This window comes from Hemitrygon akajei, unplaced genomic scaffold (genome assembly GCF_048418815.1).
Source record: "Hemitrygon akajei unplaced genomic scaffold, sHemAka1.3 Scf000047, whole genome shotgun sequence".
NCBI classification, from domain to species: Eukaryota; Metazoa; Chordata; class Chondrichthyes; order Myliobatiformes; family Dasyatidae; genus Hemitrygon; species Hemitrygon akajei.
In genome coordinates, this window is record NW_027331933.1 from 1,640,622 (window position 1) to 1,712,710 (window position 72,089).

At 42.8% G+C, this 72,089-nt stretch overlaps 2 protein-coding genes across 2 annotated transcripts; one reads left to right on the forward strand and one right to left on the reverse strand.

The window, feature by feature from the left end:
- Positions 1 to 638: 638 nt before the first annotated feature.
- LOC140720792 (uncharacterized) lies at positions 639 to 59,914 on the reverse strand. The gene is given in 4 exon segments (XM_073035638.1): positions 639 to 2,560; positions 56,794 to 56,900; positions 58,138 to 58,158; positions 58,161 to 59,914. Coding segments are annotated over 4 exon segments (3,069 nt in total). The 5' UTR covers positions 59,869 to 59,914; the 3' UTR covers positions 639 to 1,327.
- On the forward strand, positions 22,533 to 44,709 carry LOC140720789 (uncharacterized). Its single transcript, XM_073035634.1, has 4 exons — positions 22,533 to 22,878; positions 25,032 to 25,199; positions 38,039 to 38,164; positions 40,814 to 44,709. The coding sequence occupies exon 4, from the start codon at positions 41,223 to 41,225 to the stop codon at positions 42,444 to 42,446; it is 1,224 nt and encodes a 407-aa protein (XP_072891735.1). The 5' UTR covers positions 22,533 to 22,878; positions 25,032 to 25,199; positions 38,039 to 38,164; positions 40,814 to 41,222; the 3' UTR covers positions 42,447 to 44,709.
- Positions 59,915 to 72,089: the final 12,175 nt, after the last annotated feature.

Sequence of the window (72,089 nt, forward strand, 5' to 3'; positions counted from 1 at the left end):
CTCCACTTTAAACACACCCTCAGATATATAATGTTCAGCTGTTATCCTCTGCAACTGTGCCCTCCTCATTGCCAATTTCAACATAGAAAGTTTTAACCTTCTAGCAAGACTCAACAACTCAATCCATCTGGAATTCTCTAATGCCTCAGAGGTTGCCGCTTCCAAACAATAATCAGCATCTGCTGCTGATTTTCCACACACAAATCAATCAAAAGGGACTTCCCCAATGAAATCGATAATTAATGACTACGCCCCCATAGCTGTTCATATCCCGGATGCAGGCCCCAATTTTGTTATGAATCGTAAAACTTCAGAAACGAATCAGCACCAATAGACTACACCTGGAACAACACACACAAAATGCTGGTGGAACACAGCAGGCCAGGCAGCATCTATAAGGAGAAGCACTGTCGACGTTTCAGGCCGAGACCCTTCGTCAGGACTGCCTGAGACTGCCTGACGAAGGGTCTCGGCCTGAAACGTTGACAGGGTTTCTCCTTATAGATGCTGCCTGGCCTGCTGTGTTCCACCAGCATTTTGTGTGTGTTTGAATTTCCAGCATCTGCAGATTTCCTCATGGAGACTACACCTGGAGTCTGTTTTTGATGTTAAAACTATCTTTATTAGAATCTACTTGTAATATAGTAACTTAAGCAAGATAAACAAAAGTTAACAGTGTTATGTGTATATATGTGTGTAAATATAAATCCAAAACTATTGAGCTCGGGGGAAACAAGGTCTGGAGTCTTGAGATGGTAAATTATGAAAGTTCAGTTCAACCACAGAACAGGTGATGAGAGAGATATTTGTAATCCAGGGTAAATGTCAAGGGAAGGCAATTATGTCGAATTCCACAGGTTCCATGGTGGTAAAACAAGAGAACAGTCACTTAGATTTTATCTGTCATCCTTCCAAATCCACATACTAATTATCACCCAAAGTGACTTGTCACAAGGCGTATCGTCTTCAAATGAATTACCACACCACACCCAGGCAAGGGTTAACACATCAGTGGTCTTCATAGGATACCCCAAATCAGATCCACTCCTATCGATTAAACGAGGTGACAACGACACATTCGATGTACGCTGAATCGATAATTAACCCACACTTGTGGGCATAGGAAAATTCCAAACAGTGACCCTTGGCACCTATTTCCCTTGTTTCGATCCTTCCATTTTTCCTCATTCATCTCCGTCTGACTCTGACTGTCTGTGTCCTCAGTCAAAACTAAACAAGCTGGGAGTGATGTAATCAAGCTACAAGTCAGACTGATTCACCTTCTTAATCTCTCTCTCTTAAAATGACAGTCCACAGCAAACAAAACCTAGGGATTCATAACAGCTGACTGGTGTGCCAGTAGTTGGGATGACTGAGTGAATCCTTTCCCGCATTCTCAGCAGGTAAATGGCTCCTCTCCAGTGTGCACTCGCTGATGTCTCTGTAGTGTGGAAGAGCGAGTGAATCTCTTCCCACATTCTGAGCAGATGAATGGCCTCTCTCCAGTGTGAACTCGCTGGTGTTCCAGAAGGTGGGATGACAGAGTGAACCGTTTCCCACATTCTGTGCAATTGAACGGCTTCTCACCGGTGTGAACACGCTCATCTCTCAGTAGGGTGGAAGATTGAGTGAATCTCTTCCCACATTCTGAGCAGGTGAACAGCTTCTTCCCAGTGTGAATTTGTTGATGACTCTGTAGTGTGAAAGAGCGAGTGAATCTCTTCCCACATTCTGAGCAGGTGAACGGCCTCTCTCCAGTGTGAACTCGCTGATGACTCTGTAGGTGGGATGACTGAGTAAATCTCTTCCCACATTCTGAACAGGTGAATGGCTTCTCCCCATTGTGAACTCGCTGATGTCTCTGTAGGTGGAATGACTGAGTAAATCTCTTCCCACATTCTGAACAGATGAATGGCTTCTCCCCAGTGGGAACTCGCTGGTGTCTCTGTAGGGTGGATGGATCAGTGAATCTCTTCCCACATTCTGAACAGGTAAATGGCTTCTCCCCAGTGTGAACTCGCTGATGACTCAGTAGTTGGCATGACTCAGTGAATCTCTTCCCACATTCTGAGCAGATGAACGGCTTCTCCCCAGTGTGAGCTCGCTGATGTCTCTGTAGGTGGGATAACCGAGTGAATCTCTCCCCACAGACTGAGCAGGTGAACGGCCTCTCCCCAGTGTGAACTCGCTGATGACTCTGTAGTTGGGATGACTGAGTAAATCTCTTCCCACATTCTGAACAGGTGAACGGCTTCTCCCCAGTGTGAAGTCGCTGATGACTCTGTAGTTGGGATGACTCAGTGAATCCCTTCCCACAGACTGAGCAGGTGAATGGCTTCTCCCCAGTGTGAACTCGCTGATGACTCTGTAGTTGGGATGACTGAGTGAATCCCTTCCCACATTCTGAGCAGATGAACGGCTTCTCCCCAGTGTGAACTCGCTGATGTCTCTGTAGGTGGGATAACCGAGTGAATCCTTTCCCACAGTCTGAGCAGATGAATGGCCTCTCCCCAGTGTGAACTCGCTGGTGAGCCATTAGGTCAGATGACTGAGTGAATCCTTTCCCAGAAATTCAGCAGATGACCAGCCTCTGCCTGGTGTGGTGTGATCTGACTGGTGTGTCCACAGGTGGGAAGACCGACTGAACCCCTTCTCACACACAGAACAGATGAATGGCCTTGCCCAGTGTGAACTTGCTGATGTACCTTCAATCGTGATAACCGAGTGAATCCATTCCCACTGTCTGAGCAGGTGAACAGCCTTTCTCCTGTGTAAAATTACAGGCTTGCTATTTGGTCAAATGACCAATTGAATCCCTCTCCACAGTCTGAGCAGGAAGAATGGTCGATTGAATCTCTTGCTCCACTTCTTAAATATCTAGACAGAGACAACAAAACTGGCGTGTCGTGTTTGAGATTCCTGGAGACAAATTCCTTCTCGTTTTTAACCTGTAAAAGATTTACAAAATCTATCAATGGGTGTAGGACAACATTTCAAATGAGATCACTTGAGTTGCCAAGGTTTGATTTGGTATCACACTGTTACAGTGAGGTTAAACCCAAGTTGGACAGAGAAATCATCTCCTGACTGGGCAGAGTGCTGGTATCTGGAATGACCATCAATTCTCTGATGCTCTTCCTGTCTCTATAAGAATGGGGCATTTCTGCCATCTCCAATCTGTGCCTTAGCTCAGTTTGACTCTCTCCATTGGTATTATTCCCTGTTCCTGCTGAGCTGCATGGGTGCCTGACCCCACAGTAACTGAAACAGTCTCACGCAAATTGTCTTTGTGGATGTGCATCTGGGATTTTCTTTTATGTATTATTAACTGAAAGTGCTACAGTTTTAACACCATATAAAAAAATTCCTGCTGAAATGAATGGTTGGTCCGCACAGCTGTTAAAAGGGGTTAGAGTGAATTTTTGTAATATTTCAGGTTCTTGTAGAAAAGTACAACACAGAAACAGGTCCTTTGGGTCATCTAGTCTTGTGCTGAACTATTTAAACTGCCACTCCCACACCCCTACCATCCAGGTACCTACACGAGCCTCTTAAATGTTGAAATCGAGCTCGCATGTACCACTCGGGATGGCTGCTCATTCCACAGCCGGATAACCGTCTGTGTGAAGAAGTTTCCCCTCATGTTCCCCTTAAGATTTCACCTTTCACCCTTAACCCCTGGCCACTGGTTGAAGTCCCACCCACAGAGGCGGGCTCTGTCGTGGGCAAATTACTGGAGAGTTTAACATCGGTAGCTGAACGAAGGGCGCTGAGTAGTCTATGGTCAATTATGGAAAACCCTGAACATCCTCTACATAGCACCATCCAGAGACAGAGAAGCAGTTTCAGCGACAGGTTACTATCGATGCAATGCTCCTCAGACAGGATGAAGAGGTCAATACTCCCCAATGCCATTAGGCTTTACAATTCAACCGCCAGGACTTAAGAACTTTTTAAAAGCTATTATTAATGCTTTTTGAGATAGTGATTTAGATGCATATCATATTTTTACTGAGTTAAGTATTGTATGTAATTAGTTTTTGCTACAACAAGTGTATGGGACATTGGAAAAAAGGTTGAATTTCCCCATGGGGATGAATAAAGTATCTATCTATCTATCTCAGTGGAGAAAGCCAGCTTGCATTTACACTATCTATGCCGCTCTATCACAATCAAATCTCCCCTCAATCTGCTACATTCCAAGGAATAAAGTCCCGACCTGTTCAATCTTTCCTTATAACCCAAGTCCTCCAAACTTGGCAACATCATTGTGAATTTTCTCTGAAATCTCTGAATCTCTTTTAAATCTTTCCTGTAGGTAGGTGACCAAAGCATCACACAATACTCCAAATTAGGCCTCTTTTACAAGTCAACATAATATCCATCTATTGTCAGTATTTGGTTCATGAAAGCCAATGGGCTAAAATCTTTTTTTTCCATCACTATCTAACTGTGATACCACTTTCAGTGAATTAAGGACTTGTATTCCCAGGTCCCTTTCTTCTACAACACTCCTCCATGCCCGACCAGTCACTGTGAAAGACCTCCCTTGGTAGGTCATACCAAAGTGCAACAACTCACACTGGACTGCATTAAATTCCATTTTCCATTTCTCAAACCATTTTCCCAGTGGGTCCAGATCACACTGCAAGCCATGATAGTCTTCCTCACTGTCCACTACACCACCAGTCTTGGTGGTCATGAATCTGCTAATCCAGTTAACCACACTATCATCCAGATTACTGATATAGATGACAAACAACAACAGAACCAGCACTGATCCCTGTGGCACACCACTAGACACAGGTTCCAGTCAGAGAGGCAACCATCTGCCACCACACTCTGGCTTCTCCCAAAGACAGTGTCTCATCCAATTTACTATCTCATCTTGAATGCTGAGTGACTGAACCCTCTTGACCAACCTCCCATATGAGACTATGTCAAGTGCCTTGCTAAAGTCCATGTAGACAACATCCACTGGCTTGTCTTCATCCACTTCCCTGATAACTTCCTCGAGAGACTCTGTGAGACTGGTTAGACATGACCTACCATGCACAAAGTCATGCTGTCTATCCTTAATCAGTCCATATCTATCCAAATACTTATATATCCGGTTCCTGCACATACGTTCCAGTAACTTTCCCACTATTCACTACTAGTCACCACTCCGTGGGTTTGGAGATTTCCCTTGAATTTCATAGAATCATAGAAATCTATAGCACATTACAGACCCATTGGCCCACAGTGCTGTGCCGACTATGTAACTTACTCTTGAAACTGCCTGGAGTTTCCCTAGCGCATAGCCCTCTATTTTTCTGAGCTCCATGTAACTATCTAAGAGAGTGTTAAAAGTCCCTGTTGTATCTGCCTCGACAACAGTGCATTTGACACATCCAACACTCTCTGTGTAAAAAACCTACCCCTGACATCCCCTCGGCATATATTTCCAAGCACCTTACAACTCTGCCCCCTCCTGTTAGCCATGTTAACGCTGGGAAAAAATCCTCTGGCTATCCACACACTCAATGCCCCTCATCATCTTATACACCTAAAAAAGGCTCTGAACATAAACAAGGAAATTATACATTGCTTTGAGGATTTGTTAGAAGTAAACAAAATTATGAGGGTATAGATAGGGTAAATGCAAGCAGCTTTTTCCACGGAGGTTGGGTGGGACGACAACCAGAGTCATGGGTAAGTGGGGAAGGTGAAAATTTAACAGGAACATGTGGAAAAGCTCTTTGCTGAAATGGTCGTGAGAGTGTAGAATGAGATGTCAGCACTAGTGGTGAATATGAGCTCGATTTCACCATTAAGAGAAGTTTGACAGGTACCTGGATGGTAGGGGTATGGAGGGTGATGATCCTGGTGCAGGTAGTTGCATTAGAGAGCTTAAATGTTTTTGTGGCATTGACTAAATGGGCCAAATAGCCTGTTTCTCCACTGAACTTCTCCATGTTTCTGTGACAGAGAAGCTGGCCAAACTTGTTTGGAAGGGAAAAGGTAGGAGTGACAACGGAGCAGCAATGGCTGGAGTTTCTGGGAGCAATTCGAGAGCTGAGCGATCGCTACATCCCAAAGACGTGGAAGCATTGGAAAGGCAGCAGGGCACAACCGTGGGTTAAATGAGAATCCAAAACCAACATAAAATCAGAGGAGAGGGCAAACAAAAGAGCAAAAGACCATTCGGAAGCTTTTAGAATCCAACAGAAAACAACTAAAGGAAAGTCAGATGAGTTCGGGAGTGGAATTATGAAATGGTTGTCATTAATGAGTTTTGGTTGCACCCAACAGTTTTAGAGGAACGAGATATCCAGGGCCTCAATATCTCTTGAAAACCAAGATTCCCTGCAAGAGTTACCATTCAACTTTTATTTTGTCAGACACATACAAACTGTACAGCCTTAAAATTTCACTTCTGAAGAACTCCCACTTACCAAGTACTCCTTTGTTAAAAAACATCCTGTCCCAATTAACGCTTGTCAAATCCTTGCAAATATCATAAAAATTGGCCTTTCTCCAATTTAGAATCTCAAGAGAGGTCCAGGCCTCTGTTTTTCTGTATTTACTTGGAATCTCATGATCAGTAGATACAAAGTGTTCCCATACACTAATTTCTGTCACTAGCCCTAGATCACTTCCCAATAGCTTATTGCACACTTCTACATCGGGGATTTTACGTACTAATTAAGGTAGATTTGATAAGCTCTACCCCATCTAGTCCTTTTACAGCCTAGGAGTCCAGTCAATAAATGGAAAGTTAAAATCACTCACTTTATCAACCTTTGTTTCTTGGCATAGTCCGCAATCTCTCTACAGATTTGTTCCTTGAAATCCCTCAGACTGTTGGGCTAAGGACAAGTCCAAGTAATGGCTACAATATCATAACTTCATGCCCTGAGGTCTGAACAACATCTGTTTGGTGTCAAAAAAACAACCTTGCCCTCAATGTCACTGAAAGAAAGGAGCTGGCTGTGGACTACAGGAGAAATGGAGACAGGCTGACCCAGGATCTGGGGTTGAGAGGGTGAACAGCTTTAAGTTCCCTGGCATACACAACACCGAGGATCTCACCTGGTCTGTACATACTGGCTGTGTGGTGAAAAAGGTACAACAGCACCACTTTCACCGCAGGCGGTTCAGGAAGTTTGGGATGGGGCCCCAAATACTAACAACTTTCTACAGGGGCACAATTGAGAGCATCCTGACTGGCTGCATCACTGTCTGGTATGGGTGCTGTACTTCACTCAGTTGCAGGAAGATGTGAACTTCTCACTATTCAGGACATTGACAAAAACAGGTGTGTAAAAAGGATCATTGGGGACCAGAGTCACCCCAACCACAAACTGTTCCAGCTGCTACCATCTGGGAAACGGTACCACAGCCTGAAAGCCCGGATGAACAGGCCCAGGGACAGCTTCTTCCACCAGGCCCTCTGATAGATTAATTCATGCTGATGCAATTGTACTTTTATTTATCCTGACTGTCCTGTTGTACATACTATTTATTATAAACTATTATAAATTTCACATTGCACATTTAGACAGAGACGTAACAAAGATTTCTACAACTCATGTATATGAAGGATGTATGTAATAAAGTCAATTCAATTCAATTCACCCTCTCCACTATCTGTTCTGTCATTCTGGCTCCAATCCTCCCTGCAACTTTAGTTTAACCACCCACCCCACAGGGAAGCACTAGCAAGCCTTACCGCTAGGATATTAGTCCCCTTCTAGTTCTGTTCCCCTAACTAACAAATCCCCCATCTCCCCTTTGACTTTCCTCTGCCAGGTAATCCCCCCCAAGAGTTTGTAAAGTGTCCACCTGTTGTTGTATGAGATGGCAACAGGAGTACTCTGCGATGGTTATTTAACTTCATTCTCCTTCCTGACTCTCACCCAGTTTCCTGTGTCCTGCACCTTGGGTGTAACTCACCATGTCATATCTATCACCCCCTCCAACTCTCGAATGATGCAGAATTCATCCATTTCCAGCTCCAACTCCTTAAAGTGCAGCTGGATATACACCTTCTACGCGAGGGCGTCAGGGACACTGGAGGTCTCCCCGCCTTCCCACCAGTGTCCCCTCTAACTTGTAATGACCAGTGTGTGCAAAAATCTTGTGCTGTACAATTTTTACCCATTGAGAACAACATGTGCAAACTGAATTTTATATAGAGAGGTATTCATTTCAATAAGAACTTTAATCTCCTCTGGGTTTGATCGAGTTCATCTGCACTCTCACACAACCTATGTAACAGGTCTGTAGTGGTTAATGACGGATCTACTTGCCACAGCTTTTGCAAACCACCTACTGTGATTTTCTTGCTAAATGATGCTTTAAAAATTCAGATTTCCAAATATCAACTCACTTCTTCCAATTCGAAAATTCCCCACCAACTCTTGCATCACCACAATACACAGAGGTAAAAGTACTATACTTAAATATTCACCCTGAACCCTCCCCCAGGTGACTGATAGTGGTGAATGCAATGCCAATGAATACGAAGGGAAGGGCAGTAGTCTGTCTCACCGGAGCCTGGCACATTTGGGATGTGAAAGCTACTTGTTGCCCAGGGCAAAGGTGTTTGATATCATTACGTACCCAGAGAGAATGGGACAAAACATGTTCTCCCCGGTAGAAAAGTCCAGACCAAGAGGAGGTAGAACAAGCAACGCACACAAAATGCTGGAGGAACTCAGCAGGCCGGGCAGCATCTATGGAAAAGAGTACTAATGCTGAATTCCTCCAGCAATTTGTGTAGCTTGGATTTCCAGCATCTGCAGATTTCCTCTTTGTGATTAGAGGTAGAACAAAGATGATTTTCTCAACTGGTGATGTAAAAGATTTTAGAGCCATAGAATAGAACACTACAGCACAGTACAGGCCCTTCAGCCCTCCATGTTGTGCCGACCCATATAAACCTTAAAAAAATGTACTAAACCCACACTACCCCGTAACGCTCCATTTTTCTTTCATCCATGTGCCTGTCCAGGAGGCTGTTAAATACCCCTAATGTTTTAGCCTCCACCACCACCCCTGGCAAGTCATTCCAGGCACTCACAACCTTCTGTGTAAAAAAAACTTACCCCTGATGTCTCCCCTAAACTTCCCTCCCTTAATTTTATACATATGCCCACTGGTGTTTGCTATTGGTGCCCTGGGAAACAGGTACTGACTAACCACCCTGTCTATGCCTCTCATAATCTTTTAGACCTCGATCAAGTTCTAGACCTTCCATATTATTTCACGTTTCATAAAGATTGAAACAGAATAGTCTGAAACACACCGTTCAAAAGTGTTGGCGTTCAATCCACGGTGCATTGACTCATAACATTTTTTGGGTGTATGTTTGACAGAAACACATGCAACAGATTTCCCATCAGAAGTGCAGGTAAATTCTGGACCTGATTTCAAATGAACCACTGAGCACTCTAAAAAAAAGCTGCTGCAGAGGCCGATTTCTCCCTTGTGCTTTTATTTTTAGTGTGAACTATGTTACATTGATGGTGATTAATGATCATTACTTTCAGGCGACAGCCCTCCAAACCTGTGACTAACCACAGTAAAACTTAGTGAACCTGCCATGGTTGGGTCTTGGGTGTCGGACTAGCAGATTTTCTGTATTATTAGATGTTCTCATATTAATACATCATACCTCACTTCCAAATCACTGTTTTTAGACATCACATTACAGAATGATGTGTTCCACATAACCTGCAAGTTTAAAAGGAGCTCAGAAAATAAGGTCAAAGTAAGTTTCAAAGGCATCTGGGAAACAGAAACGTGCAAGTTTAAAGGGAGCAGAGATACCTGACTGACCTGCATGAGGTGTTGAGCTACCTAAAATGCATTCTTGAATGTATAATGTAGATTTAAAGCAATAATTTGATTTAAATTATTTTATTAAATACACATTATCTTGGATCTCTTAATCGCAATTCACATTTAATGTAGGATTAACCTTTCTGCATTTGGATAACTACAATTTTTGTTCTTTTCTTTCGAAAAATGCAGTCACATCATAACACTATTCAAACTTCGGACCCAAAGTCTTTTTCCCAGGAAAAAAAATACTATAAACTTTTTGCTATTTAAAATTGGTAACATTTATCAATTCATGCTATTGTTTAAAATTAAATTGCTTAACTCCCTGAAGCAAACTTGTAAGTTCACTAGCTAATAAAGATTTGAACAAAGAGGATTGTATATTTTACATACAAAGCAGCATAATATCAATGCTCCTACATCATAAATTGGGAGATGAATATACACATCCCAAACTTATTAGGTATTTGGACTCAATTTTTCCCACAGATGGTGAACTGCTAATCTTGACTGGTTCATCAGCCACAGCCCGGAGTAGATCTGAAGGGAGGTGAGGTGGTTTGTGTATTTGCGGCAGTGCTGGGAGGAAAAATCAGCATGAATGATGAATGTCTTTAATGTCCCTTCCTATAAAATGCTCTACAAATGTCTCACACTTATTTGACCTTGAGCTTTTTTTAAAACCATATTACACTTTAGTCAGGATTACTTAGAATTTCAACATCTCTTTTTCAGCAAAAATAATAAGTGGGAAGGGGTATAATTTAAAGATCCTATATATTCAGTTTAATCCACCCCATGTTAATGAAATGTTTATTCAGTTATTCATGCTATTGACAAGGCTCTGAATAAAGCAAATGAGGACCAATAGGTGTGGTCCATTCTTACAACCAGTTCGATGGCATAATTTTAAACTCACTTCTCCATGTCTTCACATTTAGGAGCAGAATCACAAGAAGAGGTGGCAAATGACCAGGTGGTAAAAGCTCTCATTTCCTTTCCAATTCTATTTGAAAGTACTGTCTTAGTCTTCAACAATACTGTCCTGTGGATATCCAGTAAGTGTGCTCTGTAAGTCCAACCCAAAGTAGAATCCTTGCTAATCTACAATGCTAGCACTGTACCTCACCATACTTTATGTCTGGTAATTTAGCCAAGATTCCTATTTTCTAATCACAGGAAAGACTAAGTGTTAATTTAAAACAAAGGCTAAGATTTAAACTTTCATCTTATGGTGATGATCATCTAATGTTATACTGCTTTTCCCTATATAAAAGGGGTGATAGATAAGTTTGTGGCCTAAGGTTGAAGGAGTCAATTTTAGAAAATCTAGCACATCCATTTTTCAACATAGTCCCCTCCTACATTTACACACTTAGTCCAGCGGTCGTGGAACATACGTATCTTGGACCTCCAGAAAGTGTCCACAGATGGGTTTTGTTCCCTTTCTCCGAGTTCCTAATCCTTGCATTTAGATAGCTGGAGCTCAGCTCTGTCTGAGAGATCCATCGGTTCCCATTCCCTCATCAGCCGGAAGCTCCCCGGGGTCCTTGTACGGATCGTGGGGCTGAGAGACAGGGAAGACGGTAGGACTGTCCCGGGATTGCTGGCCACGGTGTCAGAAATTCACAGGAAACGTCCCGAAGTCGGAGTTTAAGATAAAAACACAGAGAATCGCTCTTACCTGCAACCGACATTTTCAAAGCCTTCTGTGTTCTGCACGCATGCGTGATACTCGGGGACATCATCAGCCTGACGCCTGCGCAGTTCATCAGTTCTTCAGTGCCTGATAAAAATTATTACCGCAGGGCCTTATGGGTAATAACGGTGCCATTAAACATTTCTTGAAGCACCGGTTCAATGTCCATATCTCATTTTTTTTCGGGTGTATAGAAAAAATCTGCAGCTCTTTTAACGCAGAAAGCGGCTCACGTAAACAATGTACTCAATATCAACGTGTATCTAATGCCAAAGTAAAATGCAGATATAAAGCAGGAGATTCTGCAGTTGCTGGACATACAGAGACGCTCACACACAAAATGCTGGAGGAACTCTGCAGCTCAGGCAGCAACTAAGCAGCGGAGTACACAGTCTAGGTATGCTGAAGAGGCTCGGTCTAAAAGTTGTTTATTTATTCCTCTCCACAATTGTTGCCTGATCTTTTGGTTACCACCAGTATTTTGCAGAAACTAACCATCTTTTTTTTTGGGTCAACCAGTTTCCAAATTTTTCTGATCTTCCTTTTGTAGCCATATCCTGCTGGTCTGTTTCCTCTTCCTCTTCCTCCTCGTAAACTCTAGACCATTCTCTCTCTGGAGCCCCAAAGCCCTGACTCAGGCTGGCAACACTTTGGTTTCTGATTCTGCAACACCGAAGTTTCACTCGCTAGTCTGTTGTCAGACTTTAGAGGTGCATTGTGTTGCGAGATCGCAGATTCGTTTACTGTGAGTGTCGCTTTAAGTGCCTGAGTGAGGCGGGGCTGTGACGTCACACACGCGCTGCAGCAGAGACAGAGGGGGGGAGAGAGGGAGGGGAGGGAGAGGGAGAGGAAGAGAGAGAGAGAGAGAAAGAGAGAGAGAGAGAGAGAGAGAGAGAGAGAGAGAGAGAGAGAGAGAGAGAGAGAGAGAGAGAGAGAGAGAGAGAGAGAGAGAGAGAGAGAGACTTCAGCTGGTCACTGCTATGCCCAAAAGATTGGGTTGATCATCGGCACGCAGTGCACAACGGATGTGTGACTGTCACTTCGTATCATCCATATGTGTGGATTTGTTGGAGTATCCTGTGGTATCACTTTTGTTGGCCCTTTCCTGGAATCGGGGTGTTCTGTGGTAACGACTTGAAGACGATATTCCTGCAACTGTCACCTGGTGATATTTCTAAGTGGATTTCGGAACTAATCGACGGATAAGATCTTCGGCGACTGTTATTTCGTTTACCCAGCGTGGAATGTGTGTGGAATTCTTCGTAATTGCCTTCTCTCCACAAGTTCGTGTGGATTTACAAGTCTCTCCTCTCACTCACTTATTCCGTGGATTACTGAACTTTTCCACTTTATCATTTTAAGACTTTAAGCATTGTTTCTCAAGCTTGATAGTTCGGGAGCTGTATATACGCAAATAAACTTCTGTTTATTTCATTTAATCTTTTATATTTGTAGCAGATACTAATGAGAGTGGTTTTAACATCGAAACCAGACTCCATTAGTGATCTGTTGCTGCTGGTACGTTACAATTGCAACAACCCAGCTGTCTGAGGCACAGTCCTTTAAAATTGGTGAAAATGACCCAAAACGTTGAAAAGAGCGGGGAAGAAGGAGTTTAACCAACTTCGTCCAGAGCCCTGAAGAACGTCACAACCACAGTGAGCTCATCGTCTTATTCAGCCCGGAGAAAATCATGCAGGGAATTCATGCAGGTGTATAAGATGATGAGAGGCATTGGTCGTGTGGATAGTCAGAGGCTTTTCCCCAGGGCTGAAACGGCTAACACGAGGGGGAATAGGTTTAAGCTGCTTGGAAGTAGGTACAGAGGAGATGTCAGAGCTCAGTTTTTTAAGCAAAGAGTGGTGTGTGTGTGGAATGCACTGCCAGTGACAGTGGTAGAGGCGGATACAATGGTGTCTTTTAAGAGACCCTTAGATAGGTACATGAAGCTTAGGAAAATAGAGGGCTACGCGGTAGTTTAATTCTTGGCAGTTTCTAGAGTAAGTTACATGGTCGGCACAACATTGTGGGCCAAAGCGTTTGTAATGTGTTGAAGATTTCTATGATTCTATGAAATTCAAGGGAAATCTCCGATCCCACGGAGTGGTGACTAGGTGCAACCTGTCACTCAGGGAGAGTGAGAGGGGAACGGCAGGGGTAGATTTTCATAAACTGATATGGAACAGAAACATGGGTAAGGATCTGATGGGCCGAGTGGCATCTCTAGTGTACATTTTGAGTGTGGTAGAGACAGTAAGTACCTGACACACGGGATTTGATAAAATCTGATTTATCTTTCACAGATCCATTGTATTAAACGCCAGTCTAGTTTAAGGCTAACATCAGCAGAACAGACTCCTCCAATGCTCAGTGACCAGGGTTCAGTCCTGGGTGCGATGAGCAGCCGCAAGAACTGCAGAATCTGACAGTAACAGTCCCTCATGAACCTGCAGCTGCGTTCAGTCACCGTGATGGTTAAACATTTAACACGGAGCTGATTTGAACTTCCTCCCTGATGTGAAGTTGCTGGTGTTGCAGCAGCTGGGATGATTGAGTAAAACTCTTTGCTCACTCCGGACAGAAATGTGGCCTCTATTTATTGTGAACTCACCGGGGCATCACAAGGTGGGTTAACTGAATGAGTCTCTTCGCGCACACGGAGCAGGTGAACGGCCGCTTCCCAGTGCGAAGCTGTTGGTGTATCTGCGGTGGCCGGATGAACCCCTTCCGAAATGAGAGTTAGTGAATGACGTCACGGTGCTATCAACGTCACGGCGATGTATCCAATCATGTCACGGACATGGACACGTGTTCGAGCTCTCCTTGTAGCGAGTGAGGCGCTGTCTTCTCCAGCATCTCCGCCTCCACATGAAAGGATCGGCGGCATTCAAGCGCTGGTGAACTGACAGATACAGCGGAACTAACGAGCTGTTGTGTTTGTGATTCCCATACACAGATCCTTTGACTTTTCTACACTGTTAAAAGTTTACAAAGCTTGTCAGTGGATGAAGGGCAACATTACATTTTACAAAATGTTTTTGAAACGAGCGGGGTAATTTAGTGAAGGTTTATAACCTTCGTTATATAACTCAGCCATGACTTTTTTAATACTTAAAACGTTCATTTAATACCCCGGGCAAATAATCTTCGACCAGTCTTATCTTATCACCTTCAAAGTTAATCATACCTACCCGACGAGATGGCGAATTATAGTAACCTTTCTTTTCAAGAAACGCAATGATGACAGGTCGAGGTTTCTGCTGAGAAGAGGATTTAAACACTGGGCCTCGGTGTACCCGGTCTATTCTGGGCGGAGTCTCCAAAACGTCAGAAAACATACCAGCCAAGAGCTTTGCAAAAAATTCTGAAGGTCGGTTGCCTTCGACCAACTCAGGAAGACCCAAAATTCGTATATTGTTCCTTCTTGATCTATTCTCAAGGCGACAATCTTTTGTCTTAGAGATTCAACGATTTTCGATTGTTTATCTCCGAACTTCCCCAACTCATCCGTCTTAGTATCGAGTCTCGTTAAAGCATCTTCAGGTTCCTGAATCAGAGTAGTCTGTTCCTGTAAAGTGTTTTGAATAGTCTGCAGCAGAATCTCCATTCGTTTAAGCTCTGTGGTAACCTTTAAACACACATCCGAATGTGGTTCAGACGTTTCGCTCTGAGCTTTCCGAATTAGCTCCGCAATAGCTTCCACAGTCACAGAAGGATCCTCTTCTTTTTTCCAGAAGTTTTAGTACGAGACATCAACGCAGATTGGATTCAGTAACTTAAAAAGAACGAAGCTGTTCGAGAACCACGTCTACTCCATGCAATGCCAGTAGGAGGGGAAGGACAACATTTCAACTCAGGTAATTTTAGTCCCCATGGTGCCTTCTGATAAAAAACTCTGTCACAGCTCCAAACAATTTGGAGGAATAATACTTCATCTTCAAACTGACCGCAGTTTTCGGCACCAGGCACAATATCAAACTTTCTGCTTCCCTCTCTGTATCAAAATGGATCATTCCTCCCCTTCATCAGTCTGTGACTTGGCTCAGTTTGACTGTCTCCTTCCCATTCTGAGCATGCGCCACACACCCACTGAGATCACATTTTATTTACACGGCTGTGATAGAGGCTTTCTGATTATTATGTCCCTCCCGGCATTTGACGGTGGTAAACTCAGAGTCAACAATGGTATTGAAGCTCAGGAGTAGGTGATTAGGCTTTTTCGTTGGAGATCGATAAACTGCCGGTAGTGTGTGTCTGGATGAGTGGGTTGTTTTCAGCCTGGAAGGAGGTAGCGTTTGGAGTACCCCAGAGATCAGTCCCTGACCACAGTTGTTCACAGTTTAATGTCCTGGCGGAGGCAGCGAGATGTGAGATGTCCCAGTGACGCATAAAGACTGGATTTGGGGGAGGGGAGACTATTCACATGCAATTTCGTAGCTTTGAAATCAGTACATAGTGCAATGTGGGGCTGCAGTGTCGGGTTCCAATCTGCTAATTAGATTTGCTGAACAGTGTCGATGATCAGAGGGATCGCAGACTCCAAGGAGGCGGGGCTATGACGTCAGTCACAGGCTGACAGCGCTGACTGTGGACTGAACCATAAGAGAGAGAGAGCGATCTGCAGACAGGCAGTCGGCCAGTCTAGAGAGAGAGAGAGAGAGAGAGAGAGAGAGAGAGAGAGAGTGAGAGAGAGAGAGAGAGAGAGAGAGAGAGAGAGAGAGAGAGAGAGAGAGAGACTGGAAAAACTGATAGCTTCAATTAGTCGCAGCTGAGGCTTGGAAATCTCCTCTGCCCACAAGAGTGGGTTGATCATCGGTACACGGAACCACAACGAATGTGTGTGGCTGTCACTTCGTATAATCCATAGAAGTGGATTTTGGAATATCTTGTGTTAACCCTTGCCTGGGTATGTTGTGTGGTAACCCCTGGAAGACGGTATTCCTGCGACAGGTCATTTTCGCTGATAACTCGTATGTGGACGGATTCAACGGATAAGAACTTCGACGACGGTATTTTGAAGTAACGGCCGTTTCTCTACGTTTCACCCTGGATTACAAATATCTCTTTCCCGTCATTTATTCCGTGGATTTCTGAACTGTCCTACTTTACCATCTCAAGACTCTGAGCATTATTCCCTCAGGGTGGATAGTCTGGGAGTTATACTTACACATATATGCACTTAACAGTGGAAACTTTCCTTTACTTCGTTAAGTTACTATATGACAAGTAGATACTCATAAAGAAAGTGGTTTTAACATCAAAGCCAGACTCCAGTGTGAACTCTATTGTTGTTGGTTCGTTTCTAAAACGTCACAGTTCGTAACAACAGTTTTATAAAACTAGTTAGACCAAATCTGGAGTGTTTCACACAGTTCTGGTCGCCCCCATTCTCGGAAGGATGTCGGGGCTTTGGACAGGGCGCAGAAGCGGTTTCCCAGGATACTGCCTGGATTAGAGAGCACGAGCTATAACAATAACTGGAACAAAGCATAATGGCTGCAGAGACAGTGCAGTGCAGATAGACGTATGGTGCAGGGTCACGTCGAGTTACATTGTGAGGCCGAGTCCATTTTATCATTCATTTGGCTTATAAACACAGACAGGAAGCCGCCTTTGAGCTTGTCATTACTAATAACTGCAGCTCTTCTTTTTTCTCACTTTCTCGTGGCACTAGACAGGGATGTCCTTTAAGCCCTTTATTGTTTAATCTTGTATTGGAGCCTTTATTTATAACACTACGTGAAGCTAAAAGTATTCATGGTATCTCTATGAATGGAATCATACATAAGATCTTTCTTTATGCAGATGATCTTTTGGTTTTTATTTCAGGTCTTGAGGAATCAATTCCTACTGTTTTGGAAGCACTTAAATATTTTGGTACATTTTCAGGATATAAAGTTAACTTGAATAAAAGCGAATTGTTTCTATTAAATGTCCATGTTAGTATATATGATGGTATTCATTTTAGAATTGTTAATACATTTAGATATCTAGCTATTATAATTACTAAAAAATATAAAGATCTCTATAAAGCGAACGTAGTTCCTTTAAAGGACTCCATGAGACAACTATTTTCTAGATGGAATCCATTTACTTTTTCTTTAATAGGTCGTATTCATGCTGTGAAAATGATGATTTTTACCTAGATTTTTATATATTTTCGAAAATATATATATCTTTTTAACTAAAACAAAATTCGATCAAATTGACTCTCTTATTTCTTCCTTTATTTGGAACAATAAGAGACCAAGAATTAATAAGTATCATTTACACAAATCTAAAAAAGATGGTGGACTTGCACTTCCTAATTTAAGACTGTGAATTTAATTGGGCTGTGAGGATTAGACAATTATGTTTTTGGTTATATTGGCTTGGTAAGAACCAAAAATCATTATGGGTTGATTTGGAATTAAAAGCTGTTAAACAACTTTATTTAACTTCAATTTTAGGAGCTCCATTACCTATACAGCTCTCTATAATTCCAAATTTAACTCTTTTACCCGGTTATTAAACAATCCCTACGGATTTGTGTTCAGTTTCGTTTTTTAAAAAATTTTAAACAATTTAAGTTGTCTAGATTTTTATATCGAAACATTTCATTTAAACCTTCAACAACTGACCCTATTTTTCTCCTATGGAAAAATAAAGGGATCCAATCTTTTACAGATTTATTTTGTGATTGTCGACTGAAGACCTTTGATGAGTTATTTAACAAATTTTCTCTTGCTCATACACATTTTCAGCAATATGTTCAGTTTGGATATTTTTAACAGCAATATTTACCTAAGTTTCCATATTTCCATATTTTAAATTTAAAACCTTTTGTTAATGGTTCCTTTACCGGTATCTATAACTTGATGATTGATTCTAGACAAGACTTTTTAGATTAAATAAAAAAAGCTTGGGTGGATGACCTAAATTGTCAGATTTCTGATGATAGATGGAATAAAATTCTTAAACGGGTTAATAAATCATCTTTCTGTGCTCGTCATTCTCTTCTACAATTTAAAGTGGTTCATAGAGCTTACGTTTCTAAACAGAAGCTGTCCAGTTTTTATCTGAATGTTTCTCCACTTTGTAATAAATGCAATTCTGCTGATGCCTCTTTAATTCATATGTTTTGATTTTGCCCTACAATTGAAAAGTTTTGGCGGGAAGTATTCCATACCTTTTCACTACTTTTTAGGGTCCAATTTGACCCAAATCCCCTTACTGCCTTGTTTGGTGTACATATCTTTTTAACTAAAAAAATTTCAATCAAATTGACTCTCTTATTTCTTCCTTTATTTGGAACAATAAGAGACGAAGAATGAATAAGTATCATTTACAAAAATCTAAAAAAAAGATTGTGGACTTGCGCTTTCTAATTTAAGACTGTATTATTGGGCTGTGAATATTAGAGAATTGTGTTTTTGGTTATATTGGCTTGATAAGAACCAAAAAGCATTATGGGTTGATTTGGAATTAAAAGCTGTTAAACAATTTCATTTAACTTCAATATTAGGAGCTCCATTACCTTTACAGCTCTCTAAAATTCCAAATTTGTATCTTTACCCGTTTATTAAACAATGCCGACCGATTTGGGTTCAGTTTCGTAATTTTTTAAAATTTGAAACAATTTAGTTGTCCAGTTTTTTGTATCGAAACATTTCATTTAAACCTTCAACAACTGTCCCCATTTTTCTCCTATGGAAAAATAAAGGGATCCATTCTTTTACAGATTTATTTTGTGATGGTCGATTGATGACCTTTGAAGAGTTAATTAACAAATTTTCTCTCACTCATACACATTTTTTGCAATATGTTCAGTTTCGACATTTTTTACAACAATGTTTACCTAAGTTTCCATATTTACAAGAATCTGATTTGTTCGATACCATTTTGAAATTGAATCCCTTCGAGAAAGTTTCCATTAGCAGAATGTATAACTTATTTTTGTTACAAAAAGCGAACCTATCACTAAAGATTAAACAAGATTGGGAGAGAGAACTTAATATGGCCTTTGTTAATGAAGATTGGCTTCGAGTTTTGAAAAACGGAAATTCTTCTTCTATATGTGCCAATTCAATTTAAAATTGTTCACCGTTATTATTTAACAATAATTATTTATATTATTAACTATCTAAAATATTTCTAGTATTGACAAATGCTGTGATATATATAAAACTGAAGTTGCTACATTGTCACATATGTTCTGGTCATGTTCATCATTAAAATCGTTTTGGAAGTCTTTATTTTCAACAAGTTCTAAAGCTCTGAAAATTAATTTACTACCTAATAGGTTGACTGTTCTATTTGGAATAGCTCCACATCAGATTCAGGGTATCTCATCTTCAGATCAACAAGTAATTGCATTTGTTACACTACTGACAAGAAGGGCTATTTTATTAAAATGGAAAGATATTTCTTCCCCTACATTAATTGAATGGTTTTCTCAAGGAATGTTATGTCTTAGTTTGATTAGAAGTAGAACTTTTGATCCTCGATTCGATTTTGAGAGAAGATGGGGTTCTTTGCTAAATATTATCATTTAATTTGAATTATGCTATATGGTTTCCTTCCAATTTTATTTTTTTTATAAATATGAAATGGCGGTTAATGATTCTATTTTTATATTTAGATGATGGTTAAACGTATTGCTCCGGGGGGTTGATTCTTAATGGGTTTTTTTCCGTTTTTTGTAGTTAGTGGGTTTCTCCCCCTAGTTAGATGGGGTTCCTTTTTCCTATATATATTTTCCATATTCATATTTTACGATTAGTTTTTTTCTTCAGCGTTATTAATTTTATACATATTAATCTATTGAAGTCTTGTTTCATTCTATAGCTGTAGAAGATTATGTACTAGTAAAAAAGATTCTAAAAAATAAAAATGACAAAACAACAATGTAACAAAGCATTATGGCTGCAGAGATAGCGCAGTGCAGATAGACATATGGTGCAGGGTCACGTCGAGTTACATTGTGAGGCCGAGTCCATTTTATCATTCATTTGGCTTCTAACCACAGACAGGAAGCCGTCCTTGAGCCGGGTGGTTCGCGCTTTAAGGCTTTTGTATCTCTTCCCCGATGGGGGAGCGGGTTTGCCGCAAGAATGTCCAGGTTGTGAGGGTCTTTGAGTACATGGCCTGCTTTTCCGAGGCAGGGGAAGGGTAGGAAGAGTCCATGGAGGGGAGGCTTGTTTCTCTGATGTTCTCTGCAGTTCCTTGCAGTCATGGGCAGAGCAGTAGCCATACGAAGGCGTGACGTATCGACAAGAAGCTCAGAGACCTCGGCCTTCACCCTGCCTTGTGTAGCTTGATCCTGGACTTCCTGTCAGATCGCCGGCAGGTGGTAAGTATGGGCTCGCGCACCTCTCTCTCTCTCTCTGACCCTCAGCACACATACCCCACAGGGTTGGCTTCTTGCCCCTTACTTTACTCTGTGCACCCATGACTTGTGTCGCCACCCACAGCTCCAATCTGCTAATTAAATTTGCTGACGACACTACACTGACTGTCCTAATCTCAAATAATAACGAGGCAGCCGACAGAGAAGAAGTCATCACCCCGACACAGTGGTGTCAAGAAAACAACCTCTCCCTCATTGTGACAAAAACACAGGAGCTGGTTGTGGATTACAGAAGGAATGGAGACAGGTATCAAATTCAACATTTCCAAGTCTGTTGTTGACACAAAATGCACATTTTAATATTGATCATGACACAATGTATTTTATATATCGTTAATGACGTAAAGCATATTTATAGATTGTTACTGACAGAGAATCGTATAATTTGTGTTCCGTGTGTTATCTGAATGTACTTGCCTGTGATGCTGCCACAAGTCAGTATTTCTCTGTACCTGTACCTTCCCCTACTTGTGCACTTGGCAATAAATTCAACAGGACCTGAGAAATCTCAGTGAGATTTGATTAGTGATGATCATCTTGGCAGCTCGGTAGGTCGAATGTATGAGACAGTACACTGTTAAATGCAAAACCCTGAACAGTGTCGATGATCAGAGGAATCTCAGACTCCAAGGAGGCGGGACTATGACGTCAGTCACAGGCTGACAGCGCTGACTGTGGACTGAACCACAAGAGAGAGAGAGAGCGATCTGCAGACAGGCAGTCGGCCAGTCTAAAGAGAGAGAGAGAGACTGGAAAAGCTGATCGCTTCAGTTAGTCGCAGCTGAGGCTTGGAACTCTCCTATGCCCACAAGAGTGGGTTGATCATCGGTACACGGAACCACAACGAACGTGTGTGGCTGTCACTTCGTATAATCCATAGGAGTGGGTTTTGGAATATCTTGTGTTAACCCTTGCCTGGGTATGTTGTGTGGTAACCCCTGGAAGACGATATTCCTAAGACAGGTCCACTTTCGCTGATAACTCGTATGTGGACAGATTCAACGGATAAGAACGTCATCGGCGGTTATTTTGAAGTAACGGCCTTTTCTCTACGTTTCACCCTGGATTACAAATATCTCTCTCCCATCATTTATTCCGTGGATTACTGAACTTTCCTACTTTACCATCTCAAGACTCTAAGCTTTGTTCCCTCACGCTCGATAGTTTGGGAATTATATTTACACCTATATACACATAACACTGTTAACTTTCCTTTATTTCATTAAGCTACTATAAGTAGATACTAATAAAGAGAATGGTTTTAACATCAAAACCAGACTCCAGTGCGAACTCCATTGCTGCTGGTTCGTTTCTAAACCGTTACAGTTCGTAACACAGTTTTATAAAACTAGTTAGCCCACATCTGGAGTGTTTCATTCAGTTCTGGTCGCCCCCATTCTCGGAAGGATGTCGGGGCTTTGGAGAGGGCGCAGAAGAGGTTTACCAGGACACTGCCTGGATTAGAGGGCATGAGCTATAACGAGAGGCTGGACAAACTTGTGTTGTTTTCTCCAGAGCGGCGCAGGCTGGGGTGAGACTGGATGGACGTTTATAAGATTACGGGAGGAATAGATAGAGTGGACAGACGATATATTTTTCCTGGGGGTTGAAATGTCTAATACATTTAAGGTGAGAGGTGATGTGAGCGGCAAGTTTGCTTCTTTCCACAGACTAATGAGTAGCTGGAGTCTCTGCCTGGGTGGGGAGGGGGTGTCGCCAATCCTGACACGTGATCCCGTTTGCCCCTCCCATTTAACCGCAGATGGGCAGCATCTGGCGTGTTTCCGAGGCCCCGCCTCCCGATGATGTAACAATCTCTTCGCGCATGTTCACAGTCTCCGGGTGGACGGTGTAATCTTCTCCGCTCAGAGCTGAAGTGGTCGGCTATGTGTTCGGGAAAGACTTTCGTCTCTTCCGTCGGGATCACTGTCTGCGGGCCGAAGATATCACTTTCCCATCGGTGAGTATTGAGACCGATCCCGAGCGGGGAGATCCGATGTTGGCCGTGAGCCCTGAACTGTGGGCCAGGAATTCATTTGTTTCCCAACTATCTGGGCTCGTCAGAAATGTGTCGACTTCACTTAATCTGCTTTGAACGATCCAAACCAGGAGCCCAGGCTGTCTGTTTCCGCAGAATTGAAATGGTAGTCCCGCCGACAGGTCACGTGGTGTGATTTTGCCCACTGAGTGCCATTAACTTCCCCGAACTCGCCTCGTTTCCTGAGGCTCCTCACATTTGTCCTGGAGCTTTATGGCTGTTGTGTCTTCTCCTGGAGTGGGGTGGGTGAGAAAGGAGAACGTCCCAGGTTGTGGGGATCTTTGGTTTCACTGCCTGCTTTACCGAGGGACTGGGAAGTCTAGGGGGAGAGTGGTTCGAGCCTCAGCTCTCCGCAGCCTGTTGTGTCCTTCAGCAAGGCATTTAGCCACACATTACTCCTGCACGTTCATAGCCCAGCGACGGCGGCCGGTCCAGTATGTACAAGAGAGCATCTGTAAACAAATTTCCTGAAATAGACCTGTTTTAACCTGGAAATGGAGTGATTGTATAACAGTAAAGGAAGCACAACTTTTCCCTGTAAATTATCCTGGAACCGATTTGACTGTTATTCCTGGAAATGTGTCCGGTGCAGTTGTTGCTAACAAGGCTTACAAGAATAATCTCAGGAATGATCGGCTTTATGTATGAGGAGCATTTGATGGTTCTGGACCTGTGCTCAATGGAGTTCAGAGGGACGGTGGCAGTGTGTGGGGATGTATGGTTAAGTAAACCTACCAAATGTTGAAAAGCCTGGATACAGTGGACATGGAGAGGATGTTTCTATTAGACAGAGAGTCTGTGATCTGACAGCACGGTCTCAGAATAAAGTTGCTTCCCTTTAAAACTGAGATGAGAAACTTTTTTTTGGCCAAAAGATGTCTGATATCAATGGCTTAACGACATTATGGCCTGCTTGGACCTCGAAAAAATTCATTATTCAGTTCTTAATTCGGATCTAAAGTTCCATAAGGTCTGGGGACCTTTTATCGAGTACTTTCATAACCTTCCTCTTGACTAGGGTTTTTTTTCTTTTTTTTCTTTTCGGTCCCTTGCTTTCAGCTCCCTCTTTTTTTTCTGGTAGCAGGCATTATTATCCTCTGTTGCTAAGTGTATTCACAGTCTGGGAGTTTGACTGTCCGGACTTATACTTTTTATACTTTGTGGTGGTTGGTCTAGTGTTGTTGTTTTTTCCTTGTGTTGTGGGGCTTGGGGAGGACACTAAGCTCACTTGTCTTTAATTTAGGTGCTTTTTTGTTAAAGTCTCTTCCTTTGTAGCATATTGTTATTGTATGCTTAATCTTGCACTGTATTAATGCTCCTCATTGGAATTTGGGGTTTTTAATTTTGTAAAATGTTTTGAAAAACTAATAAAAAAATTTTTTAAAAAAAGATGTCTGATATGTGGAATTTGTTGCCGCAGAATTTGTTTGAGGCTGCCACTTGGGTATATTTGTGAAGATTAATATCCTGATGATTGCTGAGTAGCTTCAGGGTTACAGGAGGAAGGCAGAAAAAGATAGATAGATAGATAGATACTTTATTCATCCCCATGGGGAAATTCAACCTTTTTTTCCAATGTCCCATACACTTGTTGTAGCAAAAACTAATTACATACAATACTTAACTCAGTAAGAATATGATATGCATCTAAATCACTAACTCAAAAAGCATTAATAATAGCTTAAAAAAAAAGTTCTTAAGTCCTGGCAGTTGAATTGTAAAGCCTAATGGTATTGGGGAGTATTGACCTCTTCATCCTGTCTGAGGAGCATTGCATCGACAGTAACCTGTCGCTGAAACTGAAATATGATGTTGGAATAAAAATCAGCCCTGGTTGAGTGGTGGGCAGACCAGATGGATTGAATCACATAATTCTGTTCCTGACTGAATGATGGCTCCTTCTTATCCCATATCGTTTTGTGACATGTGAGGGAGAATAAAATATTGTTTACTGAGGTCATTACATCTGTCTTCAGTGTTTAAATTTCAGTGAGTTTTGTTCTTAGTAACATTAAGCAGAAATGTTTGGTTCTCCTTTTCATTGTTAATGTGCTTCATTATCTCTCTGGTCAAAGTTAGACTTGCACTGAGAGGTTTATTGGAAGAAAAACCCCAACTGGAGGCAAAGCACGACTGAAGACGAGGGAACAGCAATAAGTGAACCAGCCCGAGGATTGTGAGCATCAACTGGAGAGAACCCATCTGACTCGGAGATTCCAGTGAGTCAGTCAGGAGAAAGTTTGGTGAGTCTCATTTACTCAAACACTGGTCCTTTAGACATTACATACCTGTACAAAGGAAGGTAGGAAATAGTTGGGAGTGAGACTGAATGTGCCCAGAAGAACCAGTTATGCCAGTACCAGTCAGACACAGTTGTGAAGAAGCCCCCCCCCCCCCAATATTCCCTTTAAACTTTTCACCCTTCACCCTTAACCCATGTCCTCTGGGGGTTTTTTTTCTCTCCCCTAGCCTCAGTGGAAAAAGCCTGCTTGCATTCACTCTGTCTATACCCATCATAATTTTATATACCTCTATCAAGTCTCCCCTCATTCTTCTACACTCCTAAGAATGAAGTTCTAACCTATTCCACCTTTCTCTGTAACTCAGTTTCTCAAGTCCTGGCAACATCCTTGTAAACCTTCTCTGCACTCTTTCAACCTTATTAATTTCCTTCCTGTAATTTGGTGACCAAAACTGCACACAATACTCCAAATTTGGCCTCACTAATACCTTATACAACCTCACCATAACATTCCAACTCTTATAATCAATACTTTGATTTATAAAGGCCAATGAACCAAAAGCTCTCGTTACTACCCTATCTACCTGTGATGCCACTTTTAGGGAATTTTGTATCAGTATTCCTAGATCCCTCTGTTCTAGTGCACTCCTCAGTGCCCTGCCATTTACCTTGTATGTTCTACCTTGGTTTGACTTTCCAAAGTGCAATACCTCACACTTGTCTGTATTAAACTACATCTGCCATTTTTCAGCCCATTTTTCCAGCTGGTCCAGATCCCTCTGCAAGCTTTGAAAACCTTCTTCACTGTCCACTACACCTCCAATCTTTGTATCATCAACAAATTTGCTGATCCAATTCACCAAATTATCATCGAGATCATGGCTATAGATGACAAATAACAATGGACCCAGCACTGATCCCTGTGGCACACCACTAGTCACAGGCCTCCACTCAGAGTAGCAATCCTCCACTACCACTCTCTGACTTCTCCCATTCTCAATTCCCAATCAAATTTACTACCTCACCATGTATACCTAGTGACTGAACCTTCCTAACTAACCTCCCATGCGGGACCTTGTCAAAGGCCGTACTGAAGTCCACTACATCCATTGCCTTGCCTTCATCCACTTTCCTTGTAACCTCCTCAAAAATCTCTAATATATTTGTTAAACATGGCACAAAGCCATGTTGACTCTCCCTAATAAGTCCCTGTCTATCTAAATAATTGTCGATCCTATCTCTTAGTACTCCTTCCAATAATTTACCCATGACCGACATCAAACTTACCAGCCTATAATTTCCCGGATTATCTTTAGAGCCTGCTTTAAACAACAGAACAACATGAGCTATCCTCCAAATCTCTGGCACCTCACCTGTAGATAACGACTTTTAAATATATCTGCCAGGGCCCCTGCAATTTCAACACTAGTCTCCTTCAAGGTCCGAGGGAACACCCTGTCAGGACCTGGAGATTTATCTACTCGCCTCAAGATAGCAAGCACCTCCTCCTCTTCTATCTGTATAGGTTCCATGACCTCAATACTTGTTTGCCTTATTTCCATTGACTCCATGCCAGTTTCCTTAGTAAATTCAGACACAAAAAAACCATTTAACATCTCCCCAATTTCTTTTGGTTCCATACATAGCCAACCGCTCTGATCTTCAAGTGGACCAGTTTTATCCCATAACTATCCTTTTGCTATTAATATACCTGTGGAAGCTCTTACTATCCTTCACCTTGACTGCCAACGCTACCTCATGTCTTCTTTCAGCCCTCCTGATTTCTTCCTGAAGTATTTGTTTGCACTTTTTATACTACTCAAGTACCTTCTTTGCTCCCTGTTTCTTATACATGTCATACATCACTCTCTTCTTTATCAGAGTTCCAATATCCATCGAGAACCAAGGTTCCTTATTCTTATTCACTTTGCCTTTAATCCTGAGACTTTGTTCCCAGGGTGTCCTCATGGGCCGTCCAGAAATGATTTCAGCTGGTGACAACCCTGTTTTCCCCTGTGGGGTAACCCTCATGTGGAATCGGGCTAATGGTCGGACCTTCAACCAAGTGAGTCCAGTCTCCACTGTTAGTCTGGCCAGTTTACTCTTCAGAGTGCCATTGGCTCTTTCCACTCTGCCAGCTGCCCGTGGGTGGTGTACACAGTGGAATTGTTGCTTGATAGCTAGTTTGTTACATACCCCTTCGTTTACTTTCACCATAAAGTGTGGGCCATTGTTGAACTCAGCATCTCTGGCTTGTACCTGGGAATTATTTCCCTTAATAATACCTTCAGAACAGTCACAGCAGTATTAATGGTAGTTGGAATAGCTTCAATCCATCTACTAAACACATCTATAATAACTAAGCAGTATCTATAGCAATGTGCTCTAGGCAATTCGATAAAATGAACTTGTAGACACGAAAAAGATCCACCTGTCAAGGGAGTCGTACCCGGTGTGCAGGGTACAGGTTACCAACCATTCCCTCCTTTCCCAGGCGTGTACAATTATGTATATAATCAACCAATATTGGTAAAAACTGTGTAGGAACCCAAACCTGTCCCACTGGGTGATCCAAAAACCTAGGTCAGGGTCTTTCTGGCACCCCATCTGGGACCACAGTTTTCACTCCTCTTCAGAGGCATACCCCTGAGAAGAACAAAACTCGAGGTAGCTGTAGAGCGGTGAGTAAGTTCTTTACCAAGGTGGCATTACTAATGGGGTGGCCAGAGGAAGTCAGGAATCCCCATGTTCCCAGAGAGCCCCGTAGTCATGTACAATTCCAAATGCATAATGGGAGTCTGTGTAAATGTTCCTTTAGTCTGTTGCTGGGATACAGGCACAAGTCAGAGCAAACAGCTCAGCCTTCTGGGCAGAGACAGCTGCTTCAAAAGAGGCCTGTTCAATTACTTCACTGTCCATCACTATTGCATAGTCAGAATATTGTTATCCTGCTGGATCCACAAAAGAGTTTCCATCCTCATAAAACGTTCCCTCAGGCTAGAGGGGATAGTACAGAATGGATGGGAGAGTCTGTCTTTCTTTCACAGTGATCCGGACGGGCGAGAGGGAGTATTACAGAATGGATGGGAGAGTCTGTCCTTCTTTCACAGTGATCCGGATGGGCTAGAGGAGGTATTGCAGAATGGATGGGAGAGTCTGTCCTTCTTTCACAGTGATCCGGACGGGCTAGAGGGGGTATTGCAGAATGGATGGGAGAGTCTGTCCTTCTTTCACAGTGATCCGGACAGGCTAGAGGGAGTATTACAGAATGGATGGGAGAGTCTGTCCTTCTTTCACAGTGATCCGGACGGGCGAGAGGGAGTATTACAGAATGGATGGGAGAGTCTGTCCTTCTTTCACAGTAATCCGGACAGGCTAGAGGGGGTATTGCAGAATGGATGGGAGAGTCTGTCCTTCTTTCACAGTGATCCGGATAGGCTAGAGGGGGTATTGCAGAATGGATGGGAGAGTCTGTCCTTCTTTCACAGTGATCCGGACGGGCGAGAGGGAGTATTACAGAATGGATGAGAGAGTCTGTCCTTCTTTCACAGTAATCCGGACAGGCTAGAGGGGGTATTGCAGAATGGATGGGAGAGTCTGTCCTTCTTTCACAGTGATCCGGACAGGCTAGAGGGGGTATTGCAGAATGGATGGGAGAGGTGTGGTGTGGGATGGGATGAAGATCATCACCGGATGCGTTGCAAAGCGGGGGGCAAACATAAGTGGAGATGTGGAGAAAGCGAACCAGCTGAACAACTTCTTCAATAGGTTCGACAGCACAATCTCATCCTCACCGCAGAACTCCACACCAGGCTTACTTCCCTCACAGGAAAATAGCCACTCACAGGAGACCTTGCCCACGCCCAGGATTACGGCTGCACAGGTGGAAGGTCAACTGAGGAAGATCTGTACCAGCAAGGCGGCTGGACCGGATGGAGTTTCCCCACGATTACTAAGGGCCTGTGCGACTGAGCTGGGAGAACCACTACAGCGCATCTTCAACATGAGTCTAGATCAGAGAAGATTACCCAGACAGTGGAAAACATCCTGTATTGTCCCGGTACCGAAGAAACCACAACCAAAGTAGTTGAATGACTTCAGACCTGTTGCCTTGACGTCGCACGTGATGAAGACCATGGAGCGGCTGATAATACAGAATCTGAGGCCACAAACCAGGCACGCCCGGGATCCGCTTCAGTTTGCGTATAAGGAGAAGGTGGGAGTGGAGGATGCTATCACGTATTTGCTGCACAAATCACTCTCTCACCTAGATGGGGTCAGTTGTGCTGTGAGGATTACATTCCTTGACTTCTCTAGTGCCTTTAACACCATCCAGCCCAAGATCTTAAGGCACAAACTAATGGAGATGGGAGTAGACTCTCACATGGTGGATTGGATAGTGGACTACTTGACAGATAGACCTCAGTATGTGCGGTTGGGAGACTGTAGGTCTGACACGGTGGTCAGCAGCACAGGAGCGCCGCAGGGAACCGTACTCTCTCCGGTCCTGTTCACGCTGTACACATCAGACTTCCAATATAACTCGGAGTCCTGCCATGTGCAGAAGTTCGCTGATGACACGCCATAGTGGGGTGTGTCAGGAATGGACAGGAGGAGGAGTATAGGAAACTGATACAGGACTTTGTGATATGGTGCAACTCAAACTACCTGCGTCTCAATATTACCAAGACCAAGGAGATGGTGGTGGACTTTAGGAGATCTAGGCCTCATATGGAGCCAGTGATCATTAATGGAGAATGTGTGGAGCAGGTTAAGACCTACAAGTATCTGGGAGAACAGTTAGATGAGAAGCTAAACTGGACTGCCAACACAGATGCCTTGTGCAGGAAGGCACAGAGTCGACTGTACTTCCTTAGAAGGTTGGCGTCATTCAATGTCTGCAGTGAGATGCTGAAGATGTTCTATAGGTCAGTTGTTGAGAGCGCCCTCTTCTTTGTGGTGGCATGTTGGGGAGGAAGCATTAAGAAGAGGGACGCCTCACGTCTTAATAAGCTGGTAAGGAAGGCGGGCTCTGTCGTGGGCAAAGTACTGGAGAGTTTAACATCGGTAGCTGAGCGAAGGGCGCTGAGTAGGCTACAGTCAATTATGGAAAACCCTGAACATCCTCTACATAGCACCATCCAGAGACAGAGAAGCAGTTTCAGCGACAGGTTACTATCGATGCAATGCTCCTCAGACAGGATGAAGAGGTCAATACTCTCCAATGCCATTAGGCTTTACAATTCAACTGCCAGGACAAGAACTTTTTTTAAGCTATTACTAATGCTTTTTGAGTTGGTGATTTAGATGCATATCATATTATTACTGAGTTAAGTATTGTATGTAATTAGTTTTTGCTACAACAAGTGTATGGGACATTGGAAAAAAGGTTGAATTTCCCCATGGGGATGAATAAAGTATCTATCTATCTATCTATCTATCTATCTATCTTTCACAGTGATCCAGACGGGCGAGAGGGAGTATTACAGAATGGATGGGAGAGTCTGTCCTTCTTTCACAGTGATCCGGACAGGCTAGAGGGGGTATTGCAGAATGGATGGGAGAGTCTGTCCTTTCACAGTGATCCGGACGGGCTAGAGGGGGTATTGCAGAATGGATGGGAGAGTCTGTCCTTCTTTCACAGTGATCCGGATGGGCTAGAGGGGGTATTGCAGAATGGATGGGAGAGTCTGTCCTTTCACAGTGATCCGGACGGGCTAGAGGGGGTATTGCAGAATGGATGGGAGAGTCTGTCCTTCTTTCACAGTGATCCGGATGGGCTAGAGGGGGTATTACAGAATGGATGGGAGAGTCTGTCCTTCTTTCACAGTGATCCAGACAGGCTAGAGGGGGTATTGCAGAATGGATGGGAGAGTCTGCCCTTCTTTCACAGTGATCCGGACAGGCTAGAGGGGGTATTGCAGAATGGATGGGAGAGTCTGTCCTTCTTTCACAGTGATCCGGATGGGCTAGAGGGGGTATTGCAGAATGGATGGGAGAGTCTGTCCTTCTTTCACAGTGATCCGGACAGGCTAGAGGGGGTATTGCAGAATGGATGGGAGAGCCTGTCCTTCTTTCACAGTGATCCGGACGGGCTAGAGGGGGTATTGCAGAATGGATGGGAGAGTCTGTCCTTTCACAGTGATCCGGACAGGCTAGAGGGTGTATTGCAGAATGGATGGGAGAGTCTGTCTTTCTTTCACAGTGATCCGGACGGGCTAGAGGGGGTATTGCAGAATGGATGGGCGAGTCTGTCCTTCTTTCACAGTGATCCGGACGGGCTAGAGGGGGTATTGCGGAATGGATGGGAGTGTCTGTCCTTCTTTCACTGTGATTCGGACAGGAGGGCTGACTTCATGGACTGAAATTGCCCAGAGATGGGGTATCACATCTTGGGTTCGGTCACTGTTGAAAGAATGTCTTACCAGATGTCCTATTTTCACCTCAGACTCCTTCCAGTATCGGAGTTGGCCCACGACAAAGTCTTGCCAGTCTCCCTCGGTGATGGAGGCCTGTTTCGACAGGGTGTAGGCAAGGAGCCCTAGTCTCTTTGGCTTGAACCCAGGGCAAACCCTGAAGGTGGTATGGGGAACCACCAATCCTGTCTGTCGCCAAAAGAAATCTGGAACCTAGGCCAGAAATGCAATGCTGTCTCTTCCTTTAACCTCTCCAATCACCATGACTGGGAATTTCTGTCCCTCGAGAGGTGCATAATATTAGCTTTCCTCAGTTGAGCACCACGTAGGGTCATAACACAGAGTCACATGAGAGTCGGCCGCTGGCAGAAGGGGTTCAAATGTACTGGAGTCCAGATAAAGTGCTCACCACTGGGAGGTCAGAGGAAGCTATCAGTTGTTCGCAGTTCCAGCGTGATATCCTTGTCCATGCTTCTCGACTTCCAACGGACAGTGCAAGTCTCTCCCTACGAGATTACACCCCCGTCTGGTGGTGACAGTAAATGAAACCTCACACTGGTTCCCCTGGAATTCCACCTGCGGTGGCTGGGTACGTGAATACGTATGTTCCGTGCCTTCGAACACAAATAGAGTGATTGTAGCGTCTGATAGCTGGAATCCCTTTTCCGATACTATTTCCTGATCGAGAGTGGTTGTGGTTGCCCTCATATCAATCATAAACGGAACTGGAATTCCAGCAACTTGCAATATTACATTGGGCTCTTCCTGAGGGTTGGCACTCATGGTTGGAAGCATCTTCTTGTCAGTTTCTGAACGGGTTGTTGTCCCCACCTGTCCCTTGGTAGGTTTTTGTTCCATTTCTGTTCCTCAGATATAGCCCGCTCGCGTCCTTCTTCCCGCTGAGCATATTCACCTTTAATATTAGTTCCCATCGGGGTTGATTGGAATTCAAAAGTTGGGTCCTAATGATATGTCAAAGCTCGTCGCATTCGATTTCGGTCATTGTCAGGCCAATCCATATTATTTGTTTTAATCATGTTGGCTAACTTAGTTGGTAAGCATTGGAGCAGTAGGGCATTGAACTGGGGGGACAGATTCCCATCATTAAAGGCTTGGTCTCCTGCGAAGGTGCCGTAGCAGGCCACAAATCGCTCTCAATAGTCTGGTCCCCATTCCCCAGGCTTAGGTTTGCATTCAGGTACTTTAGTGATGTTTACAGGTTGCTGGAGAGCCCTTTCCAAAGCTTGAATGATCTGGTCCATCTGTTCATTCTCATTATGTTTTCCCGCCTGTAACTCCTGATAGGTTTGGTATCTCAATTCTGTCTTCCATTTCTGCCCTTAGCAGCTGAGAGAATCATGCAGGAGAGACCGAATAAATCTTGCAGAGTCGCATTAAACATTTGTATAGTACTGTGGACACACTGAGCAAACTGTGCTGGTTTTTCTTTTCTATCTGGGGCCTGATTCATGATCATTATCATTTCTTGAGGCTTCCAGGGTGCATACACAGGAATCACTGAGGGCTGTCCCTCCTCCTAGTCCTAGGGGGAGCATTTGCTACTGCTGTTCAGGAGGATTTAAACTAATGTGGCAGGGGGATAGGAACAAGTGCAGAGAGACAGAGGGGTGCAAAATGAGAGTAGAAGCAAAAAGTAATAAGGTGAAAAGTCAAAGTGGCAGGCAGTAAAATCCAGGGCAAAAATCAAAAAGGGCCACTTTTCAACATAATTGTATAAGGGCTAAGAGTGTTGTAAAAACAAGCCTGAAGTCTTTGTGTGTCAATGCAAGGAGCATTCGTAATAAGGTGGATGAATTGAATGTGCAGATAGTTATTAATGAATATGATATAGTTGGAATCACAGAGACAAGGCTCCAGAGTGACCAAGGATAGGAGCTCAACATCCAGGGATATTCAATATTCAGGAGGGATAGACAGGAAAGAAAAGGAGGTGGGGTAGCGTTGCTGGTTAGAGAAGAGATTAACGCAATAGAAAGGATGGACATTAGCCTGGAGGATGTGCAATCGACATGGGTAGAGCTGCGTAACACTAAGGGGCATAAAACGCTGGTGGGATTTGTGTCCAGGCCACCTAACAGTAGTAGTGAAGTTGGGGATGGCATTAAACAGGAAATTAGAAATGCGTGCAAAAAAAAGGAACAGCAGTTATAATGGGTGACTTCAATCTACATATAGATTGGGTGAAACAAATTGGTAAGGGTGCTGAGGAAGAGGATTTCTTAGAATGGGTGCGGGATGGTTTTCTGAACCAACATGTCGAGGAACCAACTAGAGAGCAGGCCATTCTGGACTGAGTATTGAGCAATGAGGAAGGGTTAATTAGCAATCTTGTCGTGCGAGGCCCCTTGGGTAAGAGTGACCATAATATGGTGGAATTCTTCATTAAGATGGAGAGTGACATAGTTAATTCAGAAACAAAGGTTCTGAACTTAAAGAAGGGTAACTTTGAAGGCATGAGATGTGAATTAGCTAAGCTAGACTGGCAAATGATGCTTAAAGGGTTGACGGTGGATATGCAATGGCAAGCATTTAAAGATTGCATGGATGAACTACAACAAGTGTTCATCCCAGTTTGGCAAAAGAATAAACCAGTGAAGGTAGTGCACCCGTGGCTGACAAGGGAAATCAGGGATAGTAAATTAGCCAGAAAAAGTGGCATAACTGAGAACTGGGAGAAATTCAGAGTCCAGCAGAGGAGGTCAAAGGGCCTAATTAGGAAAGGGAAAAAAGATTATAAAAGAAAGCTGGCAGAGAACATAAAAACTGACTGTAAATCTTTTATAGATATGTGAAAAGAAAAAGATTGGTTAAGACAAATGTAGGTCACTTACAGTCGGAAACAGGTGAATTTATCATGGGGGACAAGGATATGGCAGACCAAGTGAATAACTACTTTGGTTCTGTCTTCACTAAGGAGATAGATAGATAGATAGATAGATAGATCGATAGATAGATAGATACTTTATTCATCCCCATGGGGAAATTCAGCATTTTTTTCCAATGTCCCATACACTTGTTGTAGCAAAAACTCATTACATACAATACAATACTTAACTCAGTAATAATATGATATGCATCTAAATCACTAGCTCAAAAAGCATTAATAATAGCTTTAAAAAGTTCTTAAGTCCTGGCAGTTGAATTGTAAAGCCTAATGGCATTGGGGAGTATTGACCTCTTCATCCTGTCTGAGGAGCATTGCATCGACAGTAACCTGTCGCTGAAACTGCTTCTCTGTCTCTGGATGGTGCTATGTAGAGGATGTTCAGGGTTTTCCATAATTGACCGTAGCCTACTCAGCGCCCTTCGCTCAGCTACCGATGTTAAACTCTCCAGTACTTTGCCCACGACAGAGCCCGCCTTCCTTATCAGCTTATTAAGACGTGAGGCGTCCTTCTTCTTAATGCTCTTAAATAAATAAATAATCTTCTGGAAATAGTAGGGGACTGAGATGGAGGAACTGAGGGAAATACATGTTAGTAGGGAAGTGGTGTTAGGTAAATTGAAGGGATTAAAGGCCGATAAATCCCCAGGGCAAGATGGTCTTCATCCCAGAGTGCTTAAGGAAGTAGCTCAAGAAATAGTGGATGCATTACTGATAATTTTTCAAAACTCCTTAGATTCTGGATTAGTTCCTGAGGATTGGAAGGTGGCTAATGTGACCCCACTTTTTAAAAAAGGAGGGAGAGAGAAACCGGGGAATTATAGATGGGTTAGCCTGACATTGGCTGTGGGGAAAGTGCTGGAGTCGGTTATCAAAGATGTGATAATAGCACATTTGGAAAGAGGTGAAATCATCCGACAAAGTCAGCGTGGATTTGTGAAAGGAAAATCATGTCTGATGATTCTTATAGAATTTTTTGAAGATGTAACTAGTAGAGTGGATGGGGAGAACCAGTGGATGTGGTATATTTGGATTTTCAAAAGGCTTTTGACAAGGTCCCACACAGGAGATTAGTGTGCAAACTTAAGCACACGGTATTGGGGGTATGGTATTGATGTGGATAGAGAATTGGTTGGCAAACAGGAAGCAAAGAGTGGGAATAAACGGGACCTTTTCGGATTGGCAGGCAGTCAGCAGTGGGGTACTGCAAGGCTCAGTGCTGGGACCCCAGTTGTTTACAATATATATTAATGATTTAGACGAGGCAATTAAATGCAGGATCTCCAAGACTGCAGATGACACGAAGCTGGGCAGCAGTGTTAGCTGTGAGGAGGATGCTAAGAAGATGCAGGGTGACTTGACTAGGTTAGGTGAGTGGGCAAATTCAAGGCAGATGCAATTTAATGTGGATAAATGTGACATTATTCACTTTGGCCTACTCCTGCATCTATTTTTTATGTTTCTATGTGTGGAATATTAAAATCTCCCACAATCACAAACTTGTGCTTACTACAAGTATCTGCTATCTCCTTACAAATTTGCTGCTCCAATTCTCGCTCCCGATTAGGTGGTCTATGATACCACCCTATAAGTGTCACTACACCTTTCCCATTCCTCAATTCCACCAAAAAAGGCTCCCTAGACGAGCCCTGTAATCTATCCTGTCAAAGCACTGCTGTAATATTTTCTCAGACAAGCAATGCAACACCTCCCCCTCCTGCCCCTCCAATTCTATCACACCTGAAGCAACGAAATCCAGGAATATTTAGTTGCCAATCACACCCCTCCTGCAACCATGTTTCTCTAATAGATAGATAGATAGACCCTTTCATATTTCCAGTTATCAATCCATGCTCTAAGCTCATCTACCTTTCTTACAATGCTCCTAGCATTAAAATAGATGCATTTAAGAAACTCTCCACCTCTTCCTCTCTGTTTATCCCTAACTGTGCAAACAACTTTATTATCTTTTTTTTTTCTTCTGCCCTACATCTTCGGTCTGAGCGCTCCTACATCAGGGAGGAAGTTCAAATGATCTCCGTGTTAAATGTTTAACCATCACGGTGACTGAAGACAGCTGCAGGTTCATGAGGGACTGTTACTGTCAGATTCTGCAGTTCTTGCGGCTGCTCATCGCCCCCAGGACTGAACCCTGGTCACTGAGCATTGGAGGAGTCTGTTCTGCTGATGTTAGCCTTAAACTAGACTGGCATTTAATATTGTGTATCTGTGAAAGATAAATCAGTTTGTATCAAATCCCATGTCTCAGGTACTTACAGTCTTTACCACACTCACAATGTACACAAGAAACGCCACTCGGCCCATCTTGTCCCTGCCCATGTTTCTGTTCCATATCAGTTTATGAAAATCTATCCCTGCCATTCCCCTCTCACTCTCGCTGAGATGACAGGTTGCAACTAGTCACCTCTCCATGGGATAGGAGATTTCCCATAAATTTCATAGAAACATAGAAATCTACAACACGTTACAGATACTTTGGCCGACATTGCTGTGCCGACCATGTAACTTACTCTAGAAACTGTTTAGAATTACCCTGCCACATAGCCACCCATTTTCCTAAGCTCCATGTACCTATCTAAGAGTCTCTTAAAATACCCTATTGTATCCGCCTCCACCACCGTCGCTGGCATTCCACACACACACCACTTTGTTTAAAAAACTTAGCTCTGACATCTCCTCTGTACCTACTTCCAAGCAGCTTAAACCTATTCCCCCTCGTGTTAGCCATTTCAGCCCTGGGAAAAAGCCTCTGGCTATCCACACGACCAATGCTTCTCGTCATCTTATATATCTGCATGATGTTCTGCAGGGTGAATAAGACAATGAGCTCACTGTTGTTTTGACGTTCTCTCTCTCTCGATCTCTCTCAGTAAAAGAACCTGCGGTCTCGTAACACAATGCACCTCTAAAGTCTGACAGCAGACTAGCGAGTGAATCTTCGATGGTGCAGAGTCAGAAACCAAGTTGCCAGTCAGAGTCAGGGCTTTGGGGCTGCAGAGAGAGATGGGGTCTAGAGTTTACCAGGAGGAGGAGGAATCAGACCAGCAGGATGTGGCTACAAAAGAAAGATTAGAAGCATTTGGAAACTGGTTGATCAAAAAAAAAGGTGGTTAATTTCTGCAAAATACTGATGGAAATCAACAGATCAGGCAACAATTGCGGAGAGGAATAAATAAACAACGTTTAGGCTGAGCCCCTTCAGCATGCCTAGACTGTGTACTCCGCTGCTTAGTTGCTCTCTGAATTGCAGAGTTCCTCCAGCATTGTGTGTGTGTGTGCATCTCTGTATTCCCAGCAACTGCAGAATCTCCTGTGTTTTATATCTGCATTTTACTTTGGCATTAGATACACATTGATATTGAGTATATTGCTTATGGGAGCCGCTGTCTGCGTTAAAACAGCTGCAGATTTTTCTATCCACACGGTTAAAAAAAAATGAGGTATGGACATTCAACTGGTGCTTGCAGAAATGTTTAATCACACCGTGATTACCCATAGGGCCATGTGTTAAGAATTTCGCCGGCGCTGAAGCGCCAATGAAATGCACAGGCATCAGGCTGAGGACGTCCCTGAGTTTCACGCATGCGCGCAGTACACAGAAGGCCTTGAAAATGTCGGTTGCAGGTAAGAGTGATTCTCCATGTTTTTATCTTAAACATCGACTTCGGAATAATTCCTGTGAATTTCGGACACCGTGACCCACAATACCGGGACAGTCCTGCCCTCTTCCCTCTCTCTCAGCCCCACGATCCGTACACGGGCCCCAGGGAGCTTCTGGCTGATGAGGGAATGGGAACCGATGGATCTCTCAGAGAGAGCTGAGCTCCAGCTTTCTAAATGTAAGGATTAGGAACTCGGAGAAAGGGAACAAAATCTTTTACATCACCAGTTGAGAAAATCACCTTTGTTTTATCTCCAATAACAGACAAGAGAAAATCTGCAGATGCTGGAAATCCAAGCAACACACACAAATTTCTGGAGGAATTCAGCATTCGTACTCTTTTCCATAGATGCTGCCTGGCCTGCTGAGCTCCTCCAGTATTTTGTGTGTGTTGCTTCCTCTACCTCCTCTTGCTCTGGACTTTTCTACCCGTGAGAACATGTTTTGTCCCATTCTGTCTGGGGACGTAATGATATCAAACACCTTTGCCCTGGGCAACAAGTAGCTTTCACATCACAAATGTGCCAGACTCCAATGAGACAGACTACTGCCCTTCCCTTCATATTCATTGGGATTTCATTCACTGAGTTCACCACCGTCAGTCATCGGGGGAGAGTTCAGGGGGAATATTTATGTAGAATACAGAAACTGGGGATGCCTGTTTGCATTTTGGTAATGCAAGAGTTGCTGCAAAATTTGCAAGTGGGAAGAAGTGGAGTGATATTTGGAAATCTGACTTTTTTTAGTGTAACTTAGCAAGCTAACCACATATGGACAATATACAAAAACTTTGGTGAGAAAATCCTTCATTACCCATTCCAGGCCTGCTACATAGGTTCTGTGAGAGTGCAGATGAACTGGATCGAACCCAGAGGAGATCAAAGTTCCTATTGACAGTGATTTGCTAGCTGTGAAAATGAATACCTCTCTATATAAAATTCACTGTGCACATCTTGTCACTGGGTAAAAAATGCACAGTATATGCAGACTGATTATTACAAATTAGAGGGAATATTGGAGGGAAGGAGGGGTGACCTCCAATGGCCCTGATGCCCTCACCTACAACATGTGCATCCAGCTGCAGCTTGTAACCCTGCATTTCAATGAGCTGGAATTTGAAATGGATGAATTCTAGATCATCCAGGAGTTGGAGGTGTTGATAGATATGACAGGCAGGGAGGTGAGTTACACCCAAGGTGCAGGACACAGGAAACTGGGTGAGAGTCAGGAAGGAGAATGAGGTTAAATAGACATCGCAGAGTACTCCAATGGCCATGCCCGGACAACAACAAGTGGAACACTTTAGAAACTGTTGGGGGGAGGAAAGTCAAAGGGCTGATAAGTGGATTTGTTAGTTAGGGGAACAGAACAACAGGCAACTAATATCTTAGTGGTAAGGCTTACTAGAGGTAGTGGGGGTTGGGGCTGATATGGTTAAAGTAAGTTGTAGGGGGAATGGGAGCCAGAAAGACAGAACAGATAGTGGAGATGGTGAATTGAATTGACTTTATTATGCACATCCTTCATATGGATGAGGAGTAGAAATATTAACGTTACATTACTGTCTAAATGTGCAATGTGTAATTGAAATTGATTTATAATAATTAGTTTGTATATAGGACAGTCAAGAAAGCATAGAAATCAATTAATCAGTCTGATGGCCTGGTGGAAGGTGATGTCCCGGAACCTGTTGGTCCTTTTGCTGTGGTACCGTTTCCTGGATGGTAGCAGCAGGAACAGTTTGTGGTTGTGGTGAATTTGGTTCCCGATATCCTTTGGGCCCTTTTTATAAAAAATCCATACCCCTACCATCCAGGCTCCCATCCAAACTTCTTTTAAACGGTGAAACCGAGCTCATATTCACCACTTGTGCTGGCATCTCATTCCACACTCTCACAACCATTTCAGTAAAGAGCTTTTCCACATGTTCCCATTAAATATTCACCTTCCCCACTTACCCATGACCTCTGGTTGTGGTCCCACCCAACCTCAGTGGAAAAAGCTGCTTGCATTTATTTACCCAATCTTCTCCCTCATCATTTTGTATACTTCCAACAAATCCTCAAAGCAATGTATAATTTCCGTATTTATGTTTAGAACTTTTTTAGGTGTATAAGATGATGAGGGGTATTGATCGTGTGGATAGCCAGAGGATTTTTCCCAGGGCTGAAATGTCTAACACGAGGGAGCAGAGTTTTCAGGTGCTTGGAAATAGATACCAAGGGGATGTTGGGGTAAGTTTTCTACACAGAGACTGGTGGGTGCATGGAATGCACTGCCGGCTTTTTCGGTGAGCGTGTTTCAGTTACTGTGGGGCCAGGCAGCTCAGTGGGAACAGGGAATAATACCAATGGAGAGAGTCAAACTGAGCCAAGTCACAGATTGGCGATGGCAGAAATGCCCCATTCTTATAGAGACAGGAAGAACATCAGACAGTTTGATGATCATTCCAGATACCAGCACTGTGCCCAGTCAGGAGATGATGTCTCTCACCAACTTGGGTTCAACCTCACTGTAACAGTGTAATGTCAGATCACACCTTGACAACTCAAGTGATCTCATCTGAAATGTTGTCCTAAACCCATTGATGGATTTTGTAAATCTTTTTACAGGTTAAAAATGACAACAAATTTGTCTACGGGAATCCCGAACACAACACACCAGTTTTGCTGTCTCTGTCCAGATACTTAAGAAGAGGAGCAAGCGATTCACACAATCATCCTTCCTGCTCAGACTGCGGAGAGGGATTCACTCGATCATCTGACCGACTGGCACGCCCATCATTTCAAACAGGTGGGGAACCCATTCATCTGCTCAGAAAGTGGGAATGGATACAGTTGGACATTTCATCTGAAGGGACATCACCAAGTTGACACTGGGGCAAGGCCATTCACCTATCCTGTGTGTGGGAAGGGATTCAGTCGGTCTTTCCACCTGTGGACACACCAGTCAGTTCACACTGGGCAGAGGCTGGTCATCTGCTGAATTTGTGGGGAAGGATTCACTCGGTCATATGACCTAATGGCTCATCAGCGAGTTCACACCGGGGAGCGGCCGTTCACCTGCTCAGAATGTGGGAAGGGGTTCAATCAGTCATCTCATCTGAAGGTACATCAGCGAGTTCACACTGGGGAGAGGCCGTTCACCTGCTCAGACTGTGGGAAGGGATTCACTCAGTCATCCCACCTACAGAGTCATCAGCGAGTTCACACTGGGGAGAGGCCATTCACCTGCTCAGACTGTGGGAAGGGATTCACTTGCTCATCTGATCTGAAGAAACATCAGCGAGTTCACACTGGGGAGAGGCCATTCACCTGCTCAGACTGTGGGAAGGGATTCACTCGGTCATCTTTTCTGAAGGTACATCAGAAAGTTCACACTGGGGAGCGGCCATTCACCTGCTCAGACTGTGGGAAGGGATTCATTCTGTCATCTGAACTGAAGGTACATCAGCGAGTTCACACTGGAGAGAGGCCGTTCACCTGCTCAGACTGTGGGAAAGGATTCACTCAGTCATTTAAACTGAAAATACATCAGCGAGTTCACACTGGAGAGCGACCATTCACCTGCTCAGATTGTGGGAAGAGATTCACACAGTTAGCCCACCTACGAGCACACAGGTCAGTTCACACTGGGGAGAGGCCATTTACCTGTTCATACTGTGGGGAGGGATTCATTTTGTCATCTCAGCTACTGAGCCACCAGTCAGTTCACACTGGGGAGAGGCCATTCACCTGCTCAGACTGTGGGAAGGGATTCACTCAGTCATACACCCTACTGGTTCACCAGCGCCTTCACACCGGGGAGCGGCCGTTCACCTGTTCGGACTGTGGGAAGGGATTCACTCAGTCATCTAAACTGAAGTTACATCAGAGAGTTCACACTGGAGAGAGGCCATTCACCTGCTCAGACTGTGGGAAGGGATTCACTTGCTCATCTGAACTGAAGGTACATTGGAGAGTTCACACTGGGGAGCGGCCTTTCATCTGCTCAGAATGTGGGAAGGGATTCATTCAATCATGCAATCTGAAGGTACATCAGCGAGTTCACACTGGGGAACGACCGTTCACCTGCTCAGACTGTGGGAAGGGATTCACTCGGTCATCTGAACTGAAGGTACATTGGAGAGTTCACACTGGGGAGCGGCCGTTCATCTGCTCAGAATGTGGGAAGGGATTCACTCAGTCCTCCCACCTACAAGCACACCTGTCAGTTCATACTGGGGAGAAGCCGTTCACCTGCTGAAGCCTGAATTATACCTCTGCGTAGACGCTATGCCATTGTGAGCATTTCTACTTGTGAGTTCGTGTGTCTGCGTCGCTCTGCCAAAACGCTAGTTGGTGTTGGGGTTCTGTGCTACTGTGTTGATTTGACTCGTGTTGAGTTGGGAACAATGGCGACTGCTGACTACGTCTTGTTGGAGTTGGAGCTAATCAATGTTGCAGAAGTGTTACTTCTTTTGAAATTACTGCAACGCAGAAAAATGACAAGTTTTCCCATTACTTTGTGCAGTCCACGATGTCCAAAGCAATGTTGGTGGAAATTTCTTTGCACGATTTTGATGCCATTTTCAAGTTTTTATTGTCTGCCAATGAAGAGTCGTGCACATGTACATATTTTCTGACTACCTCACCTAACCTCTCCTTGATGTGGTCCACCTTCCAACTTCGAAGCGACAGGAAATGCACAGGAGGAAACTGGCTGCTGCCAAGTGGACCAATCACAGTTCTTGCAGTCTGTGTTGCCGCGACGTTTGAGTCAGAGTAGCCACTTCTGCGTTACATCTGTCACAAATAGGGCTTATATTAGGAAAAAATATGTGCCAATTTATCTTTGGACATATGGGCCCTGTGTACTATCTTCAAAATTCTTAATGGAGGTCTTTGGCTCGGAGGTATTTTCTTCCCTTCCTGCACTCGACCGCACACATCGGGCGCTGAAACCAAAACCATAGAAAGGGTTAAAACCACGTCATGTCACAATGTGAATACTAAGAAGAACTTCATTCGGATTGCTCATCAGAAAGGAGTTACTGAGCATGAGAATCTTAAGTTTCATTTTGTTGAAGATTTTTGTCCTGAGGTTATGCAAGAAAGATTGCATTTTAAAATGGTGATGTCAGAATTATATCAGAGGAATCTTTGTCCAGCTTTGTTATATCCCTTTCACCTAAGGGTTGCTCTGCCCAATAAATCATTCAAATGCTTTAAATCCGTGAATGAAGCAAAACAATTTCTCAAAGAGCTAAGCTTGAACGCAGATGTCTAATGTTTTGAAGATCAACATTTGAGCTTGGATGTCTCTGAAATTTACCATTCCTTTATGTCTGTGTGTATCTGGTTTATTAGTTAACAGCCAGCTTATAGATTTGGACACTTTAGAACTTTGCCCTTGGGTTGATTACAGTCGTACTGTGTTTTGACATTCGGATGTTTATTATGTTTCCATGTTAAAGTTTCTTTCTTTTTCCTTCATTGTTTTACTTTTTTATTTTTAATTGTTTGCTTTTGAAAATCATTAAGAATTTGATCTGCTGATTATTTCCTTTTTCTTGAAATATTATTAAGATTGTATTTTGTGTCATTTTTAAAGACCTTTTCTTTTAAAATGGTCTGCAATTGGCTGTTTTTCTCTAACATCTACTTGACATTCCTCTCGTAATGTTTTGACTATGGGTGGTTTGTTTTTTATTTTTTTAAATTTGGAGATTTGCCTCAAGGGAGATGGGGGTAGGGAGGTTCTTAGATAGTTGTCTGGCTGTCTATTGGCCAGGTGTTCGGTCTTTGTGGGTGGGGTGGTAGAGCTATTTTTAGTCTAGTATTTTTCTTTTGGGCTGAATTGAAACTACAAAAATGTCTGTATTGTCGTAACTTCCGTTTCCTCTTTAAACTATTTTCCCTCCTCCTGATTCATGAGTTTCCTATGCAATGTGGTTAACCCTTTACATACTACATTGTTTATTTAAGGAAAATGGATATTATTAATTAATTTTGTCATTATTAATTTTGTTTCATGGAATACGAACGGTTTGAATCATCCAATTAAATAGAAGAAGATTTTTAGAGTTTTTCATAGACTGAATGCTCAGATTATTTTTGCGCAGAAGATATATGAGTAAGGAGGATAATCAGTGTTTCTTTAGTTTTTGGAAAAGCCAACAGTTTCACTCTAACTCATTGACTAAGGTGAAAGGTGTTTCTTTTTTTTTATAGACTCCTAGATTTCATTTGTTCACTATGATACAATTTCAGACCAATATGATAGACTTCTATTAAACACTGGTTAACTTTATAACAATAAATTAGTTTTGGTTAATATTTATGCACTAAATACTGACTATCCTGAACTCTTTAAGCACTTTTTTGCATTTCTTCCCAATTTAAATGAATATATGGTAATAATGGGTGGAGATTTTAATTGTTGGCTGAAACATATGATGGATAAGTCTGTGCCTAATCAGGTACTTACAAACCAATCTGCTATTTTTATTAATTCCTCCTTAGTTGACTCTGGAATTTTAGATATTAGGAGGTTTTTACATCCTAATGAAAAAGAGTTACTCTAGATTCCTTTACATCTTTATTGATTATCAGTTAGTTTCATTTGTCACTGCCTGTGAATATGATACAATTGCCATTTCCGATCATGCACCTTTGAAATTATCAGTTAAGTTAACTGATGTAACCTTTGGTACTAAACAATGGCGGTTCAACTCTATTTTACTTCAGGGCTTAAATTTTATTAATTTCATTAAAGGACAGATTGCCTTTTTCTTTTCAACTAACTCAACGGAAGAAATTTTCAGTGGGATATCACGTGATGCCTTTAAAACATATATCCGAGGGTAAATTATTTCACACTCTGCTGGATTGAAGAATCAAATTAATAATGAAATACGTACATTGGTTGATAGGATTAAAGAAATTGATAGAAAATATTCTATTGCTCCCAATTTGAAGCTTTATAAAGAGAGAGTTGAACTTCAGATGCAACATCATTTGTTATTAACATCCCCGATTGAAAATCAGTTACTTAAAACTAAGGGTCATTTTATATATTTGGTGATAAATTGGGGAAATTATTGGCTAACCAATTAAAAGCTGCTTTGGCAAAACTTCAGATTAATAGGGTTCGTAAACTGATGGTACTTTGACGGTTGGCCATGATGAAATTAACAATTTTTTTCAAGAATTTTATACCAATTTATACCAATCAGAATTTCCTGATGATTCTACCATAATGCATGAATTTTTAAGGAAATTAAATATTCTGAAATTATCAGTTGATGAACGTTTAGTATTAGACACACCCATTACTGAAGAGGAAATAAAGAATGCAATTTATTCATTGAATTCTGGTAAAGCACGTGGTCGGGATGAGTATACAGCTGAATTTTTAAAATCTTTTTCCGATTTACTTTCTCCCTGGTTACCAACACAGATGTCTTGTGCAGGAAGGCACAGAGTCGACTGTACTTCCTTAGAAGGTTGGCGTCATTCAATGTTTGTAGTGAGATGCTGAAGATGTTCTATAGGTCAGTTGTGGAGAGTGCCCTCTTCTTTGTGGTGGCGTGTTGTGGAGGCAGCATTAAGAAGAGGGATGTCTCACGTCTTAATAAGCTGGTAAGGAAGGCGGGCTCTGTCCTGGGCACAGAACTGGAGAGTATAACATCGGTAGCAGAGCGAAGGGCGCTGAGTAGGCTACGGTCAATCATGGAAAACCCTGAACATTCTCTGCATAGCACCATCCAGAGACAGAGAAGCAGTTTCAGTGACAGGTTGCTATCGATGCAATGCTCCTCAGACAGGATGAAGAGATCAGTACTTCCCAATGCCATTCGGCTTTACAATTCAACCGCCAGGGGTAGGATATATTAAAGTGCTGGGGTTAGGACTGAGCTTAAGTTACCATTCAATTTATTTAAATAGTTGTATTATATGTAATTAGCTTTGCTACAATAAGTGTATGGGACATTGGAAAAAATGTTGAATTTCCCCATGGGGATGAATAAAGTATCTATCTATCTATCTATTTGTATGTAAGTTACCACAAACGTTTTATGAAGCATCTATTTATTTAATTCCTAAAAATGATAAAAATCTCACTGAATGTGCATCAGATTTGTGATATCTTTGTGAATGTTGAATCTAAACTCCTTTCTCAAATATTAGCAATTAGATAGGTGAAGATATTGCCACAAATTGTCTCCGAGCATCAGACAGGATTTATTAAAAATCATTATACACATTTTAATGTTTGGAGGTTAATGAACATTGTATAGACTACTTTATCTAAGACTCCAGAACGTGTTTTCTCGCTCAATGCTGAGAAGGCGTTTGATACATTTGAATGGGAATATTTGTTTAAAATTCTTGAGAAACTTAATTTTAGTCCAAAATTTATATCTTGGATCCAATTGATATAACATATACCTTTGGCTTCTGTTTCACTAATGATCAGAGATCCCCTTTCTTTAGGCTTTTCCAAGGTACTAGTCAAGGCTGTCCTTTGAAACCCTTACTATCAGATATTAGCCTGGAGACCTTGGCAATTGCTATTCGTGATTCACCCAGTATATTTGGTGTTACTCATGGGAATGGGACGTGTAAAGTATCACTATATTCAGATGACCTTTCGCTATATATTTCTAATCCAGAGAAATGCATTCCTGCAGTAATAACACAACTTGCTCAGTTTAGTAGTTTTTCTGCTTATAAACTGAATCTTAATAAAAGTGTGCTTTCTCCATTAAATATGCAAGTCTCAATTTATAGACAGTTACCATTTAGATTGCTTGCTGATTATTTTATTTATTTGGTTATTAAAATTACTAAGAGGCACAACGATTTATTTAAAGTTAATGTTTACCCTTAATTGATCATGCTAAACAATTGTTTACTAAATGGTCCCCATTATCCTTATCCTTGATTGGTTCCATTAATGCTATTAAGAGGATTATTTTACCTAAATATCAGTACCTATTTCAGGCGGTATCAATTTTTATCTCTAACTTTTTTATATATTATTTATTCTAAAATTTCTGCATATATATGGCAGAATAGAAATCCCAGGTTATATTAGAAATATTTACAGAAATCAAACAAAGGAAGGCGGCTTGGTTTTGCCGGATCCTAGATTTTATTATTGGGAATTAATATTCGATATTTAACGTTTTGCACACAAGAGTTGGATGAACCTTGAGCGTGAGTCTCGACAGGAGTTTTCATTGGCTTCTATTTTACGGGCTGTGCTTCCCTTTGCACTTACTAAATTTAATAAGCAAATGGTAATTCCAATAATTAAGCATACAATAGGAATATGGTTTCAATGTTGGCAATTTTTTGGACCAAATAAATATATACTGTCAAGTTCTATGACATTTATTTTTTTCTTTCAACCATTTAGAATTGATCAAGCTTTTCTTTTATGGAAAACAAAGGGAATATCATGTTTTCGTGATTTATTTATGGATGATCTTTTATGGCTTTTGAACAGTTTTCTAATAAATATAATTTGCCTGGATCACACTTTTTCAGATATTTACAGATTAGAAACCTTTGAATGTTATTTTACCTTCCGTTCCGATATCACATCAAATTGAAGTTACGGGAAAAAATTAAGTTTAAATCCATATCAGAAGAGTTTAATATCATTTATTTATGATTTAATTATGAAAATACGCTTAGATACTTCTGATAAAATTAAGAATGAGTGGGAAAGAGAACTTGGGATACCTTTACCTATACAGAAATGGGAGAAAGTTCTTGAACTAGAAAATACCTCTTCAGTGTGTGTCAGACATGCCTTCATGTAGTTTAAGGTGGTTCATTGGGCTCGTATGTCCAAGGATAAGTTAGCACATTTTTACTGCCATATAAATCCTGTCTATGATAGATATAATTCCGAGGTAGCTTCCTTCACACATATGTTCTGGTCTTGTCCTCTTCTAAAAAAATTATTGGAAGGGTATTTTGAGATATTATCTCAGTAGTTCTGTGCATTGATTTACAACCACATCCTATTACCGCAATTTTTGGAGGACCGGTGATAGACTCTAGTCATTTATCCTCGTCAGCTTGTCGACTAATTGCATTTGTTACATTAATAACCATCAGATCTACTTAAATGGAAAGATTCCAATCCCCCTACTACATTTGAATGGTTTTCCCAAACCATAGCATGTCTAAACTTGGAAAAAATTAGGAGTAGTACTGTGGTTCCTTCGGTTGAATCTGAAGAGACTTTGAGGCCATTTATTCAATTTTTTCATATGATGTAAGTTGACCCTTTCCGAATCTTGTGTAATAAGTTTTTGTTCATGTTCAGAGGAGCGGAGTTAACGCCAAATAATTTCAGCCGTTGTAATATGACAGCCCAATTTTGTCTGTTTTTTTTAGTTTAGTGTTTTTTTCTAGTTTACGATTTTTTTCTCCTTATATGATATCTCTTTCATGGTTACTTGCTATGAGATTGGGAGGTTAAACTATATTTGTCATTTGGAATCTGTGCTTTTACATGTTAACCGACATTAATGTAATCCCGATCTCTTTGTATCATTATATTATTGCTATGCCTATTAAATTTGAAACTTAATAAAAAGATTGAAAAAGAAAAGGAAACTGGCTGCTACCAAGTGGACCAATCACAGTTCTTGCAGTCTGCGTCGCTGCGATACGTAGTTGCATTTTTAGGAATGTGCGCGTTAGGCTACGGCATACGTTACAGCCCAGGGTGCAGCGTCGGGTACGCGGCTACGTAGAGCCTACGGCGTAGCCTCGACGGAGAAGAATAACTCAGGCTTCAATGTGTGGGAAGGGATTCACTTGGTCATCTCAACTACAGAGACACCAGCGAGTTCACACTGGGTAGAGCAGTTTAATATACTGGGTGATAGCCACCCCCCCCCCCCCCACCTCCAGTCCGACCAAACTTAAGAAATCTCATTTGGGTGAATGCTGTGTGATGTGTCCCATGTTACAGATCAGTACCCCGAAGTAACAAACGATACACAATATGAAATTAAACGATTGAGCTCTATAATTCTTACTTTGACTGTAGGGTTAGTAAAGAAACTGAAAGAAAAGAAAAAGGGCCGCTCTCTCCATTCACGTCTTCTCATCTCTCGCCAGCAAAAAACCGTGAAAATCTCTCTTCCAGACTCACAAGAACCCTATTTCCTCTAGTCGTAACCTAAACATTGCTGCTACAGAGAAACCATTACCTCAGCAGTGAAACATTACAGAGAGGCCGTTACTTTAGCGGTGAAACCTTACAGCGTGTTACACTACCGGGTTCACACAGGGGAGAAAGTTTCAATAAGCTGCATGCTGAATATTTATCCATCAGTGTCGCTGAATGCAATTTCGAGAGTGACTGTCGGTGCTGAACTCTGCAATTATTGGTGCTGCTCACCACACCCGGGTCACCAGGCATGAGAAGGGTTTCTTCTGCTGCATATTCACCTTTAATGGGACTAGATCTGTGACAAATAAATCAGTTCTATATTGAACACTGTCTCCGGTACTTAGAGAATATATAACACACCTAGTGTACAGCAGAGAGTCAACTCAGGCCGGCTGGACCCTGCCAGTGATTCTGTTGCACAGCAGATCTTTCAAATTCTCCCCTGTTGTTCACCTCTCACTGTCCCTGTGAATGAGTTCCAAATAGTCACCACTCTGTGGGCGAAGAGGTTTCCCTTGAATTCTCTGCAGACCGAAGAAGTCGAGCTGACTGTAGTTCTGTCTGAGATGTTTTTCGCCCCTCAAATCTCTATGCATCACAAAGAGGAAGTAGGATTCTAAAGCTCAGGTGACAAAACCGTGGCTGATAAGAGAAACCAAAGAAAACATAAAAACCAAAGAGAGGGCATAGAGCAAAAATCACTAGTATGTTGGAGGATTGGGAAGATTTTAAAAACCAACAGAATGCAACTAAAATAATTAAGAAGGAAAAGATGGAACACTTAAGTGAGCTAGCCGGTAATATTAAAGAGGATACCAAATGTTTCTTCAGGTAATTATAGTGTAAAAGAAAGGCAGAAGAGGACATCGAACCACTGAAAAATGATGATGGAGAGGTAGTAATGGGCTGGGGGTGCAAGGTGATGGCAGATGAACTGAATAAGTATTGTACATCACTCTTATCTCTCGAAGACCCCGGCAGGAATATGGAAGTACCAGATGTCAGTGGTCAGAATGTGTAAAGTTACGTTACTCGGGAGAAGGTTCTTGGGAAACAGAGATGGTCTGAAGGTAAATAGGTTCCCTGGATCAGATGGTGTACACCCCAGAGATCTGAAAGAGGTGGCTGAAGAGATGTGGAGGCGTTAGCAATGATTTTTCGAGAACCATTAAGGAAATAAAATCCTAAGTTATTTTTCCCTTCACTACTCCCCCTCTCGCGGTTTCACCCATCACCGACCACTTCTTCTACCCTTTTCACCCCCACACTTCTTCCTCTGACGTCTCATCTTTTTTCCCCCCAGTCCTGACGAAGGGTCTCGGCCCGAAACGTCGACTGTTTACTATTTCCCATATAAGCTGCCTGGACTCCTAGGTTCCTCCAGCATTTTGTGTTTGTGTTGCTTGGATTCCCAGCATCCACAGAACGTTGCAGTTGATACAGATAAGAGACAGATAGTTCAGAGCAAACCTGCAGTCTGTAAAAGGTCTTCGATAGGTTTGGAGAACGGGCAACGAAGTCGTGGATGAAATGTACGGAAATGAACAGTGTATGCAAATGTACGGTCATGTACAATTGTGGAAGGAATAAGGGCGTAGAGAAAAAATAAATAAATGGGAGAAAATTCAAAAATCAGAGGTGCATAGGTACTTGGGAATCCTTGAGCAGGAGTCCCTAAAGGTTTGCTTGCAGATTGTGTTGATGAAGGATGACAACTGTAATGTTAGCATATAAGAACAAGGATGTGACTCTGTAGCTTTAAAACGCATTGGTCAGATTGCTCTTGGTGTATTGTGAACAGTTTACAACTTGCGAAAACAGATGTGCTCGTATTGGAGCGGGTCTGGAGAAGGTTCCTGAGCAACGAAAGGGCTAACGTATGAGGAGCGTTAGACGGCTTTGACCCTGTACTCGCTGGTCTGGAAGAAAGAGAGGGGATCTCATTGAAACCTATTAAATATTGAAAGGCCTCGACAGAGTGGCTATGAAGAAGATGCACCCTGTACTGTGTGAGTCTGGGACCAGAGGCCACGGCCTCAGTATACAGGGCATCCACTGACAGCAGAGATGAGGAGGGATTTCTTTAGTCAGGGAGTGGTGAATCTTTAGAATTTATTGCCACGGACGAAGCAGACGCCAAGTTATTGAGTGTATTTTAAATGGATGTTCAAAGACCATGGGGAGACGGCAGGAGAATGGGGTTGAGACAGATAATCAAGTGGACACGAAAAAATGGCGGAGCAGATTCGATTGGCTGAGCAGCCTCTGTGTGAAATCTCATGCTTCATGGTCTGAAGAAGTGGCGAGTGAGGTTGCATTAGGGTTAGGGTATGGTCAGTGTATCCGCGCCTGGATTATTGTATTCAGTTTTGGTCGTTCTGCTATAGGACAGAGGACGTTAAGCTGGAATGAGTGCATTGGAGATTTCCAGGAATGGTGCCGGTACTCGAGGGACTGAGTTCTGGAGAGAGGTTGGGCAGGTTGGGATTTCACACCTTGAAGTGTAGGAGATTGAGGCTGACCTTGTGCAGGTGTTCCAAACTATGAGTGCACAGAAATGGGGAATGTGTGCAGTCCTTTTCCCCACTTTTGTGGAATCAGCAACCAGAGGGCACCGGTTTAAGGTGAGACGGGATTGATTTAATAGGGATCCCAGGGGAAAATTATTAACCCACTCTCCCTTCCGGTTCATTGTTTAGCTAACACGATGAGTGAACTCTCAGGTTGGAGGAGCAACACTTCATATTCCATCCGGGTAGTTTACAACCTGATGGCATGAACATCTTTTCTTTTCATCAACCCACACGCCCGTCTCCTCCATTCTGTCTCCCCACTTCTTTCTTCTCCACTGCGGATCGTCTCCCTCTGGTTTCTCTTTTACTTCCGTTTTCCCATTGTCAACTGTCCTTTCCTATCAGATTCCTTCTTTTCAGCCCTTTGCATTTTCCACCTACCACCTCAAAACCTCTCACTTCATCTCCCACCTCCCCCACCTACTCACCTTCACTCTTATCTGGCTTCACCTATCACCTACCAGCTTGGACTCTTTCCACTCCCCGCACCATCTTATTCCGGCTTCTCCCCACTTCCAGTCCCGATGAAGGGTCTCGGCAGGAAATCTCTGTTTTGCTTTATCCCCCTCTATAGAAGCTACCTGACCTCTTGAGTTCCTCCAACATTTTGTGTCTGTTACTCTGCATCTCCAACATCTGCAGAATCTCATCGGGACAGAGTGCAGAATGCAGAGACAACATCGAGTCTCACTAATGTCGAGGAGGCCAACCTGGAAAACTGGAAACAGTAGATGACCCCAACAGGCACGATGTTGAAAAGTTGTCTCATATGGAAAGACTGTTTGGGGCCCTGACTAGTGGTGAGGAAAGTGGTTTGGTGCAGGTCTAGCACTTCATCCACTTGTAGAGTTAGTTTCCAGCACCTACACCCCTCCTTATCGCTGTAAACCTCTCCCTTTTGTGGACAACACTGCCACCTGGTGGTGATTTACCACAATAACAGGACCCCCTGATTTGTGGACTCCATTGTCACCAGGTGGCGCTCTGCCGCAAAAACGCTGAGAGACAGAAATGTGACGCTGCAGCTGCTGAAATGTTTCTTCAAGATTCAGGGTTGTTTAATTCCATTTCCAGCAGACACGTGTAAATGATGTCGAAATAATTATTACTCCGGCTCCAATGCAACACAAAAACACAATAGTAACAACATATATCCACAGCTTATATACCGTGCACGGTTTGATTGTATGTCCATAAAGTGAATAAAACCGGGGTGGGTGAGGAAGGGGTATCTATGGTCCACACTGTCAGGGTGTTGAGTTCACCAGGAGACAAAGACTGCAGGGACGAGAGGTTTTCTGTTGACTAATACACTGTGTGTGGACCCCGCTGACAATTCTGGTGTTGTGACCCGAATCGAGACAAACACCACGCTACAACACACACGAAATACTGGTGGAACACAGCAGGCCAGGCAGCATCTATAGGGAGAAGCGCTGTCGACGTGTCGGGCCGAGACCCTTCGTCAGGACGAAGCGTCCGAAACGTCGCCAGCGCTTCTTGTTGTTTGAATTTCCAGCATCTGCAGATTTCCTCGTGCAAACACCACGCTGCCCACTGCACCAACAACACGGCAGAGCCAGAGACTAACAGGGGACTTTACATCCCACAACACTGGATTCAGTGATGAAACCCGTGATTAATGTTGTCCCACTGAAATCATAAGAAACGTCCTTTAAGGTGTTTTGAAATACGAGCGCTCCGCCACATGTGACGTCAAACAGCCCCGCCCCCACGCGCCCGGCGTCACACATGGGCTCCCCACACCGGGATCTGCCCTCATGTGCCCGGTGCCTTCCGTCACCCAGGCGCTGGAGAGTTCGAGCTTTATCGGTTTAACGGCTGGGCTTACCACCCCCTCCTCCACCGCTGAAGAGCGAGCGTCAGGAGCTGCCCTGTTGCCATTGGTGCACACGAATGTCAATCACTGGTTACACCCAATAGCGAAGCCGGACCAGCTGAGTGGGCGTTACCCCGCTGTGTCTGTCTCTCGCTGCTGCGCCGGACTCAGGTCTGAGCGGAACAAATCCCAAAGTAAATGTCACGCTTTTTGAATATGGTGTAAAATCCCACTCCCCATACTAACACGGGTTAAACAGACCAAAGAATAAACTACCGGAGGAACTCCGGTCGGGCAGCATCTGCTGAGGGAGATGGACCGTCAACATTTCGGGCTGAGACCCTCCCTCTGGACTGAGAGTGGACGGGAAATAGTCAGAGAAAAGAGGTGAGGGGTGGGGATGGGGCAAGAGCTGGGGAGTGAGAGATGGATCCAGGTGAGGGGGGAGGTGGGAAGGTGGAAATAGTGATAGGGGTGGGAGGTAAGTGGTTGGGGCAACACGGGGCTGCAGAAGATGGAAATTAATTCCATAGAGGATTAACAAAGAGGTTAGAGAATATTTGTTATAGAGAGTGCAATGAAGATTCGCCAGACGAATCCCTTGAGCGGCGGGGTCATCATAGAAGAGAAATCAAATGTAATAACCCTTTCATTTGGAGAATCGAGGACTGAGAGGTGAACACATTGAAATGCACAACATCATTACTGGTTGAACCAGGGATCCCAGTCTCTGAAAAAGGGGGGTGGACTCTCCGGGACTGAGATGAGGAAATGTATCCACTCCGAGGCTGGTGAATGTCTGTAAATCCTCACGGCAGAGGGCGGTAAAGACTCGCTGATCGTCCTAAAGTAAAACAGAGGCCGCCGGATGTGTGGAGACCGAAGGGATCAAGGAAATGAGGATCGGGCAGAAACATGTGGCTGAGATGGGAGAGCAGCCGCCTTGTAGATGGTTAGAGGGGCTGAATGGCCACATCCCGCTGTTTCTCACTTGATGTTTCAGTGTTCCTGTCCAGTGAAGCCGGAGGAATGTGAATAGGAATGTGCTGCGTCTGAAGGCTGAGTCCGGCGGCGCCGTGGAAGTCCATAGTGGGGATATTCCCTTCCGCCGATTGCTTGGGATGACGAGTCTATCGGGACCCTGAGGACTTGTGGAAACTGTCTGGTGGTTTCTTTTGAACTTATAGTTAACATCTTTGGACTATTTTTACTGTGCCCATGGTCTGTTTTTTTTTTATCAATTTGGTGTTGGCTGCACTGTTGTAACTATATGTTAACTATAACTATATGTAACTATGTGGTTTTGTGTAGGTCTTGTAGCTTTAGTTTTTGGTTTGTTGGGTGGTAGAGTTGTCCCTTGACTTGGTGTGTCTGGGTATTCTTGTTTTGTCTGCTGGATTTGGATCTCTTTCCGGGGATGCGCTGAGATGGTAGCACGATATTAATACGGAGCAGCCCCTCCGGACTCTGGATTTGAGGATTACCAAACATTATGTAGATTTTCTGGTGTAGTCTGTTTTGTCGTGTGCTTTTTGTGATATCATTCTGGAGAACATTGTCTCATTTTTTAACTGCATTGCATTTGTGGTTTCTAAATGACAATAAACTGAAACTGAAGAAATTAGTGTTGATAAACATAGACTGATTTAAATGAAACCCGCACATTTCCCATTTGGGTCTGAATTGTGTGTTGGACCGGGATGGGAATCAATCCCATGAGTCTGTGACCTGGGGGTGGAGGGAAAGGGACAGGGAAGATATGGAGGAAGAAACTAAACATGTATCTGGTGTAAATATGGATTAATGAGGGAAATGCGGTGGATGGGTTGGGCAGAGTGTGAGGGGCAAGGAGCAGAGTCACAGGTTCAGGTGGGAGACCCTCCACCCGTCACCTGTTCACCATTTCCACAGATCTGCAGCATCTGCGGGTCACTGTTCTACGTGTACGTGTAGCTTCATCTTTCCCCGTTCAGACAAGACAGTGAGATCCGGATCTGTCACGTCCTCTCATTGTGGGTGAACTATATGTTTTTTTTCCTGCAATATTTTCAGCATGTGTCATTCCACTGTTTTTACCTGCTGAAGTGCTGCCAATGTTTCTGGGTGTCTGACACATTTATGTGAAAATTTAGCCTTTTCTATTTCTCTGAGCTTCTCATAAATGTGTACAGTTCAGTTAAGCTTCACTCCACTACTTCCAAAGCAACAACCCAGTCAGTCAAATAGTCGACAAAATTAAAAAAGTTTATTACATCTTTTTTTTCATTTGTCTGCTTCCTCAGCTTCAAAACACCTTTTTATTCTGCTTCTTCCCTCTGTTTGTCTGCCTCTCTAGCATCAAGCCCCCTCTGTCTCTCTTTCTCTTCAGCCTCTAATTTAAGTACATCAATCTTCAATTGTTCCAGTCATAACTGGATCTCCTGTTTACTCACAGGAAACCTCTTTAACACCTCCTTTTCAAACATCTTCATAGATATATGGCGCTCAACTATTTCCCCCTATTTCTGGCTTTCTCATAGCCCCCCCTATGGCGGCTGCAATTACCAGCTGCACCATCAACCAGGCATATTAAAGTGTACTGTAGCCGACCATCCTCCTGATACTCTGGGAAACGACTGAGCGGTTGCATTACACCAGCCGAAGTAGATGGGGCTGGATAATTGGATTGTGCTACAGCTAGAGGGGTGCTCTCTGGAGCTACTTCATTTGCCTCGTATCTGTTTAAGGAGTGGAATGTTTTCTCTCCCCTGCAATGTGCTATGGACTGGCCAGTATCGAATATAAACCCACAGTCAGGAGCTGAGTGATGTCTCTTGGTTTGAGGAGTATTTTGTTCTGTTGTAACCCAGTTCTGTTCAGTTTAGCTGATACAAGTTTGGACTCTGGAACAGTTCTGTTGAGTTTGTAAACATTTGGGGTAATAAAACTCCTTTTTTTTTCACCTTTACCTGCTCTCCTAGTTTTATGCTTCCCCTGGTCCTTCACACCCCCTTACCTCCTTAAGGTTCAGCCCATTAGCAATAGTCAGCAATTCATTCTTTTTGGGTTTTCCTAATGCCTCAGGGGTTGGCGCTTCCAGAAATATATCAATCTCCACTGCTGCTGATTTCCACACACAAGACAGATAGACAGACATTCTTTATTGATCCTGAGGGAAATTGGGTTTCATTACAGTTGCACCACCAAGACTAGTGTAGAAATATAGCAATATAAAACCATAAATAATTAAATAATAATAGCTAAATTATGCCAATTGGAAAAAGACCAGGACCAGCCTATTGGCTCAGGGGGTCTAACACTCCGAGGGAGGAGTTGTAAAGTTTGATGGCCACAGGCAGGAATGGCTTCCTATGATGCTCGGTGTTGCACCACAGCCAGGAAGGTGTTCCACAAATAAATCAAAAGGGATTACCCCAATCGTCGATAATTAATCGATCAATACGTCCCCAAATATGTTCATATCCTAGACGCAGGCCCCAATTTTGTTATGAACCGTAATGCTTTAGAAACAAACCAGCAGCAATTGACTATACCTGGACTCTGGTTTTGATGTTAAAACCACTATCTTTATTAGTGACTACTTATAATATTGTAACTTAAACAAGATAAACAAAAGTTAAGTGTTATGTGTATAAATGTGTGTAAATATAACTCCCTCCCAAACTGTTGAGTTCAGGGGAAACAAGGCTTAGAGTCTTGAAATGGTAAAGTAGGAAAGTTCAGTTCATCCACGGAATAGGTGATGAGAGAGAGATACTTGTAATCCAGGGTAAATGTTGACAGAAGGCAATTATGTCAAATTCCACAGGTTCCATGGTGGTAAAACGAGAGAACAGTCACTGTAGATTTTATCTGCTGTTCCAAATCAACATAGGAATTATCACCAAAAGTGACTTGTCACAAGGGGTATTGTCTTCAAGTGAACAACCAGGCAAGGGTTAATACATAAGTGGTCTTCAGAGGATACCACAAATCAGATACACTCCTATGGATCAAAAGAGGTGACAACCACATATTCGATGTATGCTGAATCGATAATTAAACCACTCTTTTGGGCATAGGAAAGTTCTAAACAGTGATCCTTGGCCCTGATTTCAATCCTTCCATTTTTCCTCCATCTCCATCTGACTCTGAGTGTCTGTGTCCTCTGTTAAAACTAAACAAGCTGCGAGTGATGTAAACAAGCTGCAAGCCAAATTGATTCGACTCCTTGATCTCTCTCTCTCTCTTAAAATGACAGTCCACAGCAAACAAAACCTAGAGATTCATAACAGCCACTCCCCATTACAAACTGACTGGTGTGCCAGTAGTTGGGATGACTAAGTGAATCCTATCCCACATTCTGAGCAGGTGAATGGCGTCTCCCAGTGTGAACTCGCTGATGTCTCTGTAGGGTGGATGACTGAGTGAATCCCTTCCCACAGACTGAGCAGGTGAACGGCTTCTCCCCAGTGTGAACTCGCTGATGACTTTGTAGGGTGGATGAGCGAGTGAATCTCTTCCCACAGACTGAGCAGGTGAACGGCTTCTCCCCAGTGTGAACTCGCTGATGTCTCTGTAGAGTGGATGACTGAGTGAATCCCTTCCCACAGACTGAGCAGGTGAATGGCTTCTCCCCAGTGTGAACTCGCTGATGACTCGGTAGGTGGGATGACTGAGTGAATCCCTTCCCACAGACTGAGCAGGTGAACGGCCTCTCCCCAGTGTGAACTCGCTTGTGAGACAGCAGGTTGGATAACTGAGTGAATCCTATCCCACATTCTGAGCAGGTGAACGGCTTCTCCCCAGTGTGAACTCGCTGATGACTCTGTAGGGTGGATAACCAAGTGAATCTCTTCCCACAGACAGAGCAGGTGAATGGCTTCTCCCCAGTGTGAACTCTCTGATGTACCTTCAGTTTAAATGAGCAAATGAATCTCTTCCCACAGTCTGAGCAGGTGAATGGCCTCTCTCCAGTGTGAACTCGCTGGTGAGCCAGCAGGTTGGATGACTGAGTGAATCCCTTCCCACATTCTGAGCAGGTGAATGGCTTCTCCCCAGTGTGAACTTGCTGATGACTCTGTAGGTTGGAAGACCGAGTGAATCTCTTCCCACATTCTGAGCAGGTGAATGGCTTCTCCCCAGTGTGAACTCGCTGATGTACCAGCAGGGCGGATGACTCACTGAATCTCTTCCCACAGACAGAGCAGGTGAATGGCTTCTCCCCAGTGTGAACTCGCTGATGTACCAGTAGTTTGGATGACAGTGTGAATCTCCTCCCACAGAATGAGCAGGTGAACGGCTTCACCCCAGTGTGAACTTGCTGATGTACCAGTAGGGCAGATGACTCAGTGAATCTCTTCCCACAGTCTGAGCAGATGAATGGCTTCTCCCCAGAATGAACCCGTTGGTGATTCTGTAGGTTGGATGACTGAGTGAATCCTTTCCCACATTCTGAGCAGGTATACGGCTTCTCCCCAGTGTGAACTCTCTGATGATTCAGTAGTGAGGATGACTGAGTGAATCCCTTCCCACAGACTGAGCAGGTGAATGGCTTCTCCCCAGGGTGAACTTGCTGATGTCTCTGTAGGTGGGATGACAATTTGAATCCCTTCCCACATTCTGAGCAGATGAATGGCCTCTCCTCAGTGTGAACTTGCTGATGTCTCTGTAGGTGGGATGACAGTGTGAATCCCTTTCCACATTCAGAGCAGATGAACGGCTTCTCCCCAGTGTGAATTCGCTGGTGACTCTTTAGGTTGGATAACTGAGTGAATCTCTTCCCACACACAGAACAGTTGAACGGTCTCTCCCCAGAGTGAACTCGTAAGTGTCTATGTAGGGGGGATGACAGTGCGAATCCCTTACCACATTCTGAGCAGGTGAACGGCTTCTGCCCAGTGTGAACTCGCTGATGACTCTTTAGGCTGGATGACTGAGTGAAGCTCTTTCCACAGACCGAGCAGGTGAATGGTCTCTCTCCAGTGTGAACTCGCCAATGTCTCTGTAGTAGGGATGACAGTGTGAATCCCTTCCCACATTCTGAGCAGTTGAATGGCCGCCCCCTGGTGTGAGCTCGCTGGTGTGGCATTAGGTCAGATGATCCCCTCCCTGAAATTCAACAGATGACCACCCTCTGCCCAGAATGATCTGAGTGCTGTGCCCACAGGTGGGAAGACCCACTGAATCCTTTCTCATACACAGAACAAGTGAATGGCCTTGCCCAGTGTTAACTTGCTGATGTACCTTCAATTGAGATAACTGAGTGAATCCATTCCCACTGTCTGAGCAGGTGAACAGCCTTTCTCCTGTGTAAAATGACAGGCGTGCCAGTTGGTCAAATGACTGAGTGAATCCATTCCAACTGTCTGAGCAGGAAGGATGGTCGATTGAATCCCTTGCTCCACTTCTTAAATGTCTAGACAGAGTCTGCAAAATTGGTGTGCCGTGTTTGAGATTCCAGAAGCCAAGTTCCTTTTCATTTTTAACCTGTAAAGATTTAAAAAATCCATCAATGGGTGTAGGAAAACATCTCAGATGAGATTACTTGAGTTGCCAAGGTTTGATCTGGTATCACACTGTTACGAGGAAATTAAATGCAGCATCTCCAAGTTTGCAGATGACATAAAGCTGGGCAGTGGTGTTAGCTGTGAGGAGGATGCTAAGAGGATGCAGGGTGACTTGGATATGTTAGGTGAGTGGGAAAATTCATGGCAGATGCAATTTAATGTGGATATAGGTGAGGTTATCCACTTTTGTGGCAAAAACAGGAAAACAGATTATTATCTGAATGGTGGCCAATTAGGAAATGGGGAGGTGCAACAAGACCTGTGTGCCATTGTACTCCAGCCATTGAAAGTGGGCATGCAGGTACAGCAGGCAGTGAAAAAGGCGAATGCTATGTTGGCATTCATAGCAAGAGGATTCGAGTACAGGAACAGGGAGTTTTTACTGCAGTTGTACAAGGCCTTGGTGAGACCACACCTGGAGTATTGTGTAAAGTTTTGGTCCCGTAATCTGAGGAAAGACATTCTTGCCATAGAGGGAGTACAACGAAGGTTCACCAGATTGATTCCTGGGATGGCTTTCATATGAAGAAAGACTGAATTGACTAGGCTTATACTCGCTGGAATTTAGAAGATTGAGGGGGGATCTTATTGAAACATAAAATTCTAAAGGGATTGGACAGGCTAGATGCAGGAAGATTGTTCCCAATGTTGGGGAAGTCCAGAATGAGGGGGTCACAGTTTAAGTATAAAGGGGAACCCTTTTAGGACCGAGATGAGGAAAAACTTCTTCACAGAGAGAGTGGTGAATCTGTGGAATTCTCTGCCACAGGAAACAGTTGAGGCCAGTTCATTGGCTATATTTAAGAGGGAGTTAGATATGGCCCTTGTGGCTAAAAGGTGTCAGGGGGTATGGAGAGAAAGCAAGTACTGGGTTCTGAGTTGGTTGATCAGCCATGTTCAGACTGAATGGTGGCACAGTCTTGAAGGGCTGAAAGGCCTACCCCTGCACCTATTTTCTATGTTTCTATGTTTCTACAGTGAGGTTAAACACAAGCTGGACAGAGAAATCATCTTCTGACTGGGCAGAGTGCTGGGATCTGGAATGACCATCAATTCCCTGATGCTCTTCGTGTCTGTATAAGAATGGGGCATTTCTGCCATCTCCAATTTGTACCTTGGCTCAGTTTAACTCTCTCCATTGGTATTATTCCCTGTTCCTGCTGAGAAGTATGGGGGCCTGGCCACACAGTAACTGAAACAGTCTCACAGAAATAGTCTTTCTTGATGCACAGCTGGGAATTCTTTTATGTATCACAGATTTAACGCTATGTAGAAAATTCCTGCTGAGATGTACGGTTGGTCCACACAGCTGTTAAAATAACTTAGAGTGATTTTTTGCAGAATTCCCAGAAGGGGAATACCGAGGATTATTCTGAGACAGGGAGGGAAATATCCAATAAATCCCTAGAGTTAATGGCTCCACAAAGGCAATTGCCCACCCGAATGCTGCCCAATCCACGAGCAGGAGGAGAGATAGCCCTCAGTGATCCCTGTGTATGCTCCCTGGAAGCCTCCAGAAATGATAATGATCATGAATCAGGCCCCAGATGGAAAAGAAAAACCAGCAGAGTTTGCTCAGTGTGTCCACAGTACTACACAAATGTTTAATGCGACTCCGCAAGATTTATTCAGTCTCTGCTGCATGATTCTCTCAGCTGCTGAGGGGCGGAAATGGAAGGCAGAATTGCGATACCAAACCTGTCAGGATTTACAGGCAGGAAACCATAATGGGAATGAACAGACAGACCAGATTATTCAAGCCTTGGAAAGGGCTCTCAAGCAACCTGTAAACATCACTAAAGTACTTGAATGCAAACCTAAGCCTGGGGAATCAGGACCAGACTATTGGGAGTGATTTGTGGCCTACTATGGCACTTTCACAGGAGACCAAACCTTTAATGATGGGTATCCATCCCCCTAGTTTATGCCCTACTGTTCCAATGGTTACCAACTAAGTTAGCCAACAAGATTAAAACAAATAATATGGATTGGCCTGACAATGGCCGAAATCGAATGCGATGAGCTTTGACATATTACTGGGACCTGACTTTCAAACCTCAATCAACCCCGAAGGGAACTAATATTAAAAGGTGAATACGTTCAGCGGGAAGAAGGACGTGAGTGGGTTTTATCTTGGGATCAGAAATGGGATCAAAAACCTACCAAGGGACAGGTGGGGACAACAACCCATTTAGAAATTGACAAGCAAGGTTGCTTCCTACCATGAGTACCATCCCTCAGGAAGAGCCCAGTGTAATATTGCAAGTTGCTGGAAATCCAGTTCCGTTTATGATTGATATGGGGGCAACCACAACACTCTCGATCAGGAAATAGTATCGGAAAAGGGATTCCAGCTATCAGATGCTACAATCACTCTGTCTGGGTTTGAAGGCACGGTATGTACGTATTCACGTACCCAGCCACTGCAGGTGGAATTCCAGGGGAACCAGTGTGAGGTTTCATTTACAGTCACCAGCAGTCAGGGGTGTAGTCTTGCAGAGAGAGACTTGCTCTGTCCACTGAAAATTGAGATTCTATGCACGGGCAAAGGTATCACCCCGGGGCTAGCGAACAACTAACAGCTTCACCAGTTTCCGATCCCTCCAGTGTTGGGCACTTAATCTGGGCTCCACTGTGTTCGAACCCCCTTTCCCAGCGGCCAAATCTCATGTGACTCTGTGCTATGACAGGTGTATGGAGGGATATGGGCTGAGTGCAAGTCAATAGGACGAGGCAGAAAAATGATTTGGCACAGCCAAGAAGGGCCAAAAGGCCTGTTTCTGTGCTGTAATGTTCTATGGTTCAATGAACCTACAGGGTGCTCAACTGAGGAAAGCCCATATCTCGAGGGACAGAACTTCCCAGTCACGGTGGTTGGAGATGTTACAGAAAGAGAGTACAGTGCATTACTGGCCGAAATTTCGGATTTCCTTTGGTGACAGACAGGGCTTGTGATGAAAGTAAACAAAGGGGTACGTAACAAACTAGCTATCAAGCAACAATTCCACTGTGTACACCACCCACGGTCCGCTGGCAGAATGGAAAGAGCCAATGGCACTCTGAAGAATAAACTGGCCAGACTAACAGTGGAGACTGGACTCTCTTGGTTGATGGTCCTACCAATACCCAGTTCCACATGAGGGTTACCCCACAGGGGAAAACAGGGTTGTCACCAGCTGAAATCATTTATGGATAGCCCATGAAGACACCCTGGGGACTAAGACCTTGTGTACCATTGTTCCCAGAAAGTCTACAAGCAAAATTGGATATACATACCTGAGGGGAAGACACTGGGAAATATATATGCCAACAAACCAAAATTTTCTAAGCATTACATTCACAGGTATGACAGGCTTACAAGGAAGAGAACCACTCCACAGAGAGGAGTGACTATCCCACCATGGAACCTGGGATTTTTTTTCCTGATGAAGAACTGGGATTAAGGTAATCTTGGACCTCGGTGGAGAGGACCATATCAGGTGTTACCAACCACTCCCACGGCTGTGAAACTGAAGGAGCAATCTCAGTGGATACACCGATTAGGCGACAAACATGTTACTAAAGGAACTGAGTTGAAGGTCTCTCTCGGACTAATGGAAAATGTATTGGTTGTTAGGGCTTTAAAAAGAGGCCCAGTTTCAGGAGTGACAGCGTCGGTACGGGCAGCGGAGTGTGTGGGAGCAGAATGCTGGGCTTTGGCTCAGCGGGCTTCGGCACAGGAGGACTTCGGTGAGAGGAAATCAGTGAGCCTGAGTACGTGCTTGCTGAGGCAAAAAGGTAAGGTCAGTCGGTTCCTTTTTTCATTTATTCTGGGATCAGGTAATGGGGGAGACGGTTAGAGCAGTGGTGTGCTCCGTATGCAGTATGTGGGAGGTCAGAGTCAACACAGTTGTCCCTGATGACCACACCTGCAATAGGTGCATCCAGCTGCAGCTCCTATCAGACCAAGTTAGGGAACTGGAGTAGGAGCTGGATGAACTACGGATCATTCGGGAGGCAGAGGCAGAGATAGATCAAAGTTATCGGGAGGCAGTCACACCGAAAAGACAGGAGGTAGGCAAATGGGTGACAGTCAAGAGAGGCAGGGGGAATAGACAGAGAGAGCAGAGCACCCCTGTGGCCGTTCCCATCAACAATAAGTATACCGTTTTGGATACTGTTGGTGAGGATGACCTACCAGGAACGAGTTGCAGTGGTCCTGTCTCTGGCACTGAAGTTGGACCCTCGACTAGGAAGGGGAGGAGGGAAGAGAAGAGAGCGGTAGTGATAGGGGATTCTATAGTCGGGGGGCGGATAGGAGATTTTGTGGGGAAGATCGGGAGTCTCGGATGGTATGTTGCTTCCCTGGTGCCGGGGTCCGAGACATCTCAGATCGGGTGCAGGTTATTCTCCAGAGGGAGGGCAAGAATCCAGATGTTGTGGTCCATGTAGGGACCAACGACATGGGTAGGATGAGTGAGGGGGTCCTGCGTAGGGAGTTCAGGGAGTTAGGTGCGAAGCTGAAGAGCAGGACCTCCAGGGTAACAATCTCAGGATTGCTACCTGTGCCACGTGCAAGAGAGGCAAGGAACAGAAAGATTATAAAGATTAATACGTGGCTGAGAGGATGGTGCAGGAGGGAGGGCTTCAGGTTTTTAGATAATAGGGCTTTGTTCCAGGGAAGGTGGGATCTGTTCTGAAGGGACAGTTTACACCTGAACTGGAGCGGTACTAACATTCTTGCAGTGAAGTTTGCTAGTTTGCTAGTGCTTCTTGGGGGGGGGGGGGGGTTTAAACTAAATTTGCGGGGGGCGGGGATCAAGAATGAGAGAGAGGATAGTGAGATGAAGAATAAAGGACAGGTGAGGACAACACGGTTCCGGAATAGTAAGTGTGTAGTAGAGAACGGTGAGGCAGAACAAGTGATAAGGAGGACACATGTACAGAGGGATGGTCTGACGGAACATGGAGTTAGGAATGACAACAAAATTCTAGGGGTGTATAGCCCGATGGGAGTTTGGGGAGCTGGGTTAAGCACTATAGGCAGAGATTCAAACAGGGAGAGGAGAAATGGGCTAAAAATTCTATATCTGAATGCATGGTGTCAGAAATAAGGCGGATGAGCTTGAAGCTCAGGTGCGAATGGGTAACTATGATGTTGTTGGGATAACAGAGACATGGCTGCAGGGCGATCAGACCTGGAAAATGAATGTACAAGGGTATATGTGCTATCATAGGGACAGAAATGTGGGCAGAGTGGGTGAGGTGGCCCTGTTGGTGAGGAATGAGGTTCAGTCCTTTGCAAGGGGGGACATAGGATCAGGAGAAGTGGAGTCTGTGTGGATAGAATTAAGGAACAGTAAGGGCAAAAGGACCCTAATGGGTGTTGTCTACAGGCCACCAAACAGTAGCATGGATAGTGGGTGCAAGTGGAATAGGGAGTTAACACTGGCATGTGGCAAAGGTAATGTCACAGTAGCTATGGGGGATTTCAACATGCAGGTGAACTGGGAGAATCAGGTTGGTGCTGGACCCCAGGATAGGGAGTTTATAGAGTGCCTACAGGATGCATTCTTGGAACAGCTTGTACGAGAGCCAACCAGGGACAAGGCTATTCTAGATTTAGTGCTATGTAATGAACAGGATTTGATAAGCGATCTTGCAGTAAAGGAGCCATTAGGAGGTAGTGATCATAATATGATAAGTTTTTATCTGCAATTTGAGAAGAATAAGGGCAGCTCGGAGGTGTCAGTTTTGCAGTTGAACAAAGGAGACTATGGAGCCATGAGGGAGGAGCTGGCCAAAGTTGACTGGACGGATATCCTAGCAGAAAAGACTGTGGAACAGCAATGGCAGGTATTCTTGGGAATAATGCACAAGGTGCAAAATCAGTTCATCTCCCGGAGAAGGAAGGATTCAAAGGGGGGAAAGGGGCCACAGTGGTTGACAAAGGAAGTCAGAGATTGCATAGCATTAAAAAAAAGGAAGCATGACAGAGCTAAGGTGAGTGAGAGGACAGAAGATTGGGAAATTTTTAAGGAACAACAGAACTTAACTAAAAAGGCAATATGGGGAGAAAAAATGAGGTATGAACACAAGCTAGCCAGGAATATAAAGGAGGATAGCAAAAGCTTTTTTAGGTATGTGAAGTGAAAGAAGATAGTTAAGAACAATGTTGGTCCCTTGAAGAATGAATTGGGTGAAATTTTTTTATTTATTTATTAATTTTTTAGAAAATTACAAAGAATAAATGTGACGATAAAATAGTAAGAAAAAGAAAAATAATATTAATCCTCCCCCCCCCCCCCCTTAACCCTTATCTAAAGAAAGAAAAAAAAGAAAGACGAAAAAGATTGCCTGGATATCGGAGGATCCCCACATGCTCCACGGAGTTTAAAATAATTTTAATATTTATTTTTACTTTCCCCAATTACTTTATAATTTTATCTTCAAAGGACCTATGTATTTAATCCTATCTTTTGTAGGTATGGGAAACAAATTTTCAAAATGATATCATATTCATTTCTTAGATTATATGTAATTTTTTCAAGTGGAATACAACTATATATTTCATTATTCCAACGATCCATTGTTAAATATAAATCAGATTTCCAAGTAACTGCGATAACTTTTTTGGCTACTGCCAATGCAATTTTTATAAATCTTTCCTGATACTTATTCAATTTAGGTTTCGGTATTGTCCCTTCAATATCTCCTAATAAAAATAATATTGGACTATGTGGGAGTTGTACTCCAGTAATTTGTTCCAATCAAAGTCTTAGATTTATCCAAAATGGTTGAATTTTAAAACAAGACCAAGTAGAATGTAAAAAAGTACCAATTTCTTGATTACATCAAAAACATTGGTCAGACATATTTGAATTCAATCTATTTATTTTCTGTGGTGTTATATATAATTGATGTAAAAATTATATTGTATTAATCTAAGTCAAACATTTATTGTATTTATCATACTATCAGAACATAATCTTGACCAACTTTTTCCATCAATTTTAACATTCAAATCAGATTCCCATTTTTGTCTTGATTTATGAATTCCTGATTTAATTGTCTGTTTTTGAATCAAATTGTATATACAAGATGTAAATTTTTTAATTTTTCCTTTTTGAATTAATATTTCTATTTCACTAGGTTTTGGCATCAACATTGTTTGACCCAGCTTTTCTCGTAAATAAGCCTTTAATAGAAAATAACAGAAAAGGTTGTTGTTTGATATTTGATATTTACTTTTTAATTGAACAAACAACATCAATTTACCTCCTTCAAAACAATCACCTATATATTTAATCCCCTTTTGGAACCAATTATGTAAAAGTTTATTATCCATTGTAAAAGGAATCAGTCTATTTTGAATTAAAGTTCTTTTTACTAATAAAGATTTCTTTATCTCATCATCCATATTTACCTTATTCCATAAATCAATCAAGTGTCTTAATATAGGAGATACTTTTTTTTCCCGTATCCATTTGGATTCCCATTTATATACAAAATCTTCTGGTATGTTTTTTCCTATCTTATCTAATACTATTCTAATCCATGCCATTTTTTTTCATCAAAAAAGACGCAATAAATCAAAGTTGATTTGCTTTACAATAATTCTTAAAATTTGGAAGTTGTAACCCTCCAAAATCAAATTTACATATCAATTTTTACAATGATATTCTTGACATCTTTCCTTTCCAAAGAAATTTCCTTGCATATTTATTCAGTTCTTGAAAAAACTTCTGAGGTAATTGTATTGGTAAAGTTTGGAATAAATATTGCAGTCTAGGAAACATATTCATTTTTACAGCATTAACTCTACCTATTAACGTTATTGTTAACATCATCCATTTATCAAGATCCTCTTTTTGTTTAATAATGGCAAATAATTTTATTTATATAAATTTTTTGCATCATTATCAACTCTAATACCTAAATATTTTATCCCATTTATTGACCATCGAAATTGAGTTACTAATCGACATTGATTATAATTTCCTTTGGTAAGGGGTAAAATTTCACTTTTATCCCAATTTACTTTATACCCTGATACTTTCCCATATTCTTCCAATCTAAAAGATAATCTTTGCAAAGATTGCAATGGGTTTGTTAAATAAATCAAAACATCATCAGCAAATAAATTAATCTTATATTCTTCTTGATTAACTCTAAAACCCCCAATGTCTGAATCAGTTCTAATTAATTCAGCTAATGGTTCTATTGCCAATACATATAAAGCAGGTGATAATGGGCAGCCTTGTCTGGTTGACCTCGTTAAGCAAAATGGTGTTGAAATCTGACCATTTGTAATTACTTTAGCTTGAAGATTAGTATTTAAGGTTTTAATCCATTGTATAAAAGATTTTCCTAACTCATATTTTTCCAATACCTTAAATAAAAAATCCCATTCCAATCTATCAAATGCTTTTTCTGCATCCAAAGCAACTGCCACACTCATTTCCTCTCTTTTTTGTGCCAAATGAATTATACTAAGTAACCGGGTTATATTATCCATCGATTGTCTGTTTTTAATAAAACCTTTTTGATCCATATGTATTAACTTTGGTAAATATTTAGATATTCTATTAGATAAAATTTTTGCTATTATTTTATAATCTGTATTCAACAAAGAAATATGCCTATATGATGTTGTTTTTAAAGGATCTCTATCTTTTTTTTGGCAATACAGTTATGATCGCTGTTAAAAAAGATTGTGGGAGTTTATGCATTTTTTCCACGATATATTAATTCCATAAAAGGAATTAATAAATCTTTAATTTTTTTATAAAATTCAGGAGGAAAACCATCTTCTCCTGGGGATTTATTACTCTGAAGTGATCCTAAAGCTTCTTCAACCTCTTTTAATGTAAAGGGCATATTTAATCCTTCCTGTTCTTCCAAATTTAATTTTGGAAGGGTTATTTGTGATAAAAATGCATCTATCTCAGCAATCTTATTTTGTGATTCTGATTGATATAGTTCAGTATGAATTTTTTTGAAAGTTTCATTAATTTCTAAAGGTTTATAAGTAACCTTATTTACACTTGTTCTAATTGCATTTATTGTTTTAGAACCCTGTTCTGTTTTCAACTGCTAAGCAAGAATCTTATGTGATCTTTCACCTAATTCGTAATATTTCTGTTTAGTTCTCATAATTACTTTTTCTGTACAATATGTCTGGAGTGTATGATATTGTAGTTTTTATTAACAAGTTGTCTTCATTTTTCTTCTGTCATATATCTTTGAGATTCTTTCTCTAACTTTATAATATCTTTTCCCAATTGATCTATTTCTGCCATGTAATCCTTAATTTTAGATGTATAACATAATCTGACCCCTTAAATATGCTTTCATCATTTCCCATAATACAATTTTATCCTCAACTGAATGTAAATTTGTATCAAAAAAAATTGAATGTTTTTTCATAAAATCACAAAAATCTTGACGTTTTAATAAAATTGAATTAAATCTCCATCTATAGATTGATTCCTCCTTATCCATCATTATCATTATCATTATCAAGTGGGAATGATCTGACTGTATTCTTGCTTTATATTCCACACTTTTCACTCTATCCTGAATATTTTTTGATAATACAAAAGAATGGGTGAAATTGTTATGGGAAACAGAGAAATGGCAGAAGAATTTAATAAGTACTTTAGATTTGTCTTCACTAAGGAAGACTCAAGCAATCTACCAGATGTATGGATGGGCCAAGGACATAGGGTAACAGAGGAAATGAAACAGATTAACATTAGGAAGGAAACAGTGATGAGTGGACTGATGGGTCTGAAGGCTAACAAATCCCCAGATACAGATGGTCTGCATCCTAGGATACTAAAGGAGGTGGCCCTGGAAATTGCGGATGCATTGGTAATCATTTTCCAATGTTCCTTAGATTCAGGATCAGTTCCTGAGGATTGGAGAATGGCTAATGTTATCCCACTTTTTAAGAAAGGAGGGAGGGAGAAAACAGAGAACTATTGACCTGTCAGCCTAACATCAGTAGTGGGGAAGATGTTAGAGTCCATTATTAAAGATGAAATAGTGGCATATTTAGATAGCAGTGATAGGATTGGGCCGAGCCAGCATGGATTTACCAAGGGTAAATCATGCTTTACTAATCTGCTGGAGTTTTTCGAGGATGTAACCAGGAAGTTAGACAAGGGAGATCCAGTGGATGTACTGTACCTCGATTTTCAGCAGGCATTTGATAAAGTCCCACATAGGAGATTGATGGGTAAAATCAAAGCTCATGGCATTGGGGGGGGAGACATTGACATGGATAGAAAACTGTTTGGCAGATAGAAAGCAAAGGGTTGCGGTGAATGGGTGTTTCTCGGAATGGCAGGTGGTGACTAGTGGGGTGCCACAGGGCTTGGTATTGGGACCACAGCTGTTTACGATTTACGTCAACGATTTAGATGAAGGCATTGAGAATAACATCAGCAAGTTTGCTGATGATACTAAGCTGGGTGGCAGTGTGACATGTGATGAGGATGTTAGGAGAATTCAGGGTGACTTGGATAGGCTGGGTGACTGGGCAGATACTTGGCAGATGACGTTTAATGTAAATAAGTGTGAGATTATCCACTTTGGGAGTAAGAACAGGAAGGCAGATTATTATCTGAACTGTGTAAAGTTAGGTAAGGGAGAAATACAAAGAGAACTAGGAGTCCTTGTTCATCAGTCACTGAAGGCGAATGAGCAAGTGCAGCAGGCAGTGAAGAAGGCCTTTATTACAAAGGGAATTGAGTACAAGAGCAAGGAAATCCTCTTGCATTTGTACAGGGCCCTGGTGAGACCACACCTGGAGTATTGTGTACAGTTTTGGTCTCCAGGGTTAAGGAAGGGACATCCTGACTGTAGAGGAAGTGCACCGTAGATTCACAAGGTTAATTCCTGGAATGTCAGGACTGTCTTACGCAGAGAGGTTAGAGAGACTGGGCTTGTACACGCTGGTATTAAGGAGATTGAGAAGGGACCTGATTGCAACATATAAGATTATTAAGGGATTGGACAAGATGGAGGCAGAAAATATGTTCCAGATGCTGTGAGAGTCCAGTACCAGAGGGCATGGTTTGAGAATAAGGGATAGGTCATTTAGGACAGAGTTAAGGAAAAACTTCTTCTCCCAGAGAGCTGTGGGGGTCTGGAATGCACTGCCTCGGAAGGCAGTGGAGGCCAATTCTCTGGATGCTTTCAAGGAGGAGCTAGATAGGTATCTTATGGATAGGGGAATCAAGGGATATGGGGACAAGGCGGGAACTGGGTATTGATAGTAGATGTTGAGCCATGATCTCAAATGGTGGTGCAGGCTCGAAGGGCCGAATGATCTACTTCTGCAACTATTGTCTATTGGTGTTCATATTTATGTCTTTGAGAGGACTCACCCCAGCATCCAGGGGCCCCCATGTTAACACATTTCCGTCTTTCTGTTATACCTATGCTAAACAGTTAGAACTAGGGGTCTGCTGGGTTTGTGCTGAAATTCCACAGCATGGTAAAACTATGGTTCCAATGTCAGTAATCCTGCTCAACCAGAGTGAGGAACTCTCAGCCTGGGCTTTCTCAAATAACATCCGGGGAAGTGAGATGAGGACCTGTGTTCCAGTGAGAGGTGACTGTGGCTGTCAGTGTTTTGACGGATGGTGTCTCAGGCCAGCACCAATTGGAACTTCCAATACTGGGAAACATGCATCCTGGCCATACCTGCAGGTGCCCAGCAGAAGAGAGGAATAACTGAGACTGATTGATTTTG

Excerpts from the sequence above, each read along its gene's own strand:
- LOC140720789 (XM_073035634.1), top strand. The coding sequence starts at position 41,223 with ATGGCTCATCAGCGAGTTCACACCGGGGAGCGGCCGTTCACCTGCTCA.